We start from the raw sequence: 72,089 nt of genomic DNA on the forward strand, positions 1-72,089 counted from the left end.
CCAAATTATCACCTGTGTTTGTAATACTGTGGTGGGCACTAACAGCAGGTTGCCGTGATACAATAAACCTCGTTGTATTGAGTTATGGGAATTCTTTAACCAATTTTGAGGTGCCATTTGCATGTGTGCATTATATAGATCGGTGATGAAATCCTTCTGTTGTACTGGTGCCAAAAGTTTTTGGGGAGGAATAATAGGTTCTCCTATTTTGTCTTGTTTCACGTCTGAGGTAAGTCCGTATCTAGATAACACATCAGATTGAATTTTTGTGCACCTGGTCTATAGGTTATAACAAAGTCAAATGTACTAAAAAAATGTAACCAGCTCATCTGACGTGGAGTTAATGCTTTTAGTGATCCAATGAACTGTGGGTTCTTATGGTCAGAAAAGATGGTAACAGGGTACTCGGCTCCCATTAAATGGTGCCTCCATTCAGAAAAGGCTACTTTGATAGCTAATAGTTCTCTTTCAGTCACAGTGTAATTTTGTTCAGCTGGTAATAACTTTTTGGAATAGAAGGCTACAGGATGTTTTTGGCCATCTATTGCATCTCGTTGAGAGAGAACTCCTTCTAAAGCTACTTGTGAAGCATCCGCTTCGACAAAAAATGGCAAGTCAGGATTAGGATGTTTCAGAATTGGGGCTGAAGTGAACTTTTGTTTCAGGAGTTGAAAGGCGTGAGCCGCCTCATCAGACCAAAGAAATCGCTGCCCTTTCAGCAACAAGGTGATTATTGGGGCCGCAATGTCTGCAAAATGAGAAATAAACCTCCTATAAAAATTGGCGAAACCCAGAAATTTCTGAACATCCTTCACAGATGATGGTTCTGGCCAATCAGTAATAGCACTAATTTTCTTTTCATTTATAATTATTCCTTGAGGTGACAGGTAGTATCCTAAAAAGTCCACTTTGCTGACATTAAAAGTACATTTTTCTAATTTAGCAAAGAGATGATTTTCTTTTAACTTTGATAATACTGCACAAACATGTTGGGTATGTTCTTCCGGGTTCTCAGAGTAAATGAGGATGTCCTCTATGTATACTATGACACAAACGTCCAGGAATTCATGTAGGACCTCATTTATAAAGAATTGAACGGCGGCAGGGGCATTACACAACCCAAAGGGTATTACTGTGTACTCAAATAGACCAAACTTTGTCTTGAAAGCTGTCTTTTTTCTTATCCCCCTCTTTTATTCGGACCAGGTGGTAAGCTCCCCTCAGATCTAGTTTAGTGTATACAGCAGAATGTCTTAATTGATCCAACAACACAGGTATTAGAGGAAGAGGATATTTATTTTTTATTGTAGCCTTATTTAGTCCTCTATAGTCGATACACGCACGCAGAGATTTATCCGACTTCGGGATAAAAAAAGGTGGAGATGACACCAGAGATGTGGAATGTCGGATGAACCCACACTGTAGTAGGTCATCTAGATAGGTTCTTAAATATTTGGTCTCTTTGTCAGTCAAAGCATATACACTGTTATTAGGTAAAGGGGGCCCTGGGATGAGATCTATACGGCAGTCATATGACCGATGTTGGGGTAACACACTAGCCTTTACTGGATCAAAAACGTCTTTAAAGTCAGAATATTCAGGAGGGAGACTTGGTTTGTCTTGTGTAACACTAGCACAGTGTATTACTGAGCTCTGTTCTGTACCTGCTTCTTGATAGCAATTGGTTCTACAGAATGAGGAATCCAAAGTAACTGTTTTTTTCATCCAATCTATTTTTGGGTAATGAGTTGTTAACCAGGATACCCGGAGAATCAAGCCAAAATTAGGGGTATCTATCAGATCATAGCTAATCATCTCTGTGTGCCCGTTTTGACAGACCATGACAAGGGGACTTGTTTGTTTTGTGATTTATCCAGAGGTCAATTCTGACCCATCCACTGCACATACTGCTTCTGGACAAGGCTTTAGGCAAATAGGAAGACCTAATGTGTTAGCTAACTTATTATCCACAAAATTTCCTGTTGCTCCTGAGTCCAGCAGGACAGGGAGAAAATGTCTAACTTGGGTAGTAACACTTAAAAAGATCTGAATTATGAAATGTCTAGGTATGTAAGGTACCATGAAGTCTGCAGAATTAGAGGTTTGATTTAGATGTTTTCTCGAACAAGTAACCTCCCCCCTTATCGAGCTTAATAGTTTCCTGACTCAGTTGAGGAGATGGAGGAAACAGTACCCTTTCGTGAAGTTTTAGGTTTTACTGGACATTCTCTGGCAAAATGTCCTGCCTTACCACAATATAAACATAATTGAAGTGTTCTCCTTATTTCTTTTTCCTCTGACGTGAGTGGACCTCTGAGTGTCCCTATTTGTATAGGCTTAGGTTCAGGGAGTTTATTATCTGTGTCTTTCTTCTCATGTCTAATAAAAGTTAACCGCGATTCCAGTTTGGATTTATCTCCCTTTCTTTCTCCTAGTCTGTGTTCCAATTTCACGACAAAATTTACAAAGTCAGAATAGTCTTCTGGCAAATCAACGATATGAGCCAGCGCGTCTTTTAACTCGTCTCTCAAACGCTTTTCTTCTGGCCAACGTGTCTCGGTGAGTAAACGATTAAAACTAGTGAGATAGGTCAAAAAAATCCTTGTTACCTTGTTTAAGATGTGAAAGCTCATTATCGCTTGCCTGCATAAAAGTGTGTTTTGCAAAAAGGCTGGTCATAGTACGTTTAAATTGATTCCAATTATGGAGGATGGGATCATCTCTATCCACGAAAGGAATTGACCAATTGGCTGCTGTACCGCCCAAATAAGACAAGACGAATGCCACTTTCGTAGCATCAGTAGGGAACTTTTGTGGTTTACAAACAAAGTGTAATTGACATTGATTGATAGAAACATGAAAGTTGTTAATATCTCCATGAAAATGTTCAGGTACTGCTAAAGGCACAGCATTAGGAAAATTAACAGTAACCTCAACTGGGGAGGGGGGGAAGTTGAATGTTTTGCTCGCGCCCCTGTCTCTAAGGAGGTTTTAAACAAAGGAGTAAAAGCTGTGTTCAACTGAGATTCTCTAGGTTTATACCTGCTTAAATCCTGTTTTAAAAAGGTGTTTTCAAACTTTAATTTCTCTATTTCCTCTTGCATATGGTGCAAGATGCCAGACACTGATTCATTATGGGCCAAGTCCTCGTTTAGGGCCTGCGCCATATCCGTGGCGTCATGCCCTCTGTTTCTTCCCCGACATTCATCGTCGAACAGAACTGAATATTTTAAAGGCTTGTGTGTCTGTCAAAGCCCAGCTCACCTGAGTTTCTGTTCAGTTCTGATGGAGGTTGAAGACAGTCCGACCCACCCTGAAACTGCTTGTTCCAGCACACTAGTTTTAAAACAGTGCACTAAGAATCAGAAACTCAAGGGAAGGGGGGAAGTGGATAAAATAAAAAAAGAGAGACAACACCGGTTGTGTTTCCACTGTAGAAGAGCTGCTAAAATCTGTAACCCTCACTGACTTCTGTAGAAACTGGTGCCTAATGAAACATAAACAAAGAACAGATAAGTGCAACCTATCCTTAAATGTGTTCCTGACTAAACCTTAATCTTATTAGAAATTTTCTTCTAAAAGTATCTCTTGGATCCTGGTCTCAAGCTTCCAGGTATGGAATTTGTTACTGTTCTGGGATGTGCTTTCTATTACTGTAAAACTTCTGTAAAATCAAACGAATATCATTATCAGAATTACCAACGTCTAACATTCACCTTAATATAACTAAAGCCTAAATTCTTAATAGCAAACTCACTTTTCACACATTTCGAGACCTTTTATTAAACAAATACTGTACTTTTACATCAAAATACAGCAGGTATTTTGTGCAAGTCCTTGATTTACTATTTGCCTTGCTGTCAATGGTTTCCTCTGTTAGACTCTTAAAAAAGTTCCATGTAAAACAATGTTTATTTCACAAAGTTCCACAAAGTATTCATGTAACAAAGGGTTTGAACCACAAAGTTCGTGGGAGATATCTTGTTCCAAATTGTCTTTACATGAATCCAGAAATCGCCAAATAAAGTTCTTTCAGGTAATAAAAGGTTTTGCACTTACTTGTTGTTGAAAAGGGATACTGATCAATCTAACCTTAACCTCTTTCACTTTTGCAGGTCAATTGCAGTGGACAGAAGAGGGGCTGAGGCAAGAAGTAGCCGGAAACCAGAAGAAGGAAGAGCCAGAAGCCGCGCCCGTTGAAGTCAATGAAGGTCTGGAGAGAGCAGGAGTGCCAGCGCCGAAGTATCTGTTCTCAGGTAAGTGGGAGGTAGACGAGCACAAGCACTGGGTGAGGCTCAGGGGCTGCCTTTTATAGACAGGGCTGGGTGTGGTTCGAAGAGCTGGGTGTGGTTCAAAGAACTGGGTGTGGTTCTCACAAGCAGGTGTGCAGAGCTTCAGTTATTATGCTAATGAGTTGAAGTAACACATGGCCTAGGGAGGAGTGTTCCAAATAAGCCTGGGTAAAAGCAAGGTCCAATGTTTTCTAAATAAGCCTTGGTAAAAGCAAGGTCCAATGTGCAAACAGGACAGCAATGTCCAAACTTGTGAATACATTAAGCAACATACAAGGAAGTCTTAGGGAGGGGCTGAGATAACAGGAAAGGCTTTCAGTAGTATGTTTAAAGAGAGCTATTACAGAGAGCACTAGTGCAATGAGAGGGGACATGCTCTTTGCTGTGCACAAACCCTAACATCACAGTCGGGTTTCTGAGCTTGCCACTCTACGGAGTCAGCTTTCCTCTTCTCCACAGAGGCCTTACGGAGACATGTGGATGAGGGTAATACCGCAGCACTGATTCTCCTTGATCTCAGTGCCGCGTTCGACACTGTGGCGAATCTTGGAATCTGGATCGATTCTAAAATATCTTATGAGTATCACACCAGATGTGTGGGCGGAACTTGCCTCGGCATTCTGCGTAGCCTTAGAAAGACGCTGGATCTGCTCCCTGTTACAGCTAGGAAGGCCCTAGTCCATGCTTTGGTTACGTCCAGGCTGGACTATGGGAATGTCCTCTATTTGGGAGCTAATGTGAAATGTCTCCAGAGACTACAATATATCCAGAATGCTGCCACTCACCTGGTGTTGATGCTGTCTAAAAGAGCCGCCTCAAAAAAAGCCTTGGAATTGCTGCACTGGTTACCCATTAGGTAGCCTGTCCTGTTTAAAGCCCTCTGTGTTAGTCACAGGATTGCGCAGGGGAAAGTTCCTTGCTTCCTTCATAATCTGCTAACATCTTACACTCTGACTCGGCTGCTGCGATCGCAAGGGGCTGGCATGATGCAGGTTCCCAAAATTAGAAGGGCCAGAATGGGAGGAAGATCCTTCCGTTTTTTGGCTGCCCATCAAATGCTACTGGTGGGCCTGCAGCACTGGTTGTATCACCCACACAAGTAGCTTTCAAAGCTGCCTCAGACCTGCCACTGCAGTCTGCTCACAGTTTCTAACTTCTATGTCGACCTGGCAAGTGCACTCACTTGCCAGGCCCTTTCCTTCTGTTTTCTTACATCTATGTCACCCCTAAGTTAAGCCCAAGGTAGCCCCATGGACAGCGTGCGGTGTATTTAAAAAGTAGGACATGTAGTGATGTATTTTTGCATGCCTTCTGGTGAAAATCTGTGCATTTAATTTTCAATGTTGAAAGGCTATCTCTGCCATAGTTTAACATAGGAGCTGCTTGGTAACAATTTACAAATATATCTTGCCAGTGGGAGCTAATAAAAAATGGAGTTTAGAAATGCCTGAACTCAGTATTTAAAAACACATCTGTTAGTAAAGATGATTTTTATTTGCATTGTGTGTTAGAATATACCACTTCGAGAGATTGGGTATTTTCTTTTCTAACCATATGTGCCTCTACCTGTGTATTCCCCTTCTGGGTTCAGAGTGACTGGAGCAGGGGTCATGCATTCATACAAGACAGACATAAGGGGGGTTATCCTGCCTTTCCTGTGTGACTTGTATAGATCTGGCTGCATTTAGAGTAGTGCAAAAACCAGAGTTGATGGACAGAATGCAGAACAATGGCATACATTCACCCCAGTACAGAGATCTGGGCCTAAATCCATCGTTTTTTTGCACTCCACACCACCCCAGTTCAGACATGTCCATATGCAAATCAGTCTGACCCTGTGCCTCATGGGAACAGTGCAGCCCTAACTGACAAGCCATGCCTTCCCTGGACCGGAAACAAGCTTCTGAGGACCGGTTTCTGGCATTCAAGCCGTCTTCAGCCCAGCTTGCTTGAATCCAGTGGTGTGGAGTGCATGGGACTCACGTCTGAGCATACCCATCCCACTCGGGGTGACAAATGCAAAAACCACAGTTGATGGACAGAATGCAGAACAATGTCATACATTCACCTCAGTACAGAGATCTGGGCCTAAATCCATCGTTTTTTTGCACTCTACACCACCCCAGTTCAGACACGGCAATATGCAAACCAGTCTGACCCTGTGCCTCATGGCAACAGTCCAGCCCGAACTGCCAAGCCATGCCTTTCCTGGACCGGAAACAAGCTTCCGAGGACCGGTTTCTGGCATTCCAGCCGTCTTCAGCCCGGCTTGCAGTAGCACAAACGTCAACGATTTTCAGTGCAGAACATGCACCTTGGTCACAACGCTGACAATGGTTCAACAACCATTTTTTATACATTTTGTTTGTGAATGTATTCAATAAAGGTGATAAACGTAAAAGGAGGACACTGATTTGGGCAATAACTTTGGCAGCCATTTTGGAGAGTAGTTTTAACATAAAAAATTCAACCAGCTTAAAAGCCCTGTGCATTAATTTCACAACTGTACACGTTGAATTATAGGTTAAATCTAATTTTTATCCTAAGGAGCATAACAGACAGTGCACAGGGGCTATTCTAATAGCAGAACATGTAAAAAGTGATTAACTCAATTTCTTACTAGGAAAACAAACATAAGCTAAAGAATGGGGATCATCTCATGAATCAACTGGAAATAAAAGGAACTAAATACGCTGCTTTGTAAGGTACGGTAACATGCACTGTTGATCTAGCCCAAGTGGGCCAGCCAAAGTCTCTAAGGGGCCTAATAGAAAGTCCGCCTGCCACCCTAGCGGTGCTGGGACCGGCGGCCAGTGGTAAGGCTGTCCCACACCGACGATTAGGATGCCACCGTGGCAGTGGCATCCTCCATTCCCAGCATTGGGGCGGTGGTGCTCAACTGCTCACAGCACCTCCTGCCACAATGCTGGGAATGCACTCTGTGCATTGTCATGCACAAGGTGACAGGCACTGCGAGGTGCCTGCTACCATGTCCATGATAATGTAGGGCGGTACCATAGGTACCCCCCATGTGCACCTCCCACCCCCAATACCATGGGGGCCCTCAACAGGTCCCCAAAAGGAAAATCTGCATGCTTTTCCGTAGCGGCAACACCGCCTCGAAAGGGCTTCTTCCTGCTCCCATGCTAATATGGATGGCTATTTCTGCCTGATCGACTGGTAGATGGGCGGAAAACTGGGGGACAGGCTTTCTGTCCACCGGGATCGCCTCGCTATACTAATATGGTGGGAAGAAATGGGTGGTGGGCGGGGTAGGATGTAGGGTGGATCGCCACCACATTGCGGGCTGTGGCGATCCACCCTACATCCTAATAGAGCCATTAGTGTCCAGTAATATATATAATACCCCAGTGAGCCTTCTCAAACTTTTAAGAGAAGTAAAATTAAAATAAACTCAAACTTGACTTCGCTGGCTCTCCAGATGACCCTCTCTTTCTCAATTCTGTGACTAAAGATCTATGCTCTCAACTATCGTTCCCCTTATTGCTTCTCTAGAAAGTGAATCCTCCTGTGCACAAACACGCAAAATACAGATTTCATTAAAAATTATTTCTAAACAAACATCAAACAAAAAATATGTTAAACTTAAATGAAAAACAACATGACATGGAACTAGCAGCAAGACAGTCTACAGATGCACAAAGAGCTGATTGTCAATTTTCAGACCCAACGGACCCTTACAATACATTTCTAAAATGTTCATGGATTCTAACTACTGGGCTCTATCCCTCTATCTCCAGCCTTCTTTCTTTTTGGCACACTGTCAATCACACTGTATTTCAGTAACTTATGGTCGCCTGCGTGTGCTTAGTTAAAATGCTGTGATACAGGGTAGCTAGTGTTGTTGTTCTTGATAGCTCTTAAGTGCTGTAAAATTCATCTGTGAACCAGCAATATAGTGCCTCCACATACTATTTAGAGCAATGGCACTTCAGTGTATACACTGCAAAATCAAATGTTGTTTTAGTCTCAACGTTTTGCCTAGATATTAAGATATATTTTCAAACATAAAAAGTATTTATTTTATGTTATTTTTATATTATATGTAAAATTTTGGATTGACTATTTCCTACTATATGTAAATGAAAATAGATATTGTTAATTTTTGTAATGATATTAGTGAGAAATTATTTTTCTTCTAAATATTTCTGTATTTAACGTTTAGGAATACAAAAGCAATATTTTTGTAATCAATTTGTTGTCACAATATTTTTATATCACGATGTTTGTGTGATTGATAATATGCCAGTGGTCCACTTTTCTTCACCCTTACTGGTAGCAGTGTTAAATGTATGGCCACACGAGGAGTTACATATTTCCATCTCTTATGAACACCTCTTATGTGTCTGTACATTTAAATGCTTAGTGTTATTTCTAGTGTTTTTAAACTACACCAAAAATTATTAATGGAAACTACGAAAGTTATGCAGCATGCATTTTTACAACAGTCCTTCAGTAAGAGTTTAGCAAATATTGTATTTGCTTTAGAAAAGGTGTTTTCAAAGATAATTATGCATGACTTACTGTTAACACTAAAATGTAATTGACACAGAACAAATACATCAAACTAACAGGTTCTAAAATGTCTGCCATATTTCTAAAACCATTGTCAAATCTTAGAGGTCATTCAGTTCAGCAGGATAAAAATATAGAACCATTATTGCTAAGATAGAGCTATTAGTCATGTTTTGATGTATTTTTTGACTGAACAGATGATATAAAGTGTGATACTATTTTATGGAATCGCTGTTCAGTAGAGACATTTAAGTGAGACAGATACACATTTTATGACCTCGACAGTTTCTCTTATCTAAAAGTTCAACTTTGAGATTATTATAGCACATTCTAAAATGCTATGATGTATAGAAATTCACCATACTCCAACAGAGTATTAATATATTTTTTTTAAACGTACATATACTGGGATGCGGCAAACATTCATGGACAGCAAAGATTTGGTACACCATTCACGTTCAGGGTTAAATAACTTGCTCAGTGCTTATTTTGAGCTGGTGGTCGCCAGTCAGGTCAGTAGCATTTATTTTTGGGGACCAGCACTTATTTCATGAATCAAGCTCAAGAGAGGGAAAAACTCACAGGGCCTCATTTATGAGCCCTTGCCTCAGTTTTGCGCTTCTGATGCGTCACTTTTTGTGACGCATCTGTGGCGTAAAACATGCCTCTTGTTGAGCACTATTTACAAACTGACGCATCTAAGCAGATGCGTCACTTTGTAAACACGGGCGCTACATTATACCTGCGTCAGGTATAATGTATGCAGGGGGGGAGCGTTCCCCCGCAAAAACCCTCGTAGAAGTGACGCAGTGAAATCTATGAGATTTCACTGCACCACTTTGTAGTGGGTAAGTCCCACAGTTACAGGTGTAGATAGGTAGACACCGTAGACTAAATCAGGTAATTGAAGTTGATGTTTATTAGCATAAATAAAGGTTAGGATAACAGCCCCATCAGGAGCAGCCCACTGGCCGCTCAGCCCATCCTTAACTGACACTCTGATGCATCCAACATTCCACACAGACTAGGGTTCCAATAAGAATGCAAACACAGGGCTGAGCAGCTGGATACAAATGCATACACATACCATGAGATTACTACATTATCCTCTCCCTTTAATAATTTAAAAACAAAAGAACAGAAGAGAAAACAAAGAGAAACTATACACAAGAGAAATATACAACTTCTAAGAAAACTGTAACCCAGGGATGAATAAGAAAAGGCATCACGAGAGGGAAAACAGAAATCTAAATTATTAAAGAAGGAAGAAAGCGAAAAGAAATAAATAAACAGACACCATCCTCCTCCTTCAATAATTAAAAATGGAAAATAGAAAGGTATACTCAAATAGCTAACAAAAACTCACGACATATTGAAAACTTAAGGGGATGACAAGACCCCAAACAGATTCATAATGAGAACAAGAACTAATGAAATACTACAAGCAAAAAGTAAGTAAATAGGCTAAAACTCTAGTAAGGAAACACAGTTGGGCTAGACCCAATGTGCAAAACAGTAAAAATCCCAAAGTAGGGATAAGTAACTACATGTGGTAATGGGACTATAACCCACCCCATAATGGAAAAAGCAATAGTTAGGGAAAGTGGGACTCGCAACCCACACCCATCCCACGACAAAACAGGGATAAACAACTGCATAAAAAGGACATGGGACTCAAACCCACACCAAAATGCAATGAATGGGACTCAAAACCCAAACCATAATATAGTGCAAAGGGAAAAATGGGACTGGAAACCCACTTCACAGGGTAATGGGACTAATAACCCACTCCCAAAGTCATGTGACTGATAACCCACTCCTTAAAAGTAGCAATAACCTAAGGAGAAAACATAATGCCAACTGACATACAGGGATGATGGGACTTAAAACCATCACCCAAACTCCAGGAAACAACATGTTCCAAAAAGGAAAATGGGACTATGAACCCACCCTTAAATAAATCACAACTTAAAGTTAACATTTCTGTAGAAGAACATAAGCAGTATATGAAAAAGATTGCGCTGTAAATATAACCTAAAATTATCAGTGTACGAAATACATTTGCAGGTTAAAAAAAAACGTTAGACTGTAAATATATCCTATTACACTGTAAATATAACCAAAATATAAAACCAAAAGCATTAAATGACAGAGATGTTTTAATAAATCATAACACGACTTCCATAAAGTCAAGGGTGTGCCTGTCACCGGAAAGATGCAGGCAGGAAAATTGTGTTGGAATAAAATGGTATTCCTTTAAGGGCAAAAGTGTGTCTGTCACCATGAAGAAAAACAAGGCCTCGAATGATATTGAAGAACACAGCAGAGTAGAAGACCCACACAACCGAGGTCAAGAGGAGTGGAGAAAAAGGAGCAGCAGGTACTGTAACAGCATAACCGTTACCTTGCAGACGGCTATTACGAGGGTTTTCTTTTTTTTATTTAAAACTGCTGCCACAACAACACGAAAGCGACTGTCGGTCCGCTCTTCCCTGTTGACTAACCTCACATGAACACAAACCCAACACGGGTCACACGAACGGCTGAAACTAAATTGCGTCGCGTTTCTGAAGAACTGTCAGCGTTGCCATGATAAAGATGGTGACACGCTCCTTACGTTGCTCCGGGTGGCTCACGGAGCGTTGCTGCTCGCCAGCGTCATGCTGCAGCAGAACACTCCTGTAAGCCGGGAAAGACGTCACCTGCCACAATCCTTGTCTCCACGCAACGCATCCTGATCACTGAACCCTCCTGCAGGGTTCGATTGCGTCATCATAACAAAGAGGCAAATGAAGAGAAAAGAGCTCCTCACCAACTGAAAACGGACTTCAAGAAGCAGTTGGTCTCAATGACATCAGCAGGTAGTTTACATAACTCGACGTTTTAAGTGTCTGTAAAATTACTCAGAAACGCATAGGCACAGCAAAACAACGGAAATTAGCCTCACACGCTAGAAATACTTGCCGCTTTAAATTTCATTGCATGGTCAAGGAAGATCTTGACAGTTAGCTCGAAGGTTTATAGTGCTTGAAACTGCCTCTTACAAAAAAACACCATTTAGCCTCTCTTTGAAGGGAAAAGAAACAGAAAGTCATACTTTTCTTTAAAAATGGGAAGATCACGTTTTTTTTTAAAACTTGGTTTGCTTGAAGGTTGAAAACATTTTTTTTTTAGACTTGGCTTCGTTTGAGGCTTGTAAAATGTTTTAGTTACACATGCAAAGTAAATTAAATATCCTTGCAGAAACACACAGACACAGCTCACCTGCATCTGGGCTGTCGATGCGAAGGACAATGATGGGGCAGGCAGGTAGCAGTTGGTCTGGTTACATAAAAAGAGTCTTTTGCCTTGAGGTGTGCGCTTCTTAATCAGCTTAATCTTCATTTCTTATCATGTAGTTACGTTTTAAGTTGCTGCTTTAACTTTAACAAAAGTAGATCTTTGCTTGACAGTTATTTAGCTTACTTGTTAGTCTCTAGATGCACTTCATGCTTTAAAGTTGTAGGTAAGTTCATCCTCGTCGCCAAAATGTAGTGGGGAAGTCCCACAGGTACAGGTGTAGATAGGTAGACACCGTAAACCAAATCAGGTAATTGAAGTTGATGTTTATTAGCATAAATAAAGGTTAGGATAACAGCCCCATCAGGAGCAGCCCACTGGCCGCTCAGCCCATCCTTAACTGACACTCTGATGCATCCAACATTCCACACAGACTAGGGTTCCAATAAGAATGCACACACAGGGCTGAGCAGCTGGATACAAATGCATACACATAACATGAGATTACTACACACTTCTAGGACGCCGTTGAGTCAAAATCGTGTGCCTGCCTCACAGCAGGCGTAAGACTGACGCAGGCCCTTTCACATGGGGCTTGCCCCATGTTTTTTTTTTTTTTTTTTAGTTCAAGAAAATGTTATTGGTCATAATGAAAGGTATGAATACATAATACACAGTAAAGAAATTATGCGGTAAGCAAAAAGGGAGGGGAAGGGAAAGGGGGATCTAGGGATGGAAAAGATAAATAAAATATAAAATATAAATAAGGAAATAACAACTGTAAACTTGTCATTGGCAATAAAAGTGAAGGAAAGGGTACAGCAAGTATAAAATACAAGTAAATGCAAAGAAGATTATGCAAACAACCATGGTAACAAAGAGAAAAGGAATGAGAAAAAGGACATCAAGGGGGTTTGGAAACTTCCTGCTGAGCAGGTTGTGGGTGATAGGAACGAGTTGTACAATTGTCCAAATACGTCATAACAGGAAGACATAAATCTATACGTTTAGCTGCCAACTGGGCAGGAAAAACAAAAGCAGTATCAAGCCTGTGATTGTGACAAACATTATACCACCATGCTTTGAAAGTAATAGTAGAGGAAGATTTCCAATGAATAGTTATTTGTTGAAATGCAACAGCCAATAATTAGTCAACAACACGAACATAAAGTTCAGTTTCGTCCCAACAAGGAGAAAGACTACCTAAAAAGACATGAGTAGGAGAAAAAGGGATACTAGTATGAAAAATAACATTGATTTGTGCCCAGACCTGCAACCAAAAGGCATGAACATGTTTGCATATGAACAGCATATGAAAAAGAGTGGCATTAGGTGAGGATCAGGACCAGCATGTATCGGGTATAATGGGGAATCGTTTATGAAGGGTAGACGGAGTGAGGAGTAATCGATTATAAATGAAAAAGAGCGATTGAGTCAGGGATGCCGATCTAGAAGTTTTACGGACCTTTGTCCACATTTTGTCCCACATGGATAATGGCCAAGATGTAGAAAGGTCTCTTTCCCAGTGCTCCTCCACTGTGGATTTAGGTCTGGGGAATATATGTGCATGGAGCTGCTTGTAAATAACAGAGGCTTTAGGAAAAGCTCGTAGACTAGAGTGAAGCTGGGTGGAGTGAAGGTGGGAAGTGGGGTCAGGTGAAGTAGAAGAGGGGATGTAGACGAGAGTTTTGTGTGAGCTTCCATGACCGTTGCTTTAAGGAGCAAATATTTGGGGGTAGAGGAGGATGGTAACTTAAAGGTGGAGCGTAAGGTGTGGAAAGGCAAGAAGGCAGATTGTGAAAAGATTTGCGATATCCAAATCAGTCCCCTGGACCTCCAAGAACTCTAATAAAATGGCTTACCTCGAATGAAAAGGTATTTATTATGCCATATAGTGGACAAGAGAAAATCAGCAACATTCGTAGGGGGGGGGGGGTTTAGCAGATAAGAGGAGCTTGACAGTAAATTTATGAATAGGAGTAGGAATCAAAAGGGGTTTATGCGAAAAAGAAATATATTCAGCAAAAGAAAAAAGGGAGAGGAAGAGGCGCTCAATTTTGGTCCATAGAGGAGAGGTGGAGTCAGGATCTTGTAGCCAAAAGGAAGCCTGGCGTAACAAAAAAGCCTTATGGTAAGCCAGAAAGTCAGGAAAATTAACACCTCCTTCAGAGGTAGGGTGAATGAGTCTAGCAAGGGACATTCTGGGTTTCGCTTTATGCCATAAAAATGAGGATAAAACCGAATTGATTTTCTTGAAAAATTTTGCTGGAATAGAGACAGGGATATTAGAAATTGTGTATAAGACAATGGTGGATAACATCATTTTAACGGTGTCTAGCCGACCCCACCAAGACAAATAAAGAGGGTGCCAATGGGCTGTGAGGTCAGAAATTTTCTGAGTGCATTTAGTAAGGCAGAGGGAGAAGGTGTCGCGGATGGAGGGGGTGATATGTAACCCCAAATACTTAATGTGGGAGGGGCTCCAAGTAAAATTGGAGGTGCCGAAGTCGGGTTTGAAGGTGAATTTTGTCAGGGGGAGGATCTCACATTTGTCATTGTTGAGCTTATAGCTGGAGATTAGGGAGTACTGTCGCACTTCCTCCAAGAAAGCAGGAAAAGAGACCGTGGGATTGGAGATAAAGAGCAGAATATCATCTGCGTATGCAGCGAGTTTAATAGAGGAGTTTGTGGTCTGGAAGCCATGGATGTCGGGATTCTGGCGCAATCTGGATAGAAAGGGTTCTAAAGCAAGATTAAAAAGAAAGGGTGAAAGGGGACATCCCTGACGGACTTCTCTACCAAGGTCAAAGTAGGGACAGATTTGACCATTAGCATAAACTGCAGCACGTGGGTGAGAATATAATAAGGAGATAGGGAGGTAAATTTAGGGCCAAACCCGAACCAATTGAGGGTATGAAAAAGATAGGGCCATTCAACCCTGTCAAACGCCTTCTCAGCGTCCAAGGCCATGGCGGCAAGGGTATGTTGAAGGCTGGACGATTTGGATAGAATATTAAATAAAAGCCTAGTATTGTCTGTAATATAACGACCCTTTACAAAGCCAGACTGCTCTTCGCCTAAGAGGTCAGGTAGAAGACTGTCTAGTCTTATCGCCAAGGACTTAGCGAAAATGTTATAGTCAATATTGACAAGGGAAATGGGTCTGTAGTTTTTACAATATTGTACATCTTTGCCGGGTTTGGGTATTAAGCAAATGTGTGCATCTGAAATGGACCCTGAGGAAACACCTGAATCAGCAAAGGATTGGAGAAAGGAGTGTAATTTTGGGATTAGTAATTTGGAGAAATGAAGATAAAACTCGACAGTAAAGCCATCTGGACCAGGAGCTTTGTTAGATTTGAGATGCTGGAGTGCGTTGAGTAACTCTTGCTGTGAGATGTCAGTCTCCAAGGAGGATAGATCAATAGGGAAATGCGGGGAGGTTGAATAGTTGAGAAGAAATGATTGAGGGAATGGGAAGATGGGTCGATGTCAGATGTATGTAAGGTCTCGTAAAAGTGGGAGAATGTAACAAGAATGTCAGCATCTTTGTGATGCAAATGCATGTTAGAGTCATAAACAGATTCAATATTCATCTTATTATGCTTGACCTTCAGGTAATTGGCAAGGATTTTCCCAACTTTATTCCTACCACCATAGAATTTAGCACTTGATTTAAGTAAATATAAGGAAGCATCTTCAGTAGATTTTTCATTAAATTTAAGCTTAGCAGCAACTAGGGCTGTCAGACTATCTTTGGAACGTGAAGTAAAATAGGCGTGTTCCAATCGTTTAATAGTGATGAGGAGAGTTTTAGTCGATTGGCGTGCGGATTTACGTTTCTTTGTGACAAAATTAATAATGAAGTCGCGTGAGGCTGCCTTGAAGGCGTCCCAAACAGTGTGTTTCGAGGTGGGCGGAATATCATTGAATAGAAAAAATTCATCAAAGCAGTAAAGGACGTAAAAAATGTAGGATCTGAGAGGAGGGCATTATTGAAACGCCATCTTCTGGGTCCCTCGGTCTTAGGGAGCACGTCAAGGCTAACTACAACAGGGGCATGATCCGAGAGTAAAATCGGGCCAATTTCTGCTGCAGTAAGCGTTTGAGCAAGATCATGTGAAACAAAAATGTAATCAATCCGTGATTGGGAACGGTGACATGGTGAATAAAAGGTGAACTCCTGCAAGGTCGGGTTGCAAAGTCGCCAAGAGTCAATAAGTTTATGTTGGGATATAGCCGGGGTAAAATGTTTGTGTGGCTTGGTAGGGACAAAAATAGCATCAGATTTCCTATCTATAAATGGATCGAGAGGCTGATTGCAATCTCCAGCGATAATGAAATTATCATCCATGAACTGGGTGATACGTGGAGAAAATTCAGCCCAAAAAAGGGGTTCGCCAATAGTGGGGCCATAAACATTAAGGAGAGAGATTGAAACACCTCTAAGCGATAGTCTGACATGTACCCATCTGCCATTTGTATCAGATTCTTGGGAAATGACCGTGAAGGGGAGAGACCTACGACAAAGAATTGCAACACCATTGCGTTTACCATCACCCTGTGAGTAAAAAACATCACCCACCCAACCTCTTTTAAGTTTAGCAGATTCTACATCAGAAAGGTGAGTCTCTTGAAGAAACGCAATGTCAATGTTCAATTTGGCTAAATGAGATAAGATGCGTTGACGCTTAATTGGTAAATTGATACCCTTAACATTCCAAGAAGTTATATTCAAGGACATAACATATGCAATAAAACAATAACCATGTAACAAATGGAAGCAAGAGAAAAAGATAAAAACCCATAAATGAAAACATATGAAGAGAATAGAAGGTATATTGAGGAAAAATAAGAAGGAGAAGGAAAAGAGATTAGCGAGAGAAAAAAAGGTGTGCATAGAAAAAGAGAGAGATGGAAAATAGTGAGGAATGCAAGAAGGTCAAGAGGAGAAGAAACAGGAAGTATAGAAAAACACAACCTGAAAAAAGGAAGTTATGATTACAGCATATCAAAAGGAGTTGAAGCACACATAAAGAGCAAAAAACCATAGGGAAACAAGGGAAAGGGAAAAAACAACGGATGATCATACCCACAATAGGAGGATACGAGGAGGAATCGGGGGGGGGGAGCCATAGAGGTAAGGCAACACATCCGAGGACGGCTAGGCGGTAAACCAGGGAAAACATCATCAAATGAGAAAGGAATCCTGTGAAGGCAAGGAGGGAAGATGAGAGAGAAAGTTACAAACAACGTCAAGAGAGAACAAAGAATCAACAACTGTATAATCAAAAAAGAGTAACGTTCAAGGTAGAAGAGAAAACAGAAACATGAGCATACATAAACAATGCAAAGATAGACAAAATATTAGAACTCAGCCAGGACGAGATGAAGAAGGACCAGAGGAATCCATGGAAGTTGTCTTGTGTGCATTGATGAAACTCTGCAGTCTCTCTGGATACTCATAAGTGGTTGTCTTGTTGTTGTAGGTGACCTTGAACAAGCAAGGATGATAGAGGCCATAACGAGCACCCATGCAGCGAAGATCATCTCGCATGCTAAGAAAGGCCTTCCGGCGGTTTGCAGTAGCTTTAGCATAGTCCTGAGCGAAGAACAGCGAAGAACCTGACCACATCAATTTAGGAGTAGCCTTAGCAGTGGTAAGAACCTTCAAAAGATCAGTGTACTCCAGAAAATAAAGGATATCACCTCGTGGACATTGTGACGAGGCAGTAGAAGCAGGAGGGCGACCCAAACGATGAGCACATTGAATATTAAGATTGGTACCTTCTGGCAAGTGGAGCAACTTGGGGAGAAAGGACTTGAAGAAAGTGATAGGGTCTGCACCCTCGAGGCCCTCTGCCAGGCCGTAAATACGGAGGTTGTTACGTCTATTACTGTTTTCCAACTCCTCCACCTGCCTATGGAGGGTATCCACCTGTGAGGTTAGATGAAGAACTTTGGTGGTAGTTTCTTGGAAAGAAGCAACTGATTGTTCAACCGAGAAGACCCTTGTTTCAATGTGTGACCAGCTATCATTGAGAGCTTGAAGCTTGATATTAGTTTCCTCCATGAAAGGACGCAAAATCCAAATTTCATCCAAAAAGGGGCGGAAAGATCTAATCTCCTCCAATTAAAGTTCCATGGAAACAGGAGTAGACTGTTTGGGTGGTGAAGGAGGATCCTTTTTGAGTCTCTTGGTGGTGGATTTCCCTGATGATGGTGGAGGAGGATCCATGGCAATGTCGGAACCAGAAGAGGTGAGAGAGTCTTCCAATTTAGAAAAAGCAGAAAATACTTTGGAATTATTCATGAAGGCCACCTTTGTAGTTGGTTTGGAGGAGGAGCGTGACATAGAAATGAATCGCCTCATATAAAGAAGTGAATAAGCAAAGAGGGAATTACGCAACTCTTGCTATCCACACAGAAGGGTAGAAGGACGCTCTATGAGAAAAAATAAATCGTCCAAACAGGACTATGGTATAACCACCTGCAATGATCGAAGAGGATCGTCAGTGGGTACGCAGCCCAAGGAGAACCTACATTGTAGACTCAGAAAGCCTAGAACATGAAAGAGCCTCAGCTTCTCTTTAGAGGTTTAAGGAAGAAGAATAGCTAATGCCCATGTAGTTGGAGTCAGTAGCAATGAAAAATAACAGAGGCAACAAAAGAAAAGAGCGTGCAGGTTACCAAAAGTGTAATAAATGGGTTGCAAAGGATAATAGCAGCACCACTATGACAAAAGGAGGTCACTGCCAGAGCCACGTGAGGAAAAATAGGCGACCATGCAACAAAGAGCCTGGGGAATAAAACAATAAATGGTCATGACTGAGGCGATGGTTAGACAAAAATATACCAGTGCGCCGAAAAGCGCACTCTCAGGAGAAGGCAATCAATAAGTGAAAGGCTACGCATCCAAATGTGTACTCCTGCATGAGCAAATTTCATTGAATAGATTGTTATTTTGAAACATTCCAGAGGCAAGGGAAAGGCATTAGAAAGTGACAAGTCAGTGGCCAAAGCAGAGCAAAAGCAGCAAGTAACATGCTACAAATGCAAAGCAGGTAGATGGTGCAAAAATGTAGAATGGCACCTAAGAAGAAGTACAAAATAAAATTGCTTCAGGCCAAGATGAAAGGGGATAACAGTGAAGCAACGCTAATGAGGCTCTGACTGAAGACTGACGATACGCGGCATTAGTTTACAGGAAATGGCGGCCGTTTATAAATAATAAAAGTCCCAAACTCACTTCATAAAGCGTCGGGCCGCCGAGACTTGTAAAGAGGCTCCAGACGTCGTGCGGCCGCTGAGGAGAAGATTCAGGGGTAGCCAACCTCAAAGCTCAAGGTAGAACGTGGAGCACTGGCAGTCCGGTGAAGAAAAATCAGCACGCCGGCTGATACAAAATGGCGGCCGCAGTTACAGGCAGAGTCTCCTTAGGACGCCACAGTCAGAAGCTCCGTGAACATGCCTCTGAAAAAGTTGTCAGGTGCCTCGGAACACAGCTGGGATGTTCCGGCGTCAGAAACCAGCCTCCATTGAAGCGAAGACAGCAGGAAAGTCAGAGGTTCCCTGGAGTCGCCGCGGAGCCTCACTCAGGTGCCGCCATTCCTCTCGGGCGCCAAGCCACGCCCCCCGGGGCTTGCCCCATGTGAAAGGACCCATTGCTGGAGTTGCGTCACTTTTGTGACACACTCCAGCAATGCGCCACTTTTGCGATTACAGATACGTCAGAAATACTGACGTGTCTGTAACTCCTTGCGACATAATGCGTCATACATTAAATATGACACATCAGGTATGTCGCAAGGAGTGCGCACTAAGAAGTGATGCATCGCTGCTTTCACGCAGCGATGCGTCATTTCTCACAAATGAGGCCCACAGATCGAAAAGACAAAAGAAGAGAAAAACGTCAAAACCGTCACAAAAATAGAAAGCAGGATCCTGCAAATAATGAGAAGAAAGGACATGAAGTGTCTAGTGGTGGATGAAAGAGTACCCACATTAGTATTCAGTGTGATAATGATTAATTGCACCGGTCATGGGCTTCTGAACAAACCTTTCGGTGCTGACACTCTTTTTTTAACAAATGAATTAACTATGTAAGTAAACCTGCGTCCCTTTAAGGTTCTAAAATCTAAACAAATCTTGAATTCTCCACTTTATATAGTAAGGCTATCAAACTTCCAAATAGACCGATCACACTACTCCACATTTGATATGTTATGTGCCATCACTTATTTTATCACAAGTTAAGCATTGGTGGTTACCTAAAAATTGCAAAAGACATTACATTATTCAAGACTTGGCTGTGAGAAAATGCCCCACTTTGTGTGGTCACCCCCATATTTACTGATTTTTTTCATGCTGATTTTTATACTCTCTATACTTTAGCACTGTTGTCCAGTTATTGGCATATTTATTACTACTATAAGGCTATAGTTTATGGTGTAGAACCTACACCCATGGCATGGGAAGTTATCTTTAAACTGCAGCATCCATTATGTCATGCAGCAGTGTGACAGAGAAAACATGGTTCAAGAACTCATAGTATAATCCAACTGCTGCAGTTTAATCATGGAGTCTGACTCATCAGAATGACCCTTTTATTATATCCACCTTGTTGTACACAAGCTAGGGTGTGTGATACTTAATAGAACGACATGAAACAATGTAATACTTTAATTTCTCTACAGTGAAAAAGCCTCAAAATCTTTTTTCACTGTGACCAGCTAGAAACACGATTTAACTATTATTTAATATATTACATTCAATTCCAATCTACTGGTTAAGTTACTTTTTTAAATCGTATTTAGGAAAAGTAACTTTACCCTACCTGCTGGTCTTGGGAGCTACTTTAAATTAGCTTTTGAGGAGCTGTCCAGCCAGTTTTTGACCTTAATGAGGGGAAGATAATGTCCTGGGAGTGTGGCAGTGGGTTCTTTCCATTACAGTAAGTCTTGTTGAGGTGGACCAATGAGCTTCATTAACTTGTGAAGAGGGCCAGTCCCTTTCACATGTAAATATAAAGTGCGACCTGAAGGCAAACCTTTGTTCACCCAGCTAGGCTGGCACAAGGGCCAGTTGTATGGAAGCTCCTCCCCATCTGGTTTTGAGTGACTACAGAGGAGGATACTGCTCATTTTCCTGTCCACACCTCTTGGCAAAAAGAACAGATGATGGACGGAATGCAGGACAAATCAAACATTCACCCCCAGACACAAATCTGGGTTAAATCCATCGTTTTTTTGTTGTTAGTCATGCCATTCCATTTTGGACCCAGCAATCTATAATCAGTCTTAACCCTGATCCTGATGGGAACAGTCCAGCCCGAACTGCCAAGTCAGGTCCTCCATGGCCAGAAACAAGCATCTTGGGACTGGTTTCGGGATATCACCCCTCATCAGCCAAGCTGGCAGTTTGGGCTGGAATGTTCCCATGTGGAGCGGGGTCAAGACGGATTGGGTCCAAACTGGGGTAGCGTGGTGAGCAAAAGCGCAAGGGATTAAACCGAGATCTGTGATTGGGGATGAAAATTTGATATGTTCAGCATTCCATCTATCATCTGTTCTTTGTGCTTTTGCCACCCTAAGTGGGAAGGGTATGCCCAGACCTGAGTCCAGTGCTTACTGGTTCTCTGGATTCAATCTAGCCTGGCTGATGAGGGGTGACACCCCAAAACCTGTCTGAGGATGCATGTTTCCTGTCCGATAGGTCCTGCCCTTGAGTTTGGACTGGTCTGCTCCCATGGGGAGCAGGGTCAAGAAGACTGATTTGCATAAGGCTGGGTCCAAACTGGGGTGGCATAGTGAGCAAAAGAATGATTGATTCAACTCAGATCTCTTGACTTAGGGTGTGTGGTTGTAAAGCTTCAGCACTCCATCCATCCTCATGTTATGTTTGATGTGTTCACTCTAATTGACCTAGGGTATGCTCAGACGTGTGTCCCCTACTCCCTGTGTCAGTTGATTCAAGCTAGCCTGGTTGATGAGGGGTGATACCTTGAAACCGAGCCCAGGAGGGTTGTTTCTTGTCCAGGGAGGACTTGGCCTGGCAATTAGGGCTGAACCTGTTCCCATGGGCAGCAGGGTTAAGACTGATTTGCATATGGTTGGGTCTAAATTGAGGTAGTGTGGTGAGCTAAAGAAACTATGGATTAACTCCAAATCTGTGACTGAGGGTGAATGTATTCAGCATTCCGTCTATCATATTTTCTCATACTCATCTCATATTCCATTTTGGATTTTAAAAATAAGAGTCACTATGAGATTGTTTACAGTAGAGCAAACATGAACTGCGGAAAAATGGAGTTGGGTTTTACTTGGGAATGTTTAACCCATCGGTAGGGAGCCAGGAGTCACCCCCACCCACTATTGACAACCATAAATATGGCAACCTAAGACACCCGCCTGTGTACACTATCTGGACCTGTGAAAGAACAGAAAGACTACACTTGCTGTATGAGACCTGTGAGAAGACATGGTGTCTCTGGAATCCTAAAGTAAAATCCTAACTTATGGTGAAGTCAGATTTTCAATTACAGTTCTAAAAATGCCTCTTTTAGAAAGTTGACATTATCTTTCATAGCCGCTTGGTGCTTGCAGTCTGTCTCTGGCCACAGGACTGCATGTAGATGGCAATTGGGCCGTCCTAGACAGACACAAACAATGGGAGCATAGGTGTCACTGGATGGGCCATCATTGGCAGAATGGGATTGAGAAGCTGGGCTGTGTCATGTCTCCATATAAAGAGCCTAATGACCTTGCATTGTCACTCAGCCCGCTTGGTGCTAGGGCATTGTAGGCATGGAATTCCAAGCACTTGCAAAGCCACTGCCTAGAAGCTTTTCCCAACTTCCGGAACCATGGCACCAGTGTATATAAGCAGGGACCTCAGATCCAACTCTTCAGTACACTTCTGGACCTGTGGATACTTTGCCAGGAAAAAGGACTTCTGTGCTGCTACACGGAGTTTTACTCTGCTGGACTTCTGCTCTAAAGGAACTGCTGCCTCGTTGTGCTGACCTGCTGCCTACTACCCTTTTGCCCGAGGAAGAAGGCACAGACTTGCAACTTCATCTTGAACCCAGGACCTCAGAGTTACTCAAAGGGCTAGTCTTCTGGCCTCCTAATCTGAGCATTAAGAACTTAAAAGGCTCCCAAACCAGCTCCTGGAGCAAACTGCATCAAGTTCCTGACCCCCAAGTGGTGCCCCTCAGGTCCTAAAACCTTGGTGTGCTCATGAGCTGGAAAAATCAAGCTTTTGGGCTCTTTGCAGCTAGAAGCGGACCCTTTTACAGAGAATCCATGCAGTGAATATCAGCTTGAGCAACCTCTAGACAGTCTCTTGGCACTTCAATATCAAGAGCCCATGGGGGAATGCCCATGCAAAGCTCCAGCTCACCGGTCTGTGATGCCTGGCCTGCGCTGTGAGTCATTCCGCCTATGACACTCTCCTTGCTCCTCGCAGTGCTCTCCAAAACGAACTGGACTAATGGCACAAAACTTGAGAAGGTGAAACTTCAGTGAGACTTTTATGGGACTGTATCTGACCCATGCTCCATTGTAGTGAGCCTGAAATGTTGTCTTTGAACCAGTCCAGCGCAACAAGATAGCCACGGTTGGCGATTTATGCGTTTAGGCTCTATTATGCAGTTTATTACTTTAAAATGTGTGACTCCAGTTCCCCTGAATGGATTTTGGACATTTTGGTCTTGTTTTATTTATTAAAATAAGCTATATAATTCTAACATGGTGTGGGATAGTTTTTATGTGGTCCTTTCACAGTTTTACTGTTTGAAGTTTTGCAAAAATATTTTACACATTGCCTCTAAGTTAAGCCTGACTGTTTTGTTCAAGCTACCAGAGGGTTAGCACATATTAATCTGGGGTTTGCGTGTGCCTTATCCTGACTGGGATTTTGGTTACTGCTTGACCAGGGCCCACACCCCAGGAAACCAGTAATCACATTTCTTACACTTTTACATCTAACTTGAAATATCTCATTGGTTACCCTTCCAAGGAGCTATAACCTTCAGACATGATTTATCATCTAATAGGAATAGCAAACATACCAAACTGCATGGTTAAAACACATTGCAAAATGAAAGAGTAATACACTAATTAACAACATTGCCAAGATCAACAAGAAGATGTGCAGAAAAAGAAAACTGGAATTCAAAGAACATCTCTAGCCATCTAAATAAGGTTGCATTATTACTCCTAGAGTCTATAAAGAAGCCTGATACCATTACATATCTCTTGATCCTTTCAAAGTACCTTAAGGTCCCTGGCCCACAAATAATGAATGGATTTCCTAACATTATGATTTCTTTCTGTTGTGCATGGTGATGTATTGTTAATAACTATGGGCCTCATTTCGATGGAGGTAAGTGGTGGTATGACCGGCAGACTGCCCTTTGGTCCGACTGCCAGATTGTGATATGGACGGTCGGACCATATGCTGTCGGGGGAAGACTGCCGCCTCTGACAGGATCTGAGATCCCACTGGCCGCAGTCGGAATCCTATCCCTACTGCCATAGGAATTAGGATGTCCCTTTATGACTGCCTTTTCATGGCGGCTCCTGTGGACCACTGCTAAATAGCCTAGGGGGCACATGTAGTGCCACCCCTCATATCCAAGCACCGTGTGCCAGGCACCACATGGTGCAGGGATGTGCACAAAGTGCTTTTTTCTAGTGTGCTTTTACTGCTGCCCTTTCTGCTGCCACAGTACAAGCCGCACTAGAAATATAACTTTCCGACCACCACCAGGGTGGTCATATTGTGATAGGGTGGATGGAACCGCCGACTCATTGTCAGATGGTCTCCAACCTGATACAATGGCGGTCAGCGGTCCAACCGACCGTCATTGTCACGGGGCCCTATATTTTTCCTGTAAGTGTTGCATTGTTCAATGTTAAGTTGGTTTCCAATAAGGGTGACTCTGTATAAATATCAAATAACAAACCAAACAAAATACAACATTAATGGCAACACAGATGCCATCACAGACAAATATAATTTTTTCACTAAGGGAAAGCCATTGCACTGAAGTATTCACTGTATACTAGAGAAGTGTGGCTCAATGGTTAGAGGAGGCAGACCATGAATCAGAGGTCAGACCCGGGACCAGGGTTCAATTCCCGACGCTGCAGGGTCTTGAGCCCAAAAATGTCCACGGACTCGATAATTCTCGCTTCGGTGCCTGCTCGAATCACGGGTTCACACTCTGCAACTCCAGGCAATAGCTTGCTTAATCTCCACTATGACCCCCCGCGGCGGGATGCCTGGCTTTCACCTTGGGGGTGCCCAGTACGGGTTATCTCACAGGGAAAAACCAGGACGGGTTCCCAAAGCAAGCGCTTAGAGACCATTGGTGATAATGCGCTATAACATTTACATTACATTACATTACATATACTAAAACTATAAAATATATATATATATTGCAACACAGAGCGATACAACATCCACCCTTTCCGACTGCCAGACGCAGCCTTGTTCACAATGGTGAGCATTTTACTTTTTTTCATTTATATGTTCTTTACAAAAACAGACATAGAAAGTAGACTGCTTTACTCCATTGCACTAGTAGCATTCATTAAAAATGGGCACCATCTGAAAACATGCTTTTGATACCTATTATCAATTGGAGTTGATTGCTAGTTCTTTTATAAAAGCTTTAAACAACTTTTATATCTATATATATTTATTTACAGCACATTTCCTGTATTTACATTCATGTTTCATGGGCAAGTGCCCCTTACCGCTAGCATTCCTTATTGTTCTAAAGACCTCTTTTGAAAGTAAATTAACAACATTCACTCATGCTTAATGGCCCAGAATTACATTCTACCCTTTATATATTCCATTCAATGACTAGTGTCTGGATGTTGTTAACATAAGGTTCTTTGACAAAGTGTCTCTGTCTTCTTTAAAACCCAGTCATTGTATTTTCTAGGGAAGTCCCCAAATACTTATAACTCAAGAGGTCTTACTAAAGTGCAATAGTGCAAAAAGTGACATTGTGCTAATATAAAGTGCCAATAACGTCCTTTAAATTGATTCATGAATCCAATGAGTTACTTTGTTTTACTCTACCATTTAAGCTAATACATTCCGGATGGTGATTCTCTTAGATATATAATACTTTGTAAGTACATTTGTTTGCCTCACCGACGGTCTTTTATAGACTAAAAGCATTTACCTTAGATTCATATAAAAAATAAGAGTGAAAAAATACATTTAATTCCCTTCAATTAAAAAGTTCTCTAACTGTGCCCTATTGTCCACTTACTGTCTTAAAAATATATTTACATTCTTTTCTCGCTCTTCTGATGAGTGCTCTATGAGGGCTACAGGAATCTCAATAAAGACAGGTATACAACTCCACATCCACGTTGAAACATTTTGGTTCTTAACTATCCAACTCTAGGATGAGGTATTTTTCAAGTTTGTGTAACTCTTTCTCCCTGTCTCCACCCCACCTCCTCTTGGGCACCTGTGCTATGCAGCTATATCTTAATGTTGCTGGAATACTGGAACGTTCCTTTTCCGAGTGCCTAGCTATAGGATAACTATGATCCTTGTTCACTTCAAAGTATATACAACAAAATCGGATTTACATGTTAAAAACCCTTTTACCTTCACAGTTGTGTTAAGAACTGAGATATTCTCTCCATGACAACAAGCCTTACACTTCAAACATTTTTTAAAACCTTCTTTTTGTTGAAGCCAAGTATGTTGTTGTCTTATTTCCAGGTTGGCACTTTTTACTAGGTAATCCCTTAATGATTTGGATTTCCTATTGGTAATCTGTGGATTCCAAGCCACCTGGTATCCTAATGCTGGATCATATCTAATAAAGTGCCAGTGCTTTTGTAAAAATGTTTGTACTCTTAGATGTTCTTTGTTGTATGTTGTAATGAATCTACGAGTTACTTTTTGTTCTTTATTACTCTTCCTCTTATCTGTTTTGGTTGGTTCAAACAGTATCTTTTCCCTTTTTATACTCCTAGATTTTTAAGATGCTATTTCTAGTATTTTAGGCAAATTCCTCTTTGTAAAAAATTAAATTTCATTCATGTTTCTATTTTGTCGTACTCCCTTTGTGAGCTGCATGCTCTCCTAGCTCTATAAAATTCTCTAAAGGAATACTTGTGATTAGCGGGGTTTGGTGTGCACAGTTAGCGTGTAAAATTGTGTTTCCTGCTGTGGCCTTCTTAAAAATAGCTGTCTCCAGTTTCTCCCCTTCCGCCATTATTCTTACATCTAAAGAGTCCAATGATGTTGTGCTTTTGTGTCCCACAAAGTTCAAATTTGAATCATTTACATTGAGGTCATTATTAAATTCATCCGCTTCTGTCTATGTGCCCTGCCACAGCACAAAGACATCATCATTGTACCTTAGCCACAACAAAATCTTTTCAGTCCATTGATTCAAAGTGGGTCCCCTGAGCACCTGCTCTCCCACCAGCCTCAATGTAAATTAGCATAACTGGGGGCAAAGCAGGTCCTTGTTCTTGTTGAAAAAGTTCATTCTCAAACAGAAAAACTTTCTTTGTATGGCAGTCTTCCATCATATATAAAAGCATGCCATTATATTCTGTATATTTCATGGGTTTCATCCGCAAATAGTATTCCGTGGCTCTAACTCTGTCTTGATGCCTGAGACTGGTATACAGTGTAGATACATCCAAGGTTACCAGAACCATATTTTTATCCCATCTAACATCATAAATATGTTTTAAAAAATCAGATGAATCCTTAAAATATGATGACAACGTTCTTACTATGGGATTTGAAAAAAGTCTAAGTACTTAGAAACATTTTCAAACAAGCTATTTCGGGCCGAAATTATAGGCCTCCCTGGTGGATTGTATTTGTCCTTGTGAACCTTTGGAATCATATAAAAAGTGGGGAGGACTGGTTGCTCTTGTGTAAAAAACTTGTATTCGTCCCAACTTAAGAGATCTTTCTCTTTCCATTTCGATAATTTATCATAGAATCTTTCTTGTATTGCTTCGTATTCACTCATTGTGATTCTCTTATCGCATTCCACATTATTAAGTTGTTTCAAAGCTTCTTCTCTGTATAGTTCTCTCACCCAAAGCACAACATTGCCCCCTTTGTCAGAGGGCTTTACTATTATTTCCGGACTCTTTTTGATTTTCTCAGTCATTCGGAACAGTTGCCTCTCCTCTGGATCATGATATATTGATTATTTACTACTCGAATAGTGAAGATGTCTTACATTTTGTATGACATGTTCTACGAATGTGTCCACATTTTATTTACCCATTTGCTGTATGTATCTCGACTTAGGTCAGAAAGGTGTTTCTGCCCTACCTCCTGTTACTAGCGTCATGGGGTTACTGCTAGTATAGTGAGGTTCTCTTTCCTCTTGGGAATCACATGCTGATTTATTTTGTAAGGACCACATATCCTCCAAGATTGGTAAGTTAAGTTGAAAGTAGTTATAGGGTCTCTGGTGTGCTCTTCAACCATGTAATTTCTGTTTGAATTAGAGTGCAATTTGGTCCATTTTTATTTTCGTACGAATCTAAGTAGGTCCATTCTACAGTGTTCATAATTGAATTCACTGTTGTGACAATAGGATAAACATAATTCCAAAGTTTTTCAATCATCGGTGGAAAGATCTATTTGACTCAAATTGATAATTGTATCACCTTCAATTATTCCTTGCCCTTCTTTTTCGCATTCAATCTCATGTATCTTTGTGTTCCTTCTGTAGATCGCCTGTATCCCTCTCCTCTGTTTCCTCTGCCTCTTGGTCTTTTGAGTCCCCTCATCGATCTGTTGTTTGTCCTCTTGTCTAGCTGGTCCAACTGTAAAAAACGCAACTCATCTGACACATTGAGTCTTTTGCCTGGTGCTCTTCTTGTTGTTTCCTCCTATTCCGAACGTGTGTCAGAGCTCTGTTTTCTCTGAGATTTATCTTTTATATATATAGATGCATAGCTAGACCCATCCATAAATGCATTTCAAGCAATCATTGGACACAGGAAACTGATTTTATATGTATTTTACATGTATTTAAAAAATCGAATTTTCTTAAATATACAATGAACAAGAAATACAAATAATTGTTAAAATATTTCTTCTATGTCTATTGAAGCACAGTCACTATAAAAAGAGATGTGTCTCACGACACTGTTGTTATGTGATCACGGCAGGGATCTACCGAAACGCGTAGTGATGATATGGTCGCACATTTTGAAATAAATCAATAGAGGCACCAAACTGGGTCTACTTCGTCTCATTGCAAGCCCTTGGTGAAGTTGTGGAGGAGGCAAGCTTTTGAAGCATGTTGGCGCTGGTCAACTTTCCCCAGCGACGTAGACCCCCTCCTCGTAAGTGGCTTGTAAGGAAAGAAGGAAAGTTACGGGTGCTGGTTCTCTGTGAAAGGCTTCGCGGAGTAAGGCGCCATTTTGCAAAACGCCCCTTTCTGCAGTGGAAGCATTGTTACGGTCCGGCGAAAGAGGTGTTCATTTCCTGGTAGTCGAGCGTGGCTCAAAGGAGCGAGAGCAAGGCAGCAGGAGTGAGCGGCGAATTCGACCAGGTACGGAGCAAGCCCGAGATAGGTCGTCAGGTGGGAGGTGTGCACCGAAGTAACCCCAACGAGTCGATAACGTTTGGCCAAACGAATCAAAGGCAGTGGGTGAAAACAGTAACAACAAGAGTTAAATATTAAAGCCACCATGTCAGCGGCAACGGTACGGAACCGATAGAGTGCAGCCGAAGAAATGTTCTCAAATGAGGCAACACAACCAAAGGCTAAAGAAACAAATACCGGCAGTAATAGTACAGCCGGGGGGACAGGACTAAGGGACACGTACAAGGCACTCGAGAAACTTATGCGCATGGAAATGGTAAAATGGTGGGAGGCAAAATCTCTTTGTCGGTATCTAGAAGTTAACCGCATACCCAGGGGGTTGAGAATAATGATTGCCCCGTCTTATGATACGCCAAAGACGCTCATGGCAGAATGGGCGGAATGTAATTTAGATTTGTCCAGGAAGCTGGTGGAGCTATTAGTGAAACATGAGGAAAAAGACCGTGAAGAAATCCTCCCTATCATCGATGTCCTGCGTAATGAGATACAGGCGCTGAGTGACCCGCACACTTCAAAAGTTAAACTTGATGAGGAAATGGAACAGAGACTACAGAAGGAGGAAGACAAGATAAAAACTCGCAAAGCGTACAAATTCAGGAGAGATAAGGAGGATTACGAAAACTGTAGAATATTTATGTTTTCTTGAAAATATGACACCCTGAGAAAAAATACTGGCAACCCAATTAATCAAAATGTCCGCAAAACCCCGCAACCCACAAAGGAACCAGAGCCCGAGACATCATCACTATCGGAATCTAGTGTATACACGGAGAGTGGGTAAGATAGAGGAGAGGATGCCACCAACACTGCAAAACCAACAATGGGAGAAGAGTTGGAATACATACGCCGCAGTCGGCGGGAAACTCTCCGTTCAGCAGCAACGAAGCAGCCGGCAAAAAATGACGCACAAGGAGCAGGCAGGAGAGGAGCACCGCCCAGAGGAAACGCAACGAAACGAGGAGGATGGGGCCAGGGGGCTTGGAAAAACAAACAACCACAGTAAATGAAAGAATCCTAAATGAAAATCTAAACGCTTACACTATCATTAATTTGGCGGAGATAGACCTCACGATGGCGGAGAAACAGTTACTGTCTCTAGGTCTTTCATACTACCCCGAGAGTAATTTTCAATATACGAGAACAAGGGCCGACGTTTTCCAATTTATAAGGAAAGTTAAGTTGCAGAAATTCCACAAACTACAGTTAACAAACAAATCAAAAATGAAAATGAATGTGGAGGAACCGGGTCAAATATCAAACTTGGTAGCCAGTGATTTTGAACTGATAACACCAGTACAAAACATGATAAATGTATCAACTAATTCGCAAAGCGACATGGAGTCACAGCAGGGAGGTGTGTTTCCACCAGCATTTCCAATCCTAAATACCCAACAAGCGAGGGGGTTTGCAAACAAAAAACCGGAAACACCCTTCAAGGAAAAAAATCCAAATTTGTGCCTATAATGACAAAGGATTCAATCGATGTATTCAATGATGTAGTGGTGGCCCAAGTAAAGAAATTAAATACAAAAATCCAAATGACCAAGAGAAAGACATCAAATGAGGAAATTCAATATGGCCTACTGTTGGACAAACTAAAGAAAGAGAAAAATGTGGTAATAAAAAATTCCGATAAGGGAGGAAAGATAATGTTGTGTCCTCTTTTGCAATATTTAATTGAAGCAAATAATCAGCTTAGTGATATTCAATGTTACCACCACAGCTCTTCCATCAACTATAAACATATGCAGGATGAACTGTGTGGTAAATTACTGCCATGGAAAAGTCTTGGACTTCTGAATATGGAGGAATTCAAATATTTAAAAAAGAACATCCAAGAACGCCGGTAATTTATTTTATACCGAAGATTCATAAGGACAAAGAAAAACTGCCAGGTCGGCCGATCATTGCAGCATGTGACGGCCCACTCGAAAATTCGTCCAAATATATTGACTTTTTTATGCAAGATCACGTGCGTAAGTTAGAATCGTTTGTAAGAGATGCTGGAGATTTTTTATTTAAAATTGGTAAAGTTAAATGGCAAAGTGGCTATTATTTACTAACTCTAGATGTCTCATCATAATACACGTTTATCAGAAACCCAGATGGATTAAGAGATGTGGAATACTTCCTTGCGAAAAGGCCAATTGAATTCACATTGCATAACAAAATGCTCATGGACATGTTAACTTTTTTGTTTAGAGCATAATTTCTTTCTCTTTAACAAGCAAATGTATTGTAAGGTTCAGGGGGTAGCCATGGGGGCCAGCTTCTCCCCCAGTTACGCCTGTTTATTTATGTGCTGGTGGGAGGAGTTGGTCCTCAAAAGGCAATATAGTAACATATACAAGGACAGAATTGTATCTTGGCTAAGGTTCATTGACGACTTGATAATTGTTTGGAAGGGTCCACTTGAGAAGGCAGAGATATTCATTGAATGTACCCATGATAATGATGTAAACTTGAAGTTCAAATCCCATATTAGCAATTGCCAGGTCTCCTTTTTGGATGTGCAAGTCAACATAGAGAGTAATCAAATCAATACCACATTATTTAGAAAGGAAGCGGCAGGGAATACTCTGCTGCATACAACCAGTGCACACCCTACACACCTTATCCACAGCATCCCCTATGGGGAGATGCTAAGGTTGCGTAGAATATGCAGTGATGAGGGAGAACTACACAAACATCAACAGGAAAGTAAGATCAGATTTATGCATAGAGGCTATATTGCAAAAACAATTGATACAGCAATCACCAAGTCAAGATTGAAGTCTAGGGAAGACCTTCTGGGGATAGTAGATACCACCTTAGATATGAACAAGGGAGGGGTACATACACCGATGGACTCATCTAGACTCATTTTGACGTATAGTCGACAACATAGGGAATTGCGTAAAATAGTACAGCGTAACTGGCACATAGTAAAAGATGACCCAGTAATTGGTGAATTTCTCCCTGAATATCCTGCAATAACCTACAGGAAGGCGACCTCCATGGCTGATATCTTGGCAAAAAGCAGCCCTGAATACAAGGATAACACAGGATGGTCATTGGCTCGCAAGGGATTCTATAAATGCCCCAGCTGTAAGGCATGCTAGTATGGTGTGAATAAAACATCATACACGACAGCCTTTAGCTTAAAACCCCAGACTATAAAATATCACTTAACATGTAAAAGTGAATATGTGGTCCACGTGTTAGAGTGCAGTTGCAACCTAAAATACGTAGGTAGCACAAATCTACCAGGCCACAAGAGGGTTTTGCAGCATATTAGGGCGATTAACAACAATGATTCCAACTACCCTGTAGCTAGGCATTTTCAAGAAATACATGGAGGCAAACCTAAGGATCTGAGATCTTATGTAATAGATACTGTCCCAATACAGAGAAGAGGTGGGGACAGGGAGGGAATGTTACGTCGGCTAGAGACCCACTACATATTAATGCTAGATACCAAGCAGCCAAAAGGGTTGAATATGAGTGAGGATCTGTATACCTACTTGAAATAACCGCCTTCATTGAAATCCTATCAGATTCTGTGGGGATTGCTCACAGCAAATGCAAGACAATGTGGTTATGTATATGTGTGTATATATGTACATATTTTGGTATGTGCATGTGTGTGTGTATATATATATATATATATATATATATATATATATATATATATATATATATATATATATATATATATATATATATATTCACTGAAAAAACCATAGGTTATAGACCATATATAGTTAGGAATTAGCATTTACAAAACCTTATTTTACTCACACAAAACCATTGGAATTCGCATACATAGTTAGTTGTACTAACTATATATCGCGCACCCGCAATCCATTGCTAATGATGTCACATATTACATCATTCATGACATGGTCAGTGATATCACTGATGACAACTCAAATGACATCACTGATAACATCACTGATGACATCATTCATGTGATAATACGATGAACATCTTCAGACTCTTATATAACCTTAGATACACTCAGTGTAAACAGACACTCACAGACTGTCACTCATCCATGGAGTTACTCATACACCTAGTCAGTCATGCAAAGGATCAATCACACCTCCTTTTCCTCAACTATACAGTTATACACACCTTACTTATTCAAACATATTCTAACACATATTTACTCTCTTATACAATCACTGATACAAGTTTACAATGAACCATACAGCCACTCACACATTCACTGGCTCTTATACACAGTTATTTATATATGTCAACTCTCACATGTACTGTGTTTTACATATGTACTTACTTTGACATGTAGCACTGACATATCCATTCACTCACCAATACACACATGCACACAGTCAACCACCCATACAGCTGTTTCCACATGCAGTTTTGAACCCATACATCTAGTGAATCAACTGCTCACATATCTATGCACATAGTCACACACCTCCCAGCCACCCACACACACACTCACTCTCCTATACAAATACTTGAGCAACCAATCAATAACCCATATAGTTAATCATATAGCTACTGATCAACACATGCAGCAGTTTACAGAACAACAGATATAATGATGCACAAATTAAGACAGTTTAGTCACTAACCCATGCACTCAGTGAGACACATTTAATCACTCTCTCATAAAGTCAGTCATGCACCTACTAAATCCTAATCCAGACACTTATACATCCACTCATTCTTCAATATGCAAGACATATTTTAACTTACAGAACTTTACAGAAACATATAGTAACTGGATGTTGTCATCAGTGATGTCATTTGAGTTGTGATCAGTGATGTCATCAGTGATATCACTGACCATGTCATGAATGATGTAATATGTGACATCATCAGCAGTGGATTGCGGGTGCGCGATATATAGTTAGTGCAACTAACTATATATGTGAATTTCAATGGTTTTGTGTGAGTAAAATAAGTGTAAATGCTAATTCCTAACTATATATGGTCTATAACCTATGGTTTTTTCAGTGATTTTTCAAGGTTTTGTAAATGCTAATTCCTAACTATATATGGTCTATAACCTATGGTTTTTTCAGTGAATTTTCAAGGTTTTGTAAATGATAATTCCTAACTATATATGGTCTATAACCTATGTTTTTTTCAGTGAATTTTCAAGGTTTTGTAAATGCTAATTCCTAACGATATATGGTATATAACCTATGGTTTTTTCAGTGAATTTCAATGGTTTTTTAATAGCAAATATCAAAAGCTGTAAAATGTATTCTTCTTTTAAAGGAAAAATATATTTTATATGTATTTAATATAATTTTTTTATGTATACAGTTTTTTATAGTTACATCCACTGGGCTCACAGGTATGCTGATAACAGAAATGTACATAACCTCAATATACAAAATGTGGAAATCAACTGGATTGGCCAGAGAGGATTGATATGTCACCAATTGATTCCAACATGCGTTACAACATGCAAGACATCTACAGAGGAGATGGTGTGCACTTCTCAGATGAGGGCAATAGAATATTCCTCCTGAATTTAAGACTGTGCATTGGAACCTACTTGTAGGTATCTAAATCAGCCACAGAACCCAAAAGCTCTTTTCAGAGCTACCCTACCTCTGATCATTCAAAACGTTTATCTTTTTCTAACTTTTTTCACTATTTTTCACCAAAGTACGCTCCCCGGTAAGCTTACCGGTGCGCGTACCGGGCGCTCCACCCGCAATTTTTTAAATTTTTTGCCTATATGAGCGTCCTAAGCCCCCCTCAGAAAACCTAGAGGGTCAGGAAGTGTCTACTGTGCTCCCTTCTACCCATTCCCAACATTGTTTTCCCTCCATCTTCTGTCTCAATTCTACCGAAACACAAAATGGAGGACTCCCGTAACGCTGCCGGTACGTGTACCGGGGCGCGCACCGGTAAGCGCTCGCTAAAAAAAGGTGGGAAAGTAATTTACAGAAAAACCACTGGAGACACTTTCATCAAATATAGAATAGGCCCTACTACATAGCAGTCCCTACCATTTACCCAAATTTGGTGGTATTCTATTGAGCCATTTGGGATGTAGCCCTGTCTAAATATCCTGAGGTAAATTACATGACAAAAACACATAGTTTGAATTTTCAACCAATTAAAATGTTACTTACATTTTGTACTTTTATGTGCTGACATTTGATTGGTTAAGTATATGAATATATATAAAAAATGAGAGAGAAACACAGCCATTTTGACTAACACTGCCTAAGGTACATTTGGAAATGAATTTGACAGAAAACATCAACTACTTTGAAGAAGGTAAGTTGTTAATTTGAAAGGAGAACTATGTTATGCACTTTAAGTTAATTTGGGAAAACGTTTTCAGATAGTTATATACTGTCCCTCAATAAGAGTTAGACATTGAGAAAGGCTTATTTATTTCAATTATTGATTGAGTTAGGCTTCTGTGGTATAATTTTGAATTTACTTAGGCTTCATCACAGGCACTTTTTAATAGTTCTACTTCCTGCCTGAAACCACACACTGCCCAAAGATAACTTCACTGTTAAAAACTCACAAGTACCTGTCTGAACTTAAACCCAACAGTGCCCTATCTCTACTGATATATTTATTTTTTATGCAATTTACACCAAGAAAATGGAAGCACAACAAAATGAAAATAATATTTCAATTCAAATAAATATGGAAAACAATCCTAAAGAAGAGAAAGAAGAAATAGACTTTTTGGATGACACTGTAGACCAAGACTTGATTAAATGTGTTGAAGAAATTGAATCATGGAATGAATAGGAGGACATACCAGATGAATTAATGTTGCAAATTCCTTTAGATTTTGAAAAATCGCAACAATAAATTTAAATTTAAAAAGTTAAATTGTTTGAGACATTATTCTTTTTTATATGAAAATTATGAAATAGTACCCAAAAAGATATAATATAAAGTGAGACTTAAAATATACTGTGCAACTTTTTTGTGTTACATAGTAAGTTTGCTCATAGTTACTTCCTTTCTCCAACTATATTATCTCCAATGTGTATTTAACATCTCTTTATCATCTCCTGCCTCCATATTGTTTCTGCTTTCCTGACAGACTATGGTATGAATTCCATATACCACAATAACTTCTGAAACAACATGCAAGATATCTACAAAGGAGACGGTGTATATTAAATTTTAGACTCTGCATTGGTACCTACATGTTGCTACTTAATAAAAAAAATAAAAAACAACAAAAAGAACAATCAATAAACATACAATATTTGAAAAGTCTATCTTTCTTTTTTCCCCATAGTACGCTCCCCGGTTCGCTTCCAGGTGCGCGTACCGGGCGCTCCCCCCGCAAAAAAAACGAAAAAATAAATAAATACATTTTGCCCCGCGGGGCCCTTTTAAAGCCCCCACATCAAACCTAGGGGGTCAGGGAGGATCTACTCTGCCCCCTTATAGTCATTTCCCTCTTTTGTTTTGGCCATCTCTTGTGTCTCGATCCTACCGAGACACAAGATGGCGGCCGCTCCGGACTGTTTAGAATGTTTACAGACACCCGAGAGCCAATCAGCTTTCCGTGCTCAAGTCGCGTGGCGCGCCCGGTGCGCTCCCCGGTGCGCGTACCGGGCGCGCTTACAGATATATATATTTTTTTTAACCTAAATTACTCAAAATCCACTAGAGCACATATCTTGAGACCTAGCAAAGGCACATCAGACTACCAGTCCCTACAATTTTGCCAAGTTTCATAGAAATCCATTCAGCCGTTCGAGCTAAAAGTGAGTCCAACCGCCCTATGGAAAACTCAATGTTAAAAACATGTTTTGGGACCTCCCTTTTTTCTCGGCCCCCACTTCACGAAACCCCCCCAAACTTTCAGGGGACGCTCAGAAACAAAATGTGCCATTTTCCTGAAAATTTCAGCCAATTCCGTCCATCAACGCCAAAGTTATTCAACATAGAATTTGCAGAAATCCCTATTCAAAAAAATCCTAACTATATATACCTACTGGCGACCGCCAGTAGGTAATATATATATATTACCTACTGGCTATCGCCAGTAGGTATATATAGTTAGGATTAATTCCCTATGGGATTTCTGAAAATTCTATGTCTAATAACTTTGGCGTTTGTGGACGGAATCGGCTGAAATTTTCAGGAAAATGGCACATTTTGTTTCTGAGCAGCCCCTGAAAATTTGGTGGGGTTTCGTCAAGGGGGGGCTGAGAAAAAAGGGGGGTCCCAAAACGCGTTTTTTACATTGAGTTTTCCATAGGGCGGTTGGACTCACTTTTAGCTCGAACGGCTGAATGGATTTGCACGAAACTTGGCAAAATTGTAGGGACTGTTAGCCCGATGTGCCTTTGCTAGGTCTCAATATATGTGCTTCAGTGGATTTTGAGAAATTAACGTTTAAATCAAGATATATATCTGTAACAGCGCTCCGGGCAACGATCCGGTTCGCTTACTTTTCGCGTTTCGGAACTTTGCGCGCAGAAAGCTGATTGGCTCTCCGGTGTCTGTCAACATTCTAAACAGTCCGGAGCGGCCGCCATCTTGTCTCTCGGTAGGATCGAGAGAGAAGAAGAGGTGAAAAACGAAAGGGGAATTTAATGAAAGGGGGCAAGGTATCCCCCTCTTGACCCCCTAGGAATGTTGTTGGGGTTATTAAAGGGTCCCGTGGGGAAAAGAAAAAAAAATGATTTTTCACGGTAGAAGCGCTTCACGGGCCGCGAACTGGGCCGCAAACTGGTAGCGAAACGGGAATTCGCCATTTTGTGCTTCGTTAATTAAATTATTAGGTATAAGGGGGTGCGGGAGACGTATCCTAATCCCCTATGTTTCCTGAGGGTGGCTGAGGAGGCTGATATATGTTGATACATCTCTTCCAGCGGCTGTGCGTGAGCTTTTTTTTTTTTTGCTGCGTGACAGTCCGGAGCGGCCGCCATCTTGTCTCTCGGTAGGATCGAGAGAGAAGAAGAGGTGAAACACGAAAGGGGAATTTAATGAAAGGGGGCAAGGTATCCCCCTCTTGACCCCCTAGGAATGTTGTTGGGGTTATTAAAGGGTCCCGTGGGGAAAAGAAAAAAAAATGATTTCTCACGGTAGAAGCGCTTCACGGGCCGCGAACTGGGCCGCAAACTGGTAGCGAAACGGGAATTCGCCATTTTGTGCTTCGTTTTAATTGTTTAGAGACAAAAATTATCGCCGCACATCGGCCACAATGCATGAATATCATTGAAAAGTCAGCGATATTCATGCATTATCCAGCAAATGCTCTTAGCCGTGTTATCCACCTTCCATTGGATAACATGGTTAAAAACTGCTCTGTGCGTGAGTTTTTTTTTTTTTTTTTTTTTTTTTTTTGCTGCGTGACGTTTGTTAACGTTCGATTCGATGGAAATCAGGAAGTGTTGACCACCATTTTGTCACTGCGAGCAAATATTTTGTTATAAATGAATCTTTATTGAAAAACATTGTCTGCGCCATCTTGCCTTTTTGTCCAATGCCACAATTTTGTTGTGCACGGCAGCCATTTTAGATGCCTTGACCAGGCCCACTCTCTGCACGCCGCCGATCCTCAGCATGGCTCCCCACCCTCGCAAGCATCTCCCCCACGCACTGGTCATCCCCGCTCTCTCTCTCATGCATGGGCCATATACTTCCCCCCATCTGCGCTGCTCTTCTCTGAGAATCACACCCTGTGCCCTCCCGACACCTCTCTTTCACCCTATTCACTACCGCACCCTCTGACACTCCTCTTCCTCTGTGTCCGATTGTCCAGGCCGGACCTAGGCTATCACCTACCCCTGCGGATGTAGTTTATGGCCCCAGCTGTAGAGAATTCAGACATGCCAACCCTCCCGATTCAGGCGTGTGACTACTGATTTCAGTGCTAGTCTCCCGCCTCCCGATTTCTGCAAGCAAAAACCCGGGGGCATATTACGAACAACTAGCGATAATTTTTGTCTCTAACTTGTTTAGAGACAAAAATTATCGCCGCACATCGGCAATTTTTATCGCAGATAAACCTTGCTATTATCGCAGAAAAGTCAGCGATATTCATGTATTATCGAGCAAATGCTCTTAGCCATGTTATCCACCTCCCATTGGATAACATGGCTAAGAACTGCTCAGGGCAGGTGTTAGATTTTGGAGATATTCGCGCTTAGCGCGAATATCTCCAAAAGTTGGTAATAGAAGATAGCGATGTTAGGGACTGTTTCCAGTCGCTAACATCTTGGCACGCCACTTTGCATGTCATTAGTGATAAGTATCACTGACATGCAAAGCGGGGCCCAAGATGGTCGCTATCTCCTTTTAGCTGTCACTAACTGGTGTTAGCGACAGCTTGGTAATAGGGAGATATTTTTATCTCCGCTTTCTTGGCTTTTAAAGCCAAAAAAGCGGAGATAAACCCCCTTGATAATATGCCCCACGATTCCTTGGGGGTTTCAGCTGACAGGGCTTGGTATTGTGTTACATTGTAATTTTTCCAGGAAACGTCAGAGGGTCGATGCAGGGGTTCTAGAAGAGGTGATAAACCATTTAAGCCTCATGAACAAGCGCATGGTCTTTTAAAGATTTGTGAAGTACTCGGGGCGGCGGTGTGTGTGTGTCCTCTTTCAGGAGCGGGCGGGGGGGGGGCACTGCCAGCAACTTGCCAGGTCAGGTAGTGTTCAACACGTGCATCACCCTTTCTCTGCCTGCTATTGCGCTCCATGCTTCGGAAAGGTAAGAAAAAGAACGTGCATTTGAGTTTGAAATGTCTGATCCTGCAGCAGCACACTTCCAAAGCCCACACATGACAATAACCCGATTCAAGGCCCCATTCACCCGTTTTAAAAAAAATAGATAACACTCCAACAAAGTAAGATTATAAAACTCTATTAACTATTAACTATAACGAACGGAACAAAAACTAAAAACATTTAAACATTTTTCAACACAAAAAGCAACAATGGTTAGAAGCTGTCTTTTGTGCGAATAGTCCCAAGGCAGCACAACGTGCAGAGTTCTGGACGGCACCCAGGTGATGTCGCCTGGGTGCCGCACTGGTTTTGGGATCCTACAATGCAGCACAGAAAAACAGCGTGGGGCGTCCCGGGTGTTGCGGGGGGAGGCCTCGTCAGTAGCGGTCTGTTGTGCGAATAGTCCCAAGGCAGCAGAACGCGTTGAGATGTTGATGGGACTGTGTCCAGTGTCACATGGCTGACACAACATGTACGACAGGCACCCAGGTGATGTCCAGTAAACTGCCGCACTGGTTTTGGTATCCTACAATGCTGCTCCGAAAATTGGCGTGCGGCGGCCCGGGGGGTGGGGGAGGCGGCGTGAACGGGCCTCCCCAGGTGGCGGCCATCTAGCTGAGTTGCGCTCGCTCTTGCGGCTACAGCGTCTCGCTCACCATGTTGTTGAGTTGCTCCCGCTCTTGCGATGCAGCGATAGGCGGCTGCCACATGGCTCTTAAAATGGCGGACGGCTCCTCGGTTTTGGGCCTGGTCCACTGAAATGGCCCTGGGACACCTTGGAACTCGGACGCTTGCCTGCTAGGGCTTGGGCTCCATTCTCGAAAAGCGTCCCCTCAGCCGTGAAGATTCTACAAAAGTCTTGGGGGCCCCCGACTCCCGCAGGCTTCCGGTGGGGAGCGGCTGCCATGATTGCTCGCGGAATGACCACGACGGAGCCACGAGATGGTGGTGCTCTCATGCTGACGCCAGCTTCAGTCTGAATGATCCAGAAACAAGGTGGGGCTTTCATCGTTTGGGAAAAAAAAATGTTCTAAACCAATGAAAAGTGTTATTTTTAGGTCATATGACCAAGCCTTCCATCTTTAGGAAACCAAAAGTAAAATGAACCAATGAAAAGTTTTATAAACAAGTCACATGACCTGTTATGCGGCATAGGGCTACAAAAAGCGTAGAAAATCCGTTGGCACGTGAGGCGGCGTCAGTAGCGGACCGATGTGCGAATAGGCCGAAGGCAGCACAACGCGCCGAGATCCGGATGGCACCAAGGTGGTGTCCAGCAAATTGCCGCACTGGTGTGGCCATCCTACAATGCTGCGCCGAAAGACGGCGTGTCCAGCTGAGTTGCGGTCACTGTTGCGGTACAGTGACTCGAACGCGCCGAGATCCGGATGGCACCGAGGTGGTGTCCAGCAAATTGCCGCACTGGTGTGGCCATCCTACAATGCTGCGCCGAAAGACGGCGTGTCCAGCTGAGTTGCGGTCACTGTTGCGGTACAGTGAGTCGAACGCGCCGAGATCTGGATGGCCCCGATGTTGTGTCCAGCAAGGTGCCGCACTGGTGTGGCCATCCTACAATGCTGCGCCGAAAGTCGGCGTGGGGTGCCCCGTTGGCTTATGAGGTGATGTCAGTAGTGGACCGATGTGTGAATAGGTCGGAACCAGCACAAGGCGCCAAGATCCGAATGGCAAGTCCTGGATGTTGAGTGCCTCAGTTGAGAGTTCTGAGCAGTGCTTGTAAGACTATCTGAAGTTTATTATAAGAATCAGAGTAAGTTGAAGACTGTCTGAAGCTTATTTGCACCTTTTGCAGCTTCACTATTGCCCAAGGTGGTGTCCAGCGGAACTTTTTTCCTTTTCCTTTCTGCTTCTTTTCCTACAATCCGTTTCATCTGAAGACACGACCAGGTCCCTGAATGTGTGTAGGGGGACGCTATTGAGTGAATGAAAATGGCGGCTTGACACAAAGCTGACTCAAGCGTTACTGTTGATGCTATACAGACAAAAATTGGTTTTCAGTTTGTACATTCTTCAGGTTTTTTTTTTCCATCCAAGTCTGATTGAGAGTTTGTAGAAAAATGGCTTCAGATTTTCCACATACTACTCTTCAACATTCTTCCTAAATGTAACAATGTGAAACTCACTAGGAGAACGGCTGTTTCTGTTTCCTTTCAAAATGCTGCCAACAATATTTTCTGAATGGAAGACACCATCTTGTAGCATAAAGGGCCGAAAGGGGTTCTGGTCTGGCCGATGGTTGGTGGAGACATTTTGACTATATCTTGGACCTGCCCGGCCTCGCCCAAAATGGCGCCGGTATAAATGGGACTCGTAACTCCTTGCCCGCAAATGTATATCTAGAAAATGTTATTGTAAGTGGCCCTGTCCTATTTTAATTACAAAATGTATGTCCACCGATTCCGCAACTGTTAGACACCTTAGTTCTTGCAACCTAATGGCCCGCTCGTTACGTTCCTCTACAGTGTAAATGTCTCCTCATCATATACGATTTCAGTTTGCTCCGTGGCCGGCCCACGTGGTTATAGGCCCGTATTTGTATACTGACATTTTCACAATAAAGGTTTTTAAAACAAAACACAGTAGTAGTATTTACATTGGTAAAGTTTTTACTTTTAGTCACTGTTTTCGAATCAGTAAAAGGCAAGTGAAATAAAGCAGTCCAATTACATGACGGATAAAAGGTATAATATGTAGGAACGCAGTAAAGATAAATGGTCAAGGGCAGTTGTGTTTTTCATGTCTGCAACATAAAGTGATCGATAAGAATCTGATAATCAGGCGTATCGGCGACTAAGACAGCAGGCCGAATCTCTTTTACTCAACGGTTCCGTCATGGAAGGAAGAAACGCCCTTTTTCTCGAAAAAGGAATATATTTTACTTGCAAGACAGTTGTAAATTTTCCGGGAAAGTACATTAGCCTGGAATATTATAACATATGTTTGAAAAAAAAATATTGTTCGAAAACAATAAAAAGCGTAATTTTTAGGTCATATGACCAAGCTTTTCATCATTAAATTAACAAAAGTAAAATGAACCAATGAAAAGTTTTATTAACAAGTCACATGACCTGTTATGCTTACGTTACGCGCTGCGCGCCGCGCCTCGGATCACTTCCGGGTGCGCTAACGCGGCGTGTCATATAACGCATTACGCGACAACGTAGGTCAAGAATATAGTCAAAATGTCTCCACCAACCAGCGTTCAGAACACAACCCCTTTCAGCAGTCCAAAAAGTTCTGTTAAATGACAACAGAGGGGACAGGCAACAAGAACCATCAGTCAAAGAGGGGAGGGCAAGTTCTTCTCTTCCGGGTCATGTTGGGGCGCTACCGGAACTGATCGAATTGGTAGTCTACAGTGTTTCTGGATGTTTCAGACTAAAGCTGGCGTCAGCATGAGACCACTACCATCTCGTAGCTCCGTCGTGGCCATTCCACGAGCAATCATGGCAGCCGCTCCCCACCAGAAGCCTGCGGGAGTCGGAGGCCCCCAAGACTTTTGTAGAATCTTCACGGCTGAGGGGACGCTTTTCGAGAATGGGACCCAAGCCCTATCAGGGAAGCGTCCGAGTTCCAAGGTGTCCCAGGGCCATTTTAGTGGACCAGGCCCAAAACCGAAGAGCCGGCCGCCATTTTGAGAGTCCTGTGGCAGCCGCCTATCGCTGCACCGCAAGAGCGGGAGCAACTCAACTACATGATGAGCGAGACGCTGTAGTCGCAAGAGCGGGCGGTAAACAGCTGAATGGCAGAAGAGGCACAGTGTAGCAAAAGCGGGCGGAATGGCAACTAAAACGGTAAAGGGGCGCCCCACTACAGCTTGTCTTCAGGTCAAACGGATTGTGGGACAAGGTCCAGAATTGAAGAGTCATCAAAAGGCAAAAAGTTCCGCCGGACCCCGGGAGCCGGCCGCCTATGTCGGGGGCGATCTCAGGCTACACCAGTGCTATAAGACTTGGGGAGGGTGTCGGAGCCAAGCGTCTTCTCCGAGTCCATGGCCATCACACCGCCCCTCAGGGGCCTCCGTCAAGCTGTTTAGGAAGCTAACATATCACATTGTTTTCTAATGCAGTCAGGTCCACAAACGACACTCACTTACTTTGAGAATAGTGAAGCTGCAGTAGGTGGAAATAAGCTTCAGACAGTATAACAAGCACTGCTCAGAACTCTTAACTATGGCACCCAACATCCAGAACTTATGCTATTTGAGAATGGCAGTGACATCGAAGCATCTCAGGGACCAAAACCATTAACGTACTTTCACGTATGAAAATCTTACTTGGGGAGGGGGCAGGAGCGAAGCGCCCCCTCCCAGTCAGCGCCACCCCACCGTATGTTGAAAATTTGAAGCCATCGTTCTACAAAGTCAACCAAACTTGGATTGAAAAATCTAGAAAAATGTACAAACTGAAAACCAGTTTTGGTCTGCATAGCATCAGTAGCAACGCTTGAGTCAGCTTTGTGTCAAGCCGCCATTTTGATTCAACAAAGCACAGGCATTGAAAAAGGCTCAAATTCAGAACTCTAAACTATGGCACCCAACATCCAGGAGCTTGCCATCCGGATCTTGGAGCCTTGTGCTGCTTTTGATCTATTCACACATCGGTCCACTACTGATATCATCTTATAAACCAACGTTATGTAAATAGTTTTTTAATAAAATGTTTTACCCTGTTTCTTTGCTGGTGTGTTGTCTATATTTTTAATATTTGCATAGGGTTTGTTGTTATTTTGTGCGGGATGGGTGATGGAGCCGAGCTGTCTTGCGGCCCTCATGGTTTGGAGCTCAGTTCATCTCACTATTTTCGTATTTCTCATGAAGGGTTGTTCCTAATATTTCTATTTTAGCGAGGTCAAAAAGAGATCCAATTAGTGGCCTACTGATTTTGCTCGATTACTTTTATTTTTTTTACACGATTTTTCACTATCTGCAAAGACTAAACAGAGTATTGCGACTTTGTGCTTGTTTGTAAATAGAGAATGATCCAAAGAGAACCAATTCTAAAACAGTAAATGCTTGGACAACAATCAATCAAATGGAGAGACAAGCAGGCACGACGGATTACAACGGGGGCAAAGGCTTGCGTTAACTACCGTTCACTATCTGCAAAGAGAGAGTACTACTAAGACAAAAGAGGGGAGGGGGGGTGCAGCGTTCAAAGCACATCAGCGTGCATAAATACGAAAATGTTTTTATCTATCACGTACTTGACATTTTAAAGCTTTTCATATTTGCTATTAAAAAACCAATGAAATTCACAGAAAAAACCATAGGTTATAGTGGATATATAGTTAGGAATTTGCATTTACAAAACCTTGAAAATTCAATGAAAAAACCATTGGTTTTAGGCCATATATAGTTAGGGATTTGCATTTACAAAACCTTATTTTACTCGCATAAAACCATTGAAATTCCATATATAGTTATAAGCGCTAACTATATATCGCGCACCCGCAATCCACTGCTGATGATGTCACATATTACATCATTCATGACATGGTTAGTGACATCACTGATGACATCACTGATGACATCTCAAATGACATCACTGATGACATCACTGAAAACATCTCATTTGACATGACTGATAACATCACTGATGATATCATTCATGTGATAATACGATGAACCTCTTCAGACTCTAATATAACCTTAGATACAATCAGTGTAAACAGACACTCACAGACTGTCACTCATCCATGGAGTTACTCACACACCTAGTCAGTCATGCAAAGAATCAATCACACCTCCATTTCCTCAACTATACAGTTATACAAAATGTACTTATTCAAACATATACTAACACATATTTACTCTATTATACAATCCCTGATACAAGTTCACAATGATCCATACAGCCACTCACACATTCACTGGCTCTTATGCACAGTTATTTATATATGTCAACTCTCACATGTACTGTGTTTTACATATGTACTTACTTTGACACGTAGCACTGAGATATCCATTCACTCTCCAATGCACTCATGCACACAGTCAACCGCCCATACAGCTGTTTCCACATGCACTTTTGAAACCATACATCTAGTGAATCAACTGCTCACACATCTATGCACAGAGTCATACACCTCCCAGCCACCTACACACACACTCAGTATCCCATACAAATACTTGGGCAACCAATCAATAACCCATATAGTTACTCATATAGCTACTTATCAACACATGCAACAGTTTACAGAACAACAGACATAATGATGCACAAATTAAGACAGTTTAGTCACTTACCCATGCACTCAGTGAGACACATTTAATCACTCACTCATACAGTCAGTCATGCACCTACTAAATCCTTCATCCAGACACTTATATATCCACTCATTCTTCAATATGTAAGAGATATTTTAACTTTACAGAAACATACAGTCACTGCATGTTGTCATCAGTGATGTCATCAGTGATGTCATTTGAGATGTCATCAGTGATGTCATCAGTGATGTCACTAACCATGTCATGAATGATGTAATATGTGACATCATCAGCAGTGGATTGCGGGTGCGCGATATATAGTTAGCGCTTATAACTATATATGGAATTTCAATGGTTTTATGCGAGTAAAATAAGGTTTTGTAAATGCAAATCCCTAACTATATATGGCCTAAAACCAATGGTTTTTTCATTGAATTTTCAAGGTTTTGTAAATTCAAATTCCTAACTATATATCCACTATAACCTATGGTTTTTTCTGTGAATATATATATATATATATATATATATATATATATATATATATATATTACCTACTGGCGTTCGCCAGTAGGTATATATAGTTAGGATTTTTTCCCTATGGGACTTTTGAAAATTCTATGTCTAATAACTTTGGCGTTTGTGGATGGAATCGGCTGAAATTTTCAGGAAAATGGCACATTTTGTTTCTGAGCAGCCCCTGAAAATTTGGTGGGGTTTCGTCAAGGGGGGGCTGAGAAAAAAGGGGGGTCCCAAAACGCGTTTTTTGCATTGAGTTTTCCATAGGGCGGTTGGACTCACTTTTAGCTCGAACGGCTGAATGGATTTGCACGAAACTTGGCAAAATTGTAGGGACTGTTAGCCCGATGTGCCTTTGCTAGGTCTCAATATATGTGCTCCAGTAGTTTTTGAGAAATTAACGTTCAAACCAAGATATATATCTGTAACAGCGCTCTGGGCAGCGATCCGGTCCGCTTACTTTTCGCTTATCGGAACTTTGCGCGCAGAAAGCTGATTGGCTCTCCGGTGTCTGTCAACATTCTAAACAGTCCGGAGCGGACGCCATCTTGTCTCTCGGTAGGATCGAGAGAGAAGAAGAGGTGGAAAACGAAGGGGGAATTTAATGAAAGGGGGCAAGGTATCCCCCTCTTGACCTCCTAGGAATGTTGTTGGGGTTATTAAAGGGTCCCGTGGGGAAAATAAAAAAAAAATGATTTTTTACGGTAGAAGCGCGGCCGCGAACTGGTAGCGAAACGGGAATTCGCCATTTTGTGCTTCGTAAATTAAATTACTAGTTATAAGTGGGTACGGGAGACGTATCCTAATCCCCTATGTTTCCTGAGGGTGGGTGAGGAGGCTGATATATGTTGATACATCTCTTCCAGCGGCTGTGCGTGAGCTTTTTTTTTTTTTTTGCTGCGTGACAGTCCGGAGCGGCCGCCATCTTGTCTCTCGGTAGGATCGAGAGAGAAGAAAAGGTGAAAAACTAAGGGGGAATTTAATGAAAGGGGGCAAGGTATCCCCCTCTTGACCCCCTAGGAATGTTGTTGGGGTTATTAAAGGGTCCCGTGGGGAAAATAAAAAAAAAATGATTTTTCACGGTAGAAGCGCTTCACGGGCCGCGAACTGGGCCGCAAACTGGTAGCGAAACGGGAATTCGCCATTTTGTGCTTCGTTAATTAAAGTACTAGGTATAAGGGGGTGCGGGAGACATATCCTAATCCCCTATGTTTCCTGAGGGTGGCTGAGGAGGCTGATATATGTTGATATATCTCTTCCAGCGGCTGCGCCATCTTGCCTTTTTTCGAATGCCACAATTTTGTCGTGCACGGCAGCCATTTTAGATGCCAGGCTGGTCCCAGGCTATCACCTACCCCTGCGGATGTAGTTTATGGCCCCAGCTGTAGAGAATTCAGACATGCCAATTCTCCTGATTCAGGCGTGTGAGTACTGATTTCAGTGCTAGTCTCCCGCCTCCCGATTTCTGCAAGCAAAAACCCGGGGGCATATATTCATGTATTATCGACCTAATGCTCTTAGCCATGTTATCCACCTCCCATTGGATAACATGGCTAAGAACTGCTCAGGGCAGGTGTTAGATTTTGGAGATATTCGCGCTTAGCGCGAATATCTCCAAAAGTTGGTAATAGAAGGTAGCGATGTTAGGGACTGTTTCCAGTCGCTAACATCTTGGCACGCCACTTTGCATGTCATTAGTGATAAGTATCACTGACATGCAAAGCCGGGCCCAAGATGGTCGCTATCTCCTTTTAGGTGTCACTAACTGGTGTTAGCGACAGCTTGATAATAGGGAAATAATTTTATCTCCGCTTTCATGGTTTTTAAAGCCAAAAAAGCGGAGATAAACCCCCTTGATAATATGCCCCACGATTCCTTGGGGGTTTCAGCTGATAGGGCTTGGTATTGTGTTACATGGTAATTTTTCCATGAAACGTCAGAGGGTCGATGTAGGGGTTCTAGAAGAGGTGATAAACCATTTAAGCCTCATGAACAAGCGCATGGTCTTTTAAAGATTTGTGAAGTACTCGGGGCGGCGGTGTGTGTGTGCCCTCTTTCAGGAGCGGGCGGGGGGGCACTGCCAGCAACTTGCCAGGTCAGGTAGTGTTCAACACGTGCATCACCCTTTCTCTGCCTGCTATTGCGCTCCATGCTTCGGAAAGGTAAGAAAAAGAACGTGCATTTGAGTTTGAAATGTCCGATCCTGCAGCAGCACACTTCCAAAGCCCACACATGACAATAACCCGATTCAAGGCCCCATTCACCCGTTTTTCAAAAAATAGATAACACTCCAACAAAGTAAGGTTATAAAACTTTATTAACTTTTAACGATAATGAACAGAACAAAAACTAAAAACATTTAAACATTTATTAACACAAAAAGCAACAATGGTTAGAAGCTGTCTTTTGTGCGAATAGTCCCAAGGCAGCACAACGTGCAGAGTTCTGGACGGCACCCAGGTGATGTCGCCTGGGTGCCGCACTGGTTTAGGGATCCTACAATGCTGCTCCGAAAATTGGCGTGGGGCGTCCCGGGTGGGGCGGGGGGAGGCCTCGTCAGTAGCGGTCTGTTGTGCGAATAGTCCCAAGGCAGCACAACGTGCAGAGTTCTGGACGGCACCCAGGTGATGTCGCCTGGGTGCCGCACTGGTTTAGGGATCCTACAATGCAGCACAGAAAAACAGCGTGGGGCGTCCCGGGTGGTGCGGGGGGAGGCCTCGTCAGTAGCGGTCTGTGTCCAGTGTCACATGGCTGACACAACATGTACGACAGGCACCCAGGTGATGTCCAGTAAACTGCCGCACTGGTTTTGGTATCCTACAATGCTGCTCCGAAAATTGGCGTGCGGCGGCCCGGGGGGGGGGGGAGGCGGCGTGAACGGGCCTCCCCAGGTGGCGGCCATTCAGCTGTTTACCGCCCGCTCTTGCGACTACAGCGTCTCGCTCACCATGTTGTTGAGTTGCTCCCACTCTTGCAGTGCAGCGATAGGCGGCTGCCACATGACTCTTAAAATGGCGGACGGCTCTTCGGTTTTGGGCCTGGTCCACTGAAATGGCCCTGGGACACCTTGGAAGTCGGACGCTTGCCTGCTAGGGCTTGGGCTCCATTCTCGAAAAGCGTCCCCTCAGCCGTGAAGATTGTATAAAAGTCTTGGGGGCCCCCGACTCCCGCAGGCTTTCGGTGGGGAGCGGCTGCCATGATTGCTCGCGGAATGACCACGACGGAGCCACGAGATGGTGGTGCTCTCATGCTGACGCCAGCTTCAGTCTGAATGATCCAGAAACAAGGTGGGGCTTTCATCGTTTGGGAAAAAAAAATGTTCTAAACCAATGAAAAGTGTTATTTTTAGGTCATATGACCAAGCCTTCCATCTTTAGGAAACCAAAAGTAAAATGAACCAATGAAAAGTTTTATAAACAAGTCACATGACCTGTTATGCGACATAGGGCTACAAAAAGCGTAGAAAATCCGTTGGCACGTGAGGCGGCGTCAGTAGCGGACCGATGTGCGAATAGGCCGAAGGCAGCACAACGCGCCGAGATCCGGATGGCACCGAGGTGGTGTCCAGCAAATTGCCGCACTGGTGTGGCCATCCTACAATGCTGCGCCGAAAGACGGCGTGTCCAGCTGAATTGCGGTCACTGTTGCGGTACAGTGACTCGAACGCGCCGAGATCCGGATGGCACCGAGGTGGTGTCCAGCAAATTGCCGCACTGGTGTGGCCATCCTACAATGCTGCGCCGAAAGACGGCGTGTCCAGCTGAATTGCGGTCACTGTTGCGGTACAGTGACTCGAACGCGCCGAGATCCGGATGGCACCGAGGTGGTGTCCAGCAAATTGCCGCACTGGTGTGGCCATCCTACAATGCTGCGCCGAAAGACGGCGTGTCCAGCTGAGTTGCGGTCACTGTTGCGGTACAGTGACTCGAACGCGCCGAGATCCGGATGGCACCGAGGTGGTGTCCAGCAAATTGCCGCACTGGTGTGGCCATCCTACAATGCTGCGCCGAAAGACGGCGTGTCCAGCTGAATTGCGGTCACTGTTGCGGTACAGTGACTCGAACGCGCCGAGATCCGGATGGCACCGAGGTGGTGTCTAGCAAATTGCCGCACTGGTGTGGCCATCCTACAATGCTGCGCCGAAAGACGGCGTGTCCAGCTGAGTTGCGGTCACTGTTGCGGTACAGTGAGTCGAACGCGCCGAGATCTGGATGGCCAAGTTTCAAGTTTCATCTGGCAGTTTTTCTCCATCCCTCCTGGATCAAAGAAGGTGAATGCTATGCTGTCCTATGGCAACATGAGCATCAACCTGATGAATACGGCATTCGAAAATCATAAATGCCCTAATGCACCCAAGAAGTAATTTTTTTTTTGCTCCAGTTGAGCCGTTTTCAATGCCTGTTTTTTGTTGTTTCCCCTCCATCAAGAACAAAACAAAAATACAAGGCGCTAAGATCCGAATGGCAAGTCCTGGATGTTGAGTGCCTCAGTTGAGAGTTCTGAGCAGTGCTTGTAAGACTATCTGAAGTTTATTATAAGAATCAGAGTAAGTTGAAGATTGTCTGAAGCTTATTTGCACCTGCTGCAGCTTCACTAGGTCCGGCGGAACTTTTTTCCTTTTCCTTTCTGCTTCTTTTCCTACAATGCGTTTCATCTGAAGACACGACCAGGTCCCTGAATGTGTGCAGGGGGACGCTATTGATTGAATGAAAATGGCGGCTTGACACAAAGCTGACTCAAGCGTTACTGTTGGTGCTATACAGACAAAAATTGGTTTTCAGTTTGTACATTCTTCAGGTTTTTTTTTCATCCAAGTCTGATTGAGAGTTTGTAGAAAAATGGCTTCAGATTTTCCACATACTACTCTTCAACATTCTTCCTAAATGTAACAATGTGAAACTCACTAGGAGAACGGCTGTTTCTGTTTCCTTTCAAAATGCTGCCACCAATATTTTCTGAATGGAAGACATCATCTTGTAACATAAAGGGCCGAAAGGGGTTCTGGTCTGGCCGATGGTTGGTGGAGACATTTTGACTATATCTTGGACCTGCCCGGCCTCGCCCAAAATGGCGCCGGTATAAATGGGACTCGTAACTCTTTGCCCGCAAATGTATATCTAGAAAATGTTATTGTAAGTGGCCCTGTCGTATTTTAATTACAAAATGTACGTCCACCGATACCGCAACTGTTAGACACCTTTGTTCTTGTCACCTAATGGCCCGCTCGTTACGTTCTTCTACAGTGTAAATGTCTCCTCATCATATACGATTTGAGTTTGCTCCGTGGCCGGCCCACGTGGTTATAGGCCCGTATTTGTATACTGACATTTTCACAATAAAGGTTTTTAAAACAAAACACGGTAGTAGTATTTTCATTTGTAAAGTTTTTACTTTTAGTGACTGTTTTCGAATCAGTAAAAGGCAAGTGAAATAAAGCAGTCCAATTACATGACGGATAAAAGGTATAATATGTAGGAACGCAGTAAAGATAAATGGTCAAGGGCAGTTGTGTTTTTCATGTCTGCAACATAAAGTGGTCGATAAGAATCTGATAATCAGGCGTATCGGCGACTAAGACAGCAGGCCGAATCTCTTTTACTCAACGGCTCCGTCATGGAAGGAAGAAACGCCCTTTTTCTCGAAAAAGGAATATATTTTACTTGCAAGACAGTTGTAAATTTTCCGGGAAAGTACATTAGCCTGGAATATTATAACATATGTTTGAAAAAAAAATATTGTTCGAAAATAATAAAAAGCGTAATTTTTAGGTCATATGACCAAGCTTTTCATCATTAAATTAACAAAAGTAAAATGAACCAATGAAAAGTTTTATTAACAAGTCACATGACCTGTTATGCTTACGTTACGCGCTGCGCGCCGCGCCTCGGATCACTTCCGGGTGCGCTAACGCGGCGTGTCATAAAACGCATTACGCGACAACGTAGGTCAAGAATATAGTCTAAATGTCTCCACCAACCAGCGTTCAGAACACAACCCCTTTCAGCAGTCCAAAAAGTTCTGTTAAATGACAACAGAGGGGACAGGCAACAAGAACCATCAGTCAAAGAGGGGAGGGCAAGTTCTTCTCTTCCGGGTCATGTTGGGGCGCTACCGGAACTGATCGAATTGGTAGTCTACAGTGTTTCTGGATGTTTCAGACTAAAGCTGGCGTCAGCATGAGACCACTACCATCTCGTAGCTCCGTCGTGGCCATTCCACGAGCAATCATGGCAGCCGCTCCCCACCAGAAGCCTGCGGGAGTCGGAGGCCCCCAAGACTTTTGTAGAATCTTCACGGCTGAGGGGACGCTTTTCGAGAATGGGATCCAAGCCCTAGCAGACAAGCGTCCGAGTTCCAAGGTGTCCCAGGGCCATTTTAGTGGACCAGGCCCAAAACCGAAGAGCCGGCCGCCATTTTGAGAGTCCTGTGGCAGCCGCCTATCGCTGCACCGCAAGAGCGGGCGCATCTCAACTACATGGTGAGCGAGACGCTGTAGTCGCAAGAGCGGGCGGAAAACAGCTGAATGGCGGAAGAGGCACAGTGTAGCAAAAGCGGGCGGAATGGCAACTAAAACGATAAAGGGGCGCCTCACTACAGCTTGTCTTCAGGTCAAACGGATTGTGGGACAAGGTCCAGAATTGAAGAGTCATCAAAAGGCAAAAAGTACCGCCGGACCCCGGGAGCCGGCCGCCTATGTCGGGGGCGATCTCAGGCTACACCAGTGCTATAAGACTTGGGGAGGGTGTCGGAGCCAAGCGTCTTCTCCGAGTCCATGGCCATCACAGCGCCCCTCAGCGGCCTCCGTCAAGCTGTTTAGGAAGGTAACATATCATATTGTTTTCTAATGCAGTCAGGTCCACAAACGACACTCACTTACTTTGAGAATAGTGAAGCTGCAGTAGGTGGAAATAAGCTTCAGACAGTGTTACAAGCGCTGCTCAGAACTCTTAACTATGGCACCCAACATCCAGAACTTATGCTATTTGAGAATGGTAGTGACATCGAAGCATCTCAGGGACCAAAACCATTAACGTACTTTCACGTATGAAAATCTTACTTGGGGAGGGGGCAGGAGCGAAGCGCCCCCTCCCAGTCAGCGCCACCACACCGTATGTTGAAAATCTGAAGCCATCGTTCTACAAAGTCAACCAAACTTGGATTGAAAAATCTAGAAAAATGTACAAACTGAAAATCAGTTTTGGTCTGCATAGCATCAGTAACAACGCTTGAGTCAGCTTTGTGTCAAGCCGCCATTTTGATTCAACAAAGCACAGGCATTGAAAAAGGCTGAAATTCAGAACTCTAAACTATGGCACCCAACATCCAGGAGCTTGCTATCCGGATCTTGGAGCCTTGTGCTGTTTTCGATCTATTCACACATCGGTCCACTACTGACATCATCTTATAAACCAACGTTATGTAAATAGTTTTTTAATAAAATGTTTTACCCTATTTCTTTGCTGGTGTGTTGTCTATATTTTTAATATTTGCATAGGGTTTGTCATTATTTTGTGCGGGATGGGTGATGGAGCTGAGCTGTCTTGCAGCCCTCATGGTGTGGAGCTCAGTTCATCTCACTATTTTCGTATTTCTCAAGAAGGGTTGTTCCTAATATTTCTATTTTAGCGAGGTCAAAAAGAGATCCAATTAGTGGCCTACTGATTTTGCTCGATTACTTTTATTTTTTTACACGATTTTTCACTATCTGCAAAGACTAAACAGAGTATTGCGACTTTGTGCTTGTTTGTAAATAGAGAATGATCCAAAGAGAACCAATTCTAAAACAGTAAATGCTTGGACAACAATCAATCAAATGGAGAGACAAGGAGGTACGACGGATTACAACGGGGGTAAAGGCCTGCGTTAACTACCCTTCTGTATCTGCAAAGAGAGAGTACTACTAAGGCAAAAGAGGGGAGGGGGGGGGGGCAGCGTTCAAAGCACATCAGCGTGCATAAATACGAAAATGTTTTTATCTATCACGTACTTGACATTTTAAAGCTTTTCATATTTGCTATTAAAAAACCAATGAAATTCACAGAAAAAACCATAGGTTATAGTGGATATATAGTTAGGAATTTGCATTTACAAAACCTTGAAAATTCAATGAAAAAACCATAGGTTATAGGCCATATATAGTTAGGAATTAGCATTTACAAAACCTTATTTTACTCGCATAAAACCATTGAAATTCCATATATAGTTAGCTAACTATAAGCGCTAACTATATATCGCGCACCCGCAATCCACTGCTGATGATGTCACATATTACATCATTCATGACATGGTCAGTGACATCACTGATGACATCACTGATGACATCTCAAATGACATCACTGATGACAACTCAAATGATATCAATGATGACATCTCAAATGACATCACTGATGACATCACTGATGACAACTCAAATGACATCACTGATGACATCTCATTTGTCATCACTGATCACATCACTCATGTGATAATACAATGAACCTCTTCAGACTCTAATATAATCTTACATACACTCAGTATAAACAGACACTCACAGACTGTCACTCATCCATGGACTTACTCACACACCTAGTCAGTCATGCAAAGAATCAATCACACCTCCATTTCCTCAACTATACAGTTATACACATCTTACTTATTCAAACATATAATAACACATATTTACTCTCTTATATAATCCCTGATACAAGCTCACAGTGATCGATACAGCCAGTCACACATTCACTGGCTCTTATGTTCAGTTATTTATATATCTCAACTCTCACATGTATTGTGTTTTACATACGTACTTACTTGCACATGTAGCAATGAGAAATCCATTCACTCACCAACACACCCATGCACAGTCAACCGCCCATATGGCTGTTTCCACATGCACTCTTGAACTCATACTCCTAGTGAATCAACTGCTTACACATCTATGCACAGAGTCACGCACCTCCCAGCCACCCACACACACACTCAGCCTCCCATTCAAATATTTGGGCAACCAATCAATAACCCATATGGCTACTCTTATAGCTACTGATCAACACATGCAGCAGCTTACACAACAACAAACATACTGATGCACGAATTAAGACAGTTTAGTCACTAACCCATGTACTCAGTGAGACACATTTAATCACTCACTCATACAGTCAGTCATGCACCTACTAAATTCTTCATCCAGACACTTATACATCCACTCATTCTTCAATATGTGAAACATATTTAAACTTTACAGACACATACAATCACTGGATGTTGTGATCAGTGATGTCATCAGTGATGTCATCAGTGATGTCATCAGTGATGTCACTGACCATGTCATGAATGATGTAATATGTGACATCATCAGCAGTGGATTGCGGGTGCGCGATATATAGTTAGCGCTTATAGTTAGCTAACTATATATGGAATTTCAATGGTTTTATGCGAGTAAAATAAGGTTTTGTAAATGCTAATTCCTAACTATATATGGCCTATAACCTATGGTTTTTTCATTGAATATATATATATATATATATATATATATATATATATATATATATATATATATATATATATATATATATTACCTACTGGCGGTCGCCAGTAGGTAGTTATAGTTAGGATTTTTTTCAATGTTAAATCTCAAAATTCTATTTGGAATAACTTTGGCACCGGTTGACGAATCTGCCTGAAAATTTCCTGAAAATGGCCTCGTCGAGCTCCGGTCCTTCCTTGAAAGTTTGAGGGGGGATTCGTCAAGCGGGGGCCGAGATAAAAGGGAGGTCCCAAAACGCGTTTTCCCCATGTTAATTTCCATAGGGCGGTCGATTTCACTTTTAGCCCGAACGGCTGAATGGATTTCCACCAAACTTGGCAAAATTGTAGGGACTGGTAGCCCGATGTGCCTTTGCTATGTCTCAAGATATGTGCTCCAGTGGATTTTGAGTAATTTAGGTTCAAAAAAATATATATATCTATAGGCGCTCTCCGGTGCGCGCACCGGTGAGCGCTCCAGGCGCGCCACGCGACTTGGGCGCAGGAAGCTGATTGGCTCTCAGTTGTCTGTAAACATTCTAAACAGTCCGGAGCGGCCGCCATCTTGTGTCTCGGTAGGATCGAGACACGAGAGGTGGCCAAAACAAAGGGGGAAATGACCATAAGGGGGCAGAGTTGACACCCCCTGTACCCCTAGGTTTGATGTGGGGGCCATTAAAGGGCCCCGCGGGGTCTCACCTTTTTTTTTATTTTTTCGATTTTCGCGGGGGAAGCGCCTGGTACGCGCACCGGGGAGCGTATCGAGGAGGGTACTATGGAAAAATAATCACTTCAAGAAATTGTATGTTTATTAATTGTTTTTTTTAAATTTTTTTATTTTATGTAAGTACCTACATGTAGGTACTAATGAAGAGACCTAAATTTAATGTTCACCATCTTCTTTGTAGACATCTTGCATGTTGTTATTGTATTTTTTGTGGTATATGGAATTCATAACATAGTCTGTCTGGAAAGGAGAAACAGATCTTTTAAGCACTCCCTGAGAATTTCTAGGGGATCATGAGTAGTCTATCCTGCTCCCTTATGAAAATGAGGTGTAAAATATTCATATGAGATAATATAGTGGGAGAAAGGTAGTAACTATGAGTAAACTTACTATGTAACAGAAAAATAGTTGAACAGTATACTATAAGTCTCACTTTATATTTTAAACATTTTTGGTAATACTTTATGAATTACATATAAAAATGAATATTGTCTCAAACAATTTGAAATTATTAAATATAAATTTATTCCTCTGATTCTTTTTCATAATTTAATAAAATTTCTAACATAATATTGTCCGGAATTTCCTCATAATTATAAGTACATGATTCCATTTCTTCCAAACATTCTATTAACTGTTCATCCAAAGAGTCATCCATGAAATCTACTTCATCTTTTTGGTCTTCTGGTTTTTCCACCTTTATTTTGATAGAAGTAACATTTCCTTGATTTTCTCCTTCCATTTTCTTTCTGAAAATTGCATACAAATTAACTATATTAGTAGAGTTAGGGTAATGTATACCAGAGAAGCCTAACTCAATCCATAACTATTACAGAGAAGTCTATCTCTATCTATAATTTTTACAGAGGGATAGTATATAACTAACAGAATATTTTTTCAGAAATTAACTTAAAGTGTACAATATACTTCCATAATAACAATTTACCTTGGAGAAATCAGTTGAACTTGTCAGTGTAATTTGTTCTCAAATGTACTTCTGGAAGCAGTAGTCAAAATGGCTGTGTTTCCCTCTCTTCTTTTATATATATTCTTGTACTTAACCAATGAAACGTCAGGAAATAATCGTAGAAAATTAAAGAACGTTTTTAATTGGTTGTAAATTCTAACATTTCATATGTGTTTTTGTCATGTAATTTACCTCAGGATATTTAGTCAGGCCTACAGCATAATTTTCTCAATGGAATTCCTTCAAATTTGGGTAAATGGTAGGGACTGCTATGTAGTAGGGCCTATTCTATATTTGATGAAAGTGTCTCTAGTGGTTTTTTTGTAAATTGCTTTCCCACCTTTTTTTTTGAGCGCTTACTGGTGCGCGCTCCTTTACGCGCACCGGCAGCGTTACGGGAGTCCTCCATTTTGTGTTTCGGTATAATCGAGACACAAGATGGAGGGTAAACAATGTTCGGTATGGGTAGAAGGGGGCACGGTAGAGACTTCTTGACCCTCTAGGTTTTCTGAGGGGGGCTTAGGAGGCTCATAAAGGTTAAAAAAAAAAAAAATTCTTTCATTTTCCACGGGGGGAGCGCCTGGTACGCGCACCGTTAAGCATACCAGAAAGCGTACTTTGGTGAAAAATAGTGAAAAAAGTTAGAAAAAGATAAACGTTTTGAATGATCAGAGGTAGGGTAGCTCTGAAAAGAGCTTTTGGGTTTTGTGGTTGATTTAGGTACCTACAAGTAGGTTCCAATGCACATTCTTAAATTCAGGAGGAATATTCTATTCCCTTCATCTGAGAAGTGCACACCATCTCCTCTGTAGATGTCTTGCATGTTGTAACGCAAGTTATTATTGTATATTGAACCCATTCCATAGTCTCTCATGTAAGCAGAAACAGATTTATTCACATGTTTCCGTGCTTTCTCAAATTGTGGACAAAATTGGTTGGACCAGTTCCATTTCTGTCTTTGGCATATATTGGAAAATACCAAGGCAGTTTGTGGAAAAAGTGTCAATAATTGATCAAAGGTGTCCTTTAAAAGCATTTCCAGACCAACCCCAGTCATAGTGCCTAAATCATTTCCACCACAGTGCACTATTAAGAGGTCAGGTTTTGGCAAATGCATAAAGGTTTTCACCAATGGTATCAATTGGTGACATTTTAATCCTCTCTGGCCAATCCACTTGATTTCCACATTTGATAAATCAAGGTTGTGAACATGTCTGCTATCTGCATACCTTTGAGCCCAGTGGATGTAGCTGTGTCCAAGGATCCAGACTGAAAACATGATGAGAGATGGTTCTGATGCAGTCAGATGATGTGTGGGAATGAAATGGCAGTTGGAACAGTAGGAGTTTACAAAAAAATAATTGTGTAGTTTCACTGCTTTTGAATCAGAAGCAATGATTGGTGGATTCAGATAGTTGAAAACTTAAATTTAGGGTGCATGGTTGTGTTGTGTTAAAGAAGCAATTTGAATGGTTAAAAAAAAGTCACTAAAAGCTAAAATACTCTGGATAGGCTGGTGTATTGAGAGGTCAAACAGCCTTGCTGAGTTAATTTGCAACATTTTACAATAAACTTTTGAACCTGAGAGTTCAGTTAGGAGGTAGTTGCTATGGAAACAGATAGAAAGATCTGAGAGGGGGAAGGGTGTTGGTTTGAAAATAGTGAGGGAAAACTTTTGATTGGTTGAATTAAGGCATATGTGTACAAAGTTAGAGATTTTCTATGCCAGTCTGTGGTTTCAGTGTATTGAGTGCACACTTTTTGCTCTGCTAAAGAGAAATTGGTGTGTGTGTCTGACACTGTTTTCAATCTTCCAAAGCTTTTGTAAAGGTAAGTAATGATTTATTTAATTTACATAGAGACTTGTTTGCCCTATGGAGAATATTTATAAGCAGATAGTTATGTTTTAGAGGTCAAATGGTATGCTAGTATATAAGTTCTGTGTTGTGTTTCTTATATGTTATTGAAAAATCAATTTTTGGGTGTAATTGATTGGTATTTGCATTTGGCCCTTTTTTATGATTGCCTTGTGCAGCTGATGCATCACTTTAAACATGGGTAATAAGTGATGCACTGGTGGCGCAAGGCCTTCATAAATAAGGCTCTGACTTTGTTTGCTGTTGATTTGATTTTGGATTTTTGATAATGCTTGATACCAACATTTGAAAGATAAAGGAGTTGTTTTTGGGGAAACAGTGATGTTTCAAAAGTGATATTCTGTGCTTGTACATAGGTTGTGCGCAGTAATTTTTAAATGTTATTCAAAAATCGATTTTTGGGTGCAATTGATTGGTATTTGCATTTGGCCCTTTTTTATGATTGCCTTGTGCAGCTGATGCATCACTTTAAACATGGGTAATAAGTGACGCACTGGTGGCGCAAGGCCTTTATAAATAAGGCCCTGACTTTGTTTGCTGATATTGAGTGGTTGTACATAGGTTCTGCGCAGTGTTTCTTACATGTTATTCAAAAATCGATTTTTGGGTGCAATTGATTGGTATTTGCATTTGGCCCTTTTTTATGATTGCCTTGTGCAACTGGTGCATCATTTTATACATGGGTAATAAGTGACGCACTGGTGGCGCAAGGCCTTTATAAATAAGGCCCTGACTTTGTTTGCTGATATTGAGTGGTTGTACATAGGTTCTGCGCAGTGTTTCTTTCATGTTATTCAAAAATCGATTTTTGGGTGCAATTGATTGGTATTTGCATTTGGCCCTTTTTTATGATTGCCTTGTGTAGCTGATGCATCACTTTAAACATGGGTAATAAGTGACGCACTGGTGGCGCAAGGCCTTTATAAATAAGGCCCTGACTTTGTTTGCTGATATTGAGTGGTTGTAGATAGGTTCTGCGCAGTGTTTCTTTCATGTTATTCAAAAATCGATTTTTGGGTGCAATTGATTGGTATTTGCATTTGGCCCTTTTTTATGATTGCCTTGTGCAACTGGTGCATCATTTTATACATGGGTAATAAGTGACGCACTGGTGGCGCAAGGCCTTTATAAATAAGGCCCTGACTTTGTTTGCTGATATTGAGTGGTTGTAGATAGGTTCTGCGCAGTGATTCTTACATGTTATTCAAAAATCGATTTTTGGGTGCAATTGATTGGGATTTGCATTTGGCCCTTTTTTATGATTGCCTTGTGCAGCTGGCGCATCATTTTATACATTATAGTGTTCATTTTAAGAAAAACATACCTTTCTCAGCTAAAGACATTTGTGAAAAAATAAGCACAGAAATTCACTAAAAAGTACATAGGTATGAAGCCCTATAAAAAGTTAAAAATTAGCATTTAAAAAACCTATGAAATTCACTGAAAAAACCATAGGTTTCACACCAGTTATAGTTAGGAATTAGCATTTAAAAAACCTATGAAATTTACTGAAAAAACCATAGGTTTCACACCAGTTATAGTTAGGAATTAGCATTTAAAAAACCTATTAAATTCACTGAAAAAACCATAGGTTTCACACCAGTTATAGTTAGCGGGAAATTTTACTGATATAAAACCATTGAAATTCCCACGTTATAGTTAGTCGGACTCACTATAACTTGCGCGTGCAATGCACTGCTGATGACGTCACATATTACATCATTCATGACATGGTCAGTGACATCACTGATGACACCATCCTTGTGACATAGTGACAGACCTCCTTTCACTGTAATGTAACTCTTGAAACACATATTCAAAAATAGAAACTGAAATTTTAAAAAAAAGCAGATACCCATATCAGTTACAACAAGTAATTCAGTAATTCCGCCATCTATATACACATCCACTCATACATATACTCACTCATCATATGAAATGATACACCTATACATCCTGTTACACACCAACAATCATCGAGAAGTTACTCACAGACATACTCACACGTGCAAATAAACTATTGAACATCCATTTATTTGAATATAGAGTTATACACACACTTCCACCTTACTTCTATTGAAAATTACACATATTTATTCTCTTAAACAATCACTTATAGAAACACATACTTATTTAAACAGGAACTCTTTCAATCTCTTACTCTCACATATACTCACTTATATACATCAATATTCACATATACTAGATTAAAACATATGTCGTTATTGATAAAGACACTAGTGAGACAGTCATTCACTCACTAACACACACATATACACACTCATCCACCCATACAGTCCTGCACATATGCTGTCTTCAAAACACATACAAACAGAGAGTCAGTCACTCATGCATCTATGTGCTAAGTAATACCCCCACCAAACCATATAGACACTCATACTGATACTAAGAGAAACATCTAATAACCCATATACATACGCATGTAGCTACTTACCAACACATGTAGCCACTTATACACAAAGTGAAACACTAATATATATATTTACATATTTGAACATTACTCACTAATATTTATTTTTCAGAAAGACAGATATTCACTGGATGGTGTCATCAGTGTCATGAGTGATGTCACTGACCATGTCATGAATGATGTAATATGTGACGTCATCAGCAGTGCATTGCACGCGCAAGTTATAGTGAGTCCGACTAACTATAACGTGGGAATTTCAATGGTTTTATATCAGTAAAATTTCCAGCTAACTATAACTGGTGTGAAACCTATGGTTTTTTCAGTGAATATATATATATATATATATATATATATATATATATATATATATATATATATATATATATATATATGGAAAAACATAAATGTTCAACTGCACCAATCTGTTCCTAAAACAATCTCATCATTATTCAATGTAAATTATCAAGTATTTATGAAATAGGATTTTGTAAATATTTTAAATAGCGTTGTATATATTATTGGAATTTTTATTCATAGAGATGTACTATTTTTCTATATAATCTAGGCTTTTTTACAATGACATATTTTTATTGAATTTTAACAAGTAAATGAATGAATTAATTAGTATCTTAATAGAATACTGGTCTAATTAATTGTGGGAATAATTCTATAGATGTTGGAAAATATCTCATTTAATTAGACCTAATGGAACACTGTCTCTGAGTAAAATATCCTTTTGTGGACAATTAGCTATTGGTTGTATAGATGCTCTAGACATAAGTTGAAAATTAATGAATCACTGTGGGTGTCACATGTTGGGCACCAACAATTCACGTTTAGGTAAAGATTTTCTTTTGTAACACGGTTAGGTATTATTTTTTAGGGTTCTGGGGATACACATCAGTATTAAGTTTATTAGACATGGAGGATAATAACACTCAAAATTGATATGCTTACGGGTCAAGATACGTGTACAAAATCAAGAATAAACTGTATTGTAGCTAGCATTGACTATTAAAATAATTTATTTTACATTCATAGCTAGACCCGTCCATAAATGCATTTGAAGCAATCATTTGACACAGGAAACTGATTTTATATGTATTTTACATGTATTTAAAAATCGAATTTTCTTAAAATTGCAATGCACAAGAAATACAAATAATTGTTAAAATATTTCTTCTCTGTCTATTGAAGCACAGTCACTTTAAAAAGAGGTGTGTCTCATGACACTGTTGTCATGTGATCAAGGCAGGGATCTGCCGAAACGCGTCGTGATGATATGGTCGCACATTTTGAAATAAATTAAAAGAAGCACCAAACTGGGTCTACCTCGTCTCATTGCAAGTCCTTGGTGAAGTTGTGGAGGAGGCGAGATTTTGAAGCATATATATATATAGGAGCAATTTCAATGGTTTTTTATATGCTATTTCCTAACTATATAAGGCCTGAAACCTATGGTTTTTTCAGTGAATTTGCAAGGTTTTTTAAAAGCTAATTCCTAACTATATACGGACTGAAACCTATGTTTTTTCAGTGAATTTCAAAGTTTTTTTAAATTCTAATTCCTAACTATATAAGGCATGAAACCTATGGTTTTTTCAGTGAATTTCAAAGGTTTTTTAAATGCTAATTCCTAACTATATAAGGCCTGAAATCTATGGTTATTTTCAGTGAATTTGCAAGAATTTTTAAATTCTAATTCCTAACTAAATAAGGCCTGAAACATATGTTTTTTCCAGTGAATTTGCAAGGTTTTTTAAATGCTAATTCTAATAGGTGATAACGTTTAAATATGTTAATATTCTTGTGGGACCACCTGAGCAGCCCTAGGGATCCGATTTTTGGACTGGAGCAAGATGCTCTCTGATTGTGCCGTATTTCTTGCCTTCGGCCCCCCGGATTGTGCCGTATTTGTTGCTTCTGCCCCGCTGATTGTGCCATATTTCTTTGCTTCTGCCCCCCTGATTGTGCCGTATTTCTTACCTTCTGCACCCTGATTGTGCCATAATTCTTGCCTTCTGCACCCTGATTGTGCCGTATTTCTTGCCTTCTGCTCCCTGATTATGCCGTATTTCTTGCCTTCTGCCTACTAATTGTGCTGTTTTTTCTTGCCTTCTGCCCCCTGATTGTGCCATTTGTCGGGCCTTCTGTCCCCTGATTGTGCCATTTTTCGTGCCCCTGCCCCCCTGATTGTATTATCTTTGCCAGTGTTTGTTTGCTGCTGATATTGGCTTTGCCTGAGTTTCTTTGCTGCTGTTATTGCTTTGCCAGTGTTTCTTTGCTTCCGGTATTGTCTTTGCCAGTGTTTGTTTGCTGCCATTATTCTCTTTGCTAGTGCTTGTTCGCTGCTAGTAATATCTTTGCCAGAGCTGTGTGGGCTGTGTGGGCTGTGAGAGCTGTGTGGGCTGTGAGAGCTGTGTGGGCTGTGAGAGCTTTGTGGGATGTGAGAGTGTGGGCTGTGTGGGCAGTGAGAGCTGTGAGAGCTGTGTGGGCCGTGAGAGCTGTGTGGGCTGTGTGGGCTGTGAGAGCTGTGAGGCCCGTGAGAGCTGTGTGGGCTGTGAGAGATGGGTGGGCTGTGAGAGCTGTGTGGGCTGTGAGAGCTGTATGGGCTGTGAGAGCTGTGTGGGATGTGAGCTGTGTGGGCTGTGAGGGCTGTGTGAGCTGTGAGGGCTGTGTGGGCTGTGAGAGCTGTGTGGGCTGTGAGAGCTGTGTGGGCTGTGAGGGCTGTGTGGGATGTGAGAACTGTGTGGGCTGTGAGAGCTGTGTGGGCTGTGAGAGCTGTGTGGGCTGTGAGAGTGTGGGCTGTGAGAGCTGTGAGAGCTGTGTGGGCTGTGAGAGCTTTGTGGGCTGTGAGAGCTGTGTGGGCTGTGTGAGCTGTGAGAGCTGTGTGGGCTGTGAGAGCTTTGTGGGCTGTGAGAGCTGTGTGGGCTGTGTGAGCTGTGAGAGCTGTGTGGGCTGTGAGAGCTGTGTGGGCTGTCTACCTAGCACAAGATGAATGACAACACTTCCTGGTTAGAAGTGTTGACAGCCAATGAGCATGCTGCTTTCCTGTGAAATGCATGCTGATTGGCTGCCACTGTCTGTCAACACTCCAAACCAGGTAGTGTTGGCAGCCATCTTGTGCCTCGGTACAACCAAGGCACAAGAAAGCAGTGAAACAAATGTGCAAAACACGCAAAGGGGGCAGGGTAGAAGCACCCTGACCCCCTAGGCCTGCTCAGGGGGTCAGGGGGTCAAGAGGTAAGAAGGGTGAAGATAGAAGGAACTGGGGTGCAGAAAGAAGCAAGAGAGGTGCAGAAAGAGGCAAAAGAGGTACAGAAAGAAGCAACAGAGGTGCAGAACGAGGCAAGAGAACTTCAGAAAGAGGAAAGAAAGTTGCAGCAACAGGAAAAAGAGGTGCAGAAAGAGGGAACAGGGGTGCAGACAGAGGCAGGAGAGGCGTAGAAAGTAGGAAAATGGTGCAGAAAGAGACACAAAGGGTGCAGAAAGAAGAAAGAGAAGTACAGAAAGAAGCAAGAGAGGTAGAGAAATAAGAGAAGTGGGTTACAGAAAGAGGCAAGAGGGAGCGGAAATTTGCAAAAGAGGCACAGACAGAGGCAAGAGCAGTGCAGAAAGATTCAACAGAGGTGCAAAAAGAGGCAAGTGGGGTGCAGAAAGAGGTAGGAGAGGTACTAAAAGAAGCAATAGAGGTGGAGAAAGAGGCAAGAGAACTGCACAAAGAGGCAAGAGAGTTGCAGAAACAGATAAAAGAGGGGCAGAAAGAGGAAACCGGGGTGCATACAGAGGCAAGGGAACTGCAGAAAGAAGCAAGAGCAGTGCAGAAAGAATAAACATAGGTACAGAAAGAGGCAAGAGGGGTACAGGAAGATGAGAGAGAAGTGCAGAAAGAAGCAAAAGAGGCGCAGAAAGAGGCAAGAGGGATGCATATTGAGGCAAAAGCAGTGCCGAAAGAACAGAGAGAGTTGCTCATTGAGATAAAATGAGTGCAGAAAGTGGCAGGATCTGTGCAGAGAGAAGGAAGAGAAGTACAGAAAGAAGCAACAGAGGTGCTGAACGAGGAGTGAAGGGTAAATAAAGAGGCCAGAGAAGTTCAAAAAACTAACAGAGTTACAGAATGAGGCAAGAGAGGTGCAGAAACAGGAAGGACAGGTGCAGAAAGAGGGAACAGGGGTGCATAAAGAGATAAGAGGGATACATAATTTGCAAGAGAGGTGCAAATAGAATCAAGAGCAGTGCAGAAATAAGCAAGAAAAGCACAGAAAGAAGCAAAATAGGTGGAGAAGTAGGGAAGAGCGGGGCAGAAGGAGGCAACAGGGATGCAAAAATATGCAAATGAGGTGCAGAAAGAAGCATGAGCAGTGCAGAAAGAACCAACAGAGGTACAAAAAAGGCAAGAGGGGTGCAGAAAGAGGTAGGAGAGTTGCTCAAAGAGACAAGAAGAGTGCAGAAAGTGGCAGGATCAGTGCAGAGAGAAAGAAGAGAAATACAGAAAAAGCAACAGAGGTGCTGAAAGAGGGTTGAAGGGAAAAGAAAGAGGCCAGAGAAGTAAAAAAAAATAACAGCGTTACAGAAAGAGGTAAGAGAGGTGCAGAAACAAGGAGGAACAGTGCAGAAAGAGGGAACAGGGGTGCAGAAAGAGGCAAGTAAGGTGCAGAAAGAAGAAAGAGGGATGCAGAAAGAGGCAAGACGGGTGCAGAAATAGGCAAGACGGGTGCAGAAAGAAGCAAGTAAAGTGCCAAAAGAGGCAACAGAGGTGCAGAAAGAAGCAAGAGCAGTGCAGAAAGAACCAACAGAGGTGCAGAAAGAAGCAAGAGGGGTACAGAAAGAGACAAGAAAAGCACAGAAAGAAGCAAAAGAGATGCAGAAAGAGGCAAGAGAACTCCAGAAAAAGGCAAGAGAGGTGCAGAAAGAGGCAGGAGAGGTGCACAAAAAGGCAAAAGGGATACAGAAAGAGGCAAGTGAGGTACAGAATGAGGCTAGAGAGGTATAGAAAATGATGGGAGGACTGCAGAAAGAGGCAAGAGGGAAACATAAATGGAAGAAGGGTGCAGAAAGAAGCAAGATAGGGGCAGAAAGAGGGAAGACGCGTGCAGAAAAAACAACAGGGGTGCAGTAAGAAGCAATAGAGGTGCAGAAAGAGGCAAACAAAGTGCAGAAAGAAGCAAGAAAGGTGCAGAAGGAGACACGTGAACTGTAGAAAGAGGCAACAAAGTTGAAGAAACAGGCAAAAGAGGTGCAGAAAGAGTGAACAGGGGTGAAGAAAGTGGTAAGAGGGGTGCCAAAAGAGGGAAGAGGGATGTAGAAATTTGCAACAGAGGTGCAGAAAGAAGCAAGAGCAGTGCAGAAAGAACCAACAGAGGTGCAGAAAGAAGCAAGAGGGATAAAGAAAGAGATAAGAAAAGTGCAGAAAGAAGCAAAAGAGATGCAGAAAGAGGCAAGAGAACTGCAGAAAAAGGCAAGAGAGGTGCAGAAAGAGGCAGGAGAGGTGCAGAAAGAAGCAACATAGGTGATCAAAGAGGCAATAGAGGTGCAGAAACGGCAAGAAAGGTGCAGAAAGAGGTACCAGGGGTGCATAAAGAGGTAATAAGGATACATACATTTGCAAGAGAGGTGCAGATAGAAGCAAGAGCAGTGCAGAAATAAGCAAGAAAAGCGCAGAAAGAAGCTAGATAGGTGGGGAAATAGGGACAAGGGATACAGAAAGAGGCAAGAGGGATGCAAAATATGCAAAAGAGGTGAAGAAAGAAGCAAGAGCAGTGCAGAAAGACACAACAGAGTTGCAAAAAGAGGCAAGAGGGGTGCAGAAAGAGATCGGAGAGGTGCACAAAGAGACAAGATTAGTGCAGAAAGAGGCAAGAGAATTGCTGAAAGAAGCAACAGAGGTGTAGAAAGAAGCAAGAGAAGTGCAGAAAGAGTCAAGTGAGGTACAGAACGAGGCAATAGAGGTACAGAAAATGACAAGAGAACTGCAGAAAGAGGCAAGAGGGATGGAAAAAATGGACGAAGGGTGCAGAAAGAAGCAAGAGAGGTGCAGAAAGAGGGTAAAGAAGTGCAGAAAGAAGCAACAGAGGTACAGAAGGATGCAAGAGATCTGCAGAAAGAGGCAGGAAAGTTGAAGAAACATGCAAAAGAGGTGCAGACGGAAGGAACAGGGGTGCAGACAGAGGCAAGACAGGTGCAGAAAGTGGTAAGAGGGGTGCCGAAAGAAGCAAGAGGTGTGCAGAAAATTGCAAGAGAGGTGCAGAGAGAAACAAGAGCAGTGCAAAAGAACTAACAGAAGTGGAGAAAGAGGCAAGTGGGGTGCAGTAAGAGGCAAGAGAAATGCCTAAAGAAAGAACAGAGGTACATAAAGAGGCAAGAGTGGTGCAGAAACAGGGAAGAGAGATGTAGAAAGAGGCAAAAGAGTTGTACAAAGAAGGAAGCAGGGTGCAGAAAGAGGCAAGAGAGGTGCAGAAAGAAGCAACAGAGGTGCAGGAAGAGGCAAGAGGGGTGCAGAAAGAGGCAACAGAAGTGCAAAAAGAAACAGCAGAGGTGCAGAAAGAGGCAAGAGGAGTGCAGAAAGAGGCAAGAGAGGTGCATAAACAGGCCGGATAGGTGCAGAAAGAGGGAAGAGGTGTACTGAAAGAGGCAAAAGAGGAACAGAAAAATAGAAGAAGGGTGCGAAAAGAGGCAAGAGGTACAGAAAGAAGCAATTGAGGTACAGAAAGAGGCATGAGAGTTGCAGAAAGAGGCAAGAGAGGTGTAGGAAGAAGCAAGAGAGGCGCAGAAAAAGAAAGAAAGGTGCATAATGAAGCAACAAAAAAAGCAGAAAGAGGCAAGAGAGGCGCAGAATGAAGCAAGTGTGGTGTATACACCATTGGTTTTCAATTTAACACCCACATTTATTAATAAATAACAGGTGACCATTCTAGGTTTGCAAAGGGCATTCCACCACACTGTAATACGTGTCGCTGCATTTTTGGTAAAGTTCGAGCCGTTTGAGTAAGAAAGAAGGTTTTTTGGTTCAAATCTACAGATTATGCAGCAGATGATGGATTGTGTGGCAAATTCGGAAAACGTATAATAGTGCAAAAGTCATTGCAGCTAAATAGTCACATAACTCTAGTGGCTCTGCTCATACCTCTGACTAGGTCCAGAAATGCTTCTCAGTGGTTCCTTCTTTTTTTCTGTCTCATTGAGTTTATAGTTTAGCTTCTATGGAAACGAGGAAGACTAGACCTGAGGTTACCACTTCACAACACAGACTATCATTTCACACAATTACTCTCCATAACACATAATCTCTCTCTACATAATTCTGATACACTAAATACCACATACTTTCTATCCATATAATTTCACTGCACATTATACCATATATTTCCACTACACATAACCTACATCCACTCCACTCCAAGAAACATTAATAAAACACTTTTACATTTACAATGCCAATAGCTCTAACTCTCGCAAATGAGAAACCTATTACATTGTAAATGCTCCTGCAACTGGTAGTAGAGTTTGCAGAATGGTTGAGAAAGTGTGCTGGGCCTCCAACGAGCCCTCAGGAATTCCATCACGTAGGACTTACCAGAAGTACCAGGTGGGCTTCTTGGTCCCCAAAATCCCTTAGGAGTAAAGTGGATTTCAACCCCCAAACCGTAGTGTGCCAGGATGTACGTTTGCAGAGTGCTGGAGAAAGGGAGGGCATGGCCTCCGTAGACCTCTTAACAATCCCCCTGTGTGGGACTTGCTGGAGGTAACAGGAGGGTTAGTTGGGCCCCAAGGATAACCTTGGGGCCAACTACCCCTCCTATTACCTCCAGTAAGTCCCACACAGCAGCACCGGTAAGTACTCATAGTAGGCCATGCCCCCTTTGACCAGCAGTCTACAAACGCACTCCTTGGTGTGCTCTTCGATGGGGATTAAAGTCCCCTTCACTGCTGGGGGTCCTTAGGGGCCAACTATCTTACCTGATACTTCCAATAAGCCTAAGTTAGTGGGATTGCTGTACACAGGTCATACCACCATTCTCCACCAATCTGCAAACACGCCTTCTGGTGGGCTCTTGGTTAGGGGATGACGTCCCCGTGCCTTCTGAGGGTCCCTTGGAGCCAACTAGCCCTCCTGTTATCTCTAGTAAGCCTCACACAGCTGCATTGCTGAGAGTGATCTGAGGCCCTGCCCCCTTTTTACACCACTCTGCAAACGCACCTCATGGTGCACTGCTGCTCGGGGAATGAAGTCCACTTTAATTCTGAGGTCCTTAGGACACAAGATGACCTCATCGCCCCACCAGCAGTGCTCCAAGAGGCACAATTGCAGAGTGGTGTAAAAAGGGGGGGGGTGGCCTTGGACCACCTCTCAGCAATCCCACTGTGAGGGGCTTACTGGATGTACCTGGCTAGTTGGTCACCAGGGACCCTCAGGATTCAAGGGTACGTAGTCCCCCAACTTAGAACGTGACAGGAGGCTCGTTTGCAGAGTGGTGCAGGGAGGGGGCAGGGCATACGGCGAGAAGCCAGATTTTTTTGTTGTTAGATGTGGCTGTGTGGCTCCCCTTCTCTTAATATTTTTGAAGCCCTGGGGAACTCATCCCCCAGGACCTGGCCAACCTTTTCTTTTTTTTTGTTTTAAGATCTTTATCAGTCCTGGGGACCCCATCCTCTGGGGCATTGTGTATTTTTTTTTAAATATTTAAATATTTGGGAGGGCCTGGCCCTTAAAAGAAAAATTTGGAGGGTCTATGTGGCCCCCCTCCTGAGGCCAATTATGGTCCTAGGCACCCCATCCCCCTGGGTCAGCCTTCCGTTTTTTTTAAATAAATCAAAACAGAGGGGGCTGGTCAAATTCTGGTTATGGGGACCACATCCCCTGTGGCCGGCCAACATGTTGGGGACTGCGGTGGAGCCCCAATGCCCCGCAGTCCCAGCCAGCTCACCAGCTCCCGTGGGAACCAGCATACGCCAAAAGCAATTGTGCTTTGCTTCCACAAAGAAAGAAGGTTTTGCAATGACAGGGTGGAGCTCTACTCCCGCCCTGCCATAGCAAACAGCAATGTCCCCGGGGTGGAGACCATGGGACATTGTAGGAGCCGGTCCTGGAGGGTGGCGGTCCCCAAGGCCTAGGAGTGCTCCAGGAGAGGGCCGGGCACTCCCTCCCATCAAGTACAAAGCCCTGGGGAGGTGATGGTCACCGGGGCTTGTGGGGGCCTGCGAGGTCCCTCATAATTATTAAAGCCCCTGGGAGGAAGCAGTCCCCCGGGCTGCAGGAGGGCCGCGTGGCCCCAATTAATGAAGAAAGCCCCGGGGAGGTGGCGGTGCTGGGGCTTGGGTGGGCCCACGAGGCCCCCCATAATTAATAAAGCCCATGGGAGGTAGCGGTTCCTGGGGCCAAACGAGGGCTGCGTGCCCCCA

The sequence above is a fragment of the Lissotriton vulgaris genome, chromosome 8 (genome assembly GCF_964263255.1).
Source record: "Lissotriton vulgaris chromosome 8, aLisVul1.2, whole genome shotgun sequence".
NCBI lineage: Eukaryota > Metazoa > Chordata > Amphibia > Caudata > Salamandridae > Lissotriton > Lissotriton vulgaris.